The 72,089-nt window shown below is 32.6% G+C and overlaps 3 protein-coding genes across 4 annotated transcripts in view; 1 reads left to right on the top strand and 2 right to left on the bottom strand.

Moving 5' to 3' along the window:
* Nucleotides 1-23,192: 23,192 nt before the first annotated feature.
* On the bottom strand, nt 23,193-54,945 carry LOC137923247 (cytochrome P450 4C1-like). The gene is made up of 10 exons (XM_068766441.1): nt 54,877-54,945; nt 47,781-47,957; nt 46,902-47,011; nt 45,250-45,340; nt 43,332-43,514; nt 41,942-42,318; nt 29,217-29,285; nt 28,129-28,297; nt 25,136-25,309; nt 23,193-23,354 (listed from the first exon to the last, which is right to left on the bottom strand). The coding sequence occupies exons 2-10, from the start codon at nt 47,923-47,925 to the stop codon at nt 23,197-23,199; spliced, it is 1,476 nt and encodes a 491-aa protein (XP_068622542.1). The 5' UTR covers nt 47,926-47,957; nt 54,877-54,945; the 3' UTR covers nt 23,193-23,196.
* Nucleotides 54,946-63,783: 8,838 nt separating this feature from the next.
* On the bottom strand, nt 63,784-65,604 carry LOC137923420 (uncharacterized). The gene is made up of 3 exons (XM_068766672.1): nt 65,459-65,604; nt 65,174-65,303; nt 63,784-63,951 (listed from the first exon to the last, which is right to left on the bottom strand). Exons 1-3 carry the CDS (start codon nt 65,539-65,541, stop codon nt 63,850-63,852), a joined length of 315 nt encoding a protein of 104 aa, XP_068622773.1. The 5' UTR covers nt 65,542-65,604; the 3' UTR covers nt 63,784-63,849.
* Nucleotides 65,605-66,008: 404 nt separating this feature from the next.
* Nucleotides 66,009-72,089, top strand: part of Ras85D (ras-like protein 1) — an 8,805-nt gene continuing 2,724 nt past the window's right edge. Inside the window, exons 1-2 of one of the 2 annotated variants that reach the window (XM_068766302.1) lie at nt 66,009-66,141; nt 66,230-66,636. In XM_068766302.1, coding sequence (XP_068622403.1) covers nt 66,241-66,636 — 396 coding nt within the window. In that variant the 5' untranslated portion in view covers nt 66,009-66,141; nt 66,230-66,240. Of the gene's footprint in view, nt 66,637-72,089 lie in introns of both variants that reach the window. The other variant, XM_068766301.1, reaches the window with a different exon arrangement.

Consider the following 72,089-nt stretch of genomic DNA (forward strand, 5'->3'; position numbering starts at 1 on the left):
TATTAAAATATTGTTAGTAAATTAATTAAATACTAAACCTAAAAAAATATTAAAAAATGACCACGGATCAAGACCGAATGATCCACGTTCACAACGTCTAGCTGCCTTATCAAAACCTCATATCGATCAGATTGTATAAAGAAGCAATGTTTATTGTTAGTTTTTAATTTTGCATCAAAATTTGAATATAATATCTTGATTTTTATTTCATTTTTTTTGTAACTTTCATTTACAAATAAAGTTTTATGAATTATTAAACAAATGTTACTTCAGATGCGACACGTCAAAAAATATTCTAAATTTATATTGGTCCGTTGATTAAAAATGTTTCACACCCCTGATCTATATAAGTGTTTAACCCCTCCACGTGGCATCTTCAGGAGTTATGTTACAGCGATTAGCGCCAAACACAGTCTTTGTGATTTAACGTTGGTAGTTGTGTAATTCGCATTGTTTGCCGCATACGCATTTATCAGCAGGGTGACGGGCGGTGCACTTTGTTGCACGACTGCGACTGTGTGTGACTACGAAGTAGCTATATATTGGTCCTTTTCTTATATTTAGGGAAGCCTTTATTTTACATTTAAATTGGACGAATTATTGACGAAAGCACTTTTCAAGGATTCTTTTAGATATTGATTAGTTAATACATCTGTATGTGTGATTGATGATTTTACAAATTTTAAATTTTAATAAAATAATTCAAATAAGTAAGGTGTAATTAGATAAATATAAAATACTACATGTAATGATTTTTCATGAAAATAAGATTGTTTCATGATGCCTTTAAACTGCCACAACTATTAAAGGCTCCAGTGCTCATAACTAGCAATACCACAATGTGAGGATCCCGCTATAAAGATATAACCTTTACAGATATATATATATATATATATATATATACATACATATATATATACATATATATATATACATATATATATATACATATATATATATATATATAAACATGGCATTACTTGAACCATAAATTTATGCTGCCAATAGAAAAGATGACGTTATATCAGTTATTCTCCTAGAGAATTTAATCTGCATCATCTGAGCATTTATTATTGTGTTATATATATATGAATAAAAGATGAAATTATTTTTAAGTTTTTATTTACTTATAGCTTCGTCAACGTGTCTTATTTGCCACTATTTTTGTCTTGAAGTTAAACTGACAAGTCGATGGGATGTTACGAGAAATAGAGAGTGAGAAAATGTTGGATGGTATGCAGCTAAGAACAAAATAACAGCTTGTGTTCAGGATCGCCGCCTGTATATGTATATATATATATATATATATATATATATATATATATATATATATATATAACTGTTGTGTATAGAATTCAAATAAATAAATGACCACGATAAATGAGATTGAAGAGAATTGTTCAAAATCCTTACCGTACCATAAAAGAATTCCCTGCAGGAAAATACTCGGGTTTTCGTTCGTAAAAAAACCTTAATAAACTTTGGTATTTCGAAGGGTATGAATTGAATTCCGACCGCAACATACGTTTGGCTTAGTACAGACAGTTTTGTCGTTTATTGATTTTCGAATTTAATACCATTGTAATTTTATTAATGGTATTCAAATCATCGTTTCGTCATCAATATGTCAGCCGATGAACGCCCACTGTAGGGCATATCCCCCCACCCCTCCAAAAGATCACCTCTGCACATCACAACATAATAAATAATTTAATTAAATAGATATATCAGGTAAATAATACGTTAAAATACATTTAGAGGTTATAACAATCTTCACAAATACCAAGTATATATATACAATGTACACCACACAGGTTTTTAATTAAACCTTCCAGGTAAAATATAAATTGTTTTAAAATTCTATTTATTGGTATTTAAATATATTCTAAAACAGTAAACTAAATTTAATTTAAACACTTGAGGTTTAATAAACTGAATTTATACGTAAAAGAGTTACAGATAAAATATTAAAAAAAATTCTCTCTTCTTTATTCGTGACGTCATTCAGATGCCGCCAAAATGGCGCCGAAAGTTCACCATAATCCGGTCACAGGTAATCGGCTTTCAATTGTATTTATAAACAATACAATGTTATTTATTTTAATTAATGTATATTTTGAATGACTTAATATGTACATGATTTGACACAAATAAGTTTCCAGAGGATGGGTAGTATACTCACCAGCCAACAATGGCGATTATGGTATGTCCACCCATGGATATATTTGAGAAAGGACCTTGCCCTACAGTGGGCATCTATGAGCTGAAACAAAAACGAAACAATGATCTAGCTTCCGTTAGAAAATTAAAAATAACGAGGAATAGTTTTGAAGATATTTTAGTTGAATTAGAAGAGAAAGAATAGTGAGACTAAGTTTCCAGAGGATGGGTAGCAAACTCACCAGCCAAGCTTGTAGGTTATGGTATGTCCACCCATAGATATATTTAAGAAAGGACCTTGCCCTCCAGTGGGCATCTATGAGCTGAATCAAAAACGAAACGATGATCTAGCTTCCGTTAGAAAATAACGAGGAATAGAGTTTAGAAGATATTTTATTTGAATTAGGAGAGAAAGAATAGTGAGACTAAGTTTCCAGAGGATGGGTAGTATACTCACCAGCCAAGCTTGGCGATTATGGTATGTCCACCCATAGATATATTTGAGAAAGGACCATGCCCTACTGTGGGCATCTATGAGCTGTATCAAAGACGAAACGATCATCTAGGTGCCGTTTCTGTAAGATAACGAGGAATAGAGTTTAGAAGATATTTTAGTTTAATTAGAAGAGAAAGAATAGTGAGACTAAGTTTCCACACGATGGCTAGTATACTCACCAGCCAAGCTTGACGATTATGGTATGTCAACCCATAGATATATTTAAGAAAGGACCTTGCCCTACTGTGGGCATCTATGGGCTGAATCAAAAACGAAACGATGATCTAGCTTCCATTGGAAATATAAAAATAACGACGAATAGAGAAGAGAAAGAATTGTGAGATTGAATCATAAATGGGAATGCACACATAAGAAATAAGACCACGGAGGTAGCTCGAAGAATTTCTCGTCTGAAATGGCAGTATGCGCCGCACATCGCTCGAGCCGGTAGACGCGGCGTGGGTGTGCGTCCCACTAGGTGGACTAATGACATAGTTGAAGTCACGGCAAGTCGCTCGAGATCGGAAGCGCAAGATCCGTCATCGTGGCGATCTTTTGAGGAAGCCTTATATCTTACAGTGGATGTCCTTTGGCTGAAAGGAAGAAGAGAAACAAGTCATTGTTTAAAAACAAAAAACATTGTAATAATTATGTAATAAGAAATAATGTTTATATTCTTCATTTTTAATTTGAAGATAATAAGTATTAAAAATTACTATAAAATGTCAATCAATTAGTCTTTTTAATCATTTATCTCATATAATTTTTTCTATTTATTTTTTATAACGACACAAACGAAAAAAAGTATACTTTTCTATAAAAGCCTGAGGATAAATGTTTACTTCCTATATACAGAATAGTTGGTTCTTTTATAAAAGCCTTAAATGAGTGTAGTAAGCAAAAATATTTAAAGTTTAACACCAATTTCTAATCAATCTGTATACAGTGGTCAATCGTAAATATATAACAGTAATTTATTTTTTTCTATTAAAGTGCTTATATTGTCAGTAACTTCTGTCTGTCTGTAGAGATATCTATCTCTACATAGAAAATAATTAATTTAAATATAAAATAATCCGAATTTCGAAAATAAACTTATTTATTATTTCTGAAAACATAATTTTTTTTAAATTTGGAGTTTCAAATTCAAATTAAAAAGTTGTTTTATTATATAAGATCATAACAATCATTTATAAGTCAGCTTAAAATTAAGTTTACATTAGTTCGGAACGCGCCGCTCATTGAGAAGAACTAACAAGAAACTCAGCGGTGTTTGTCATTTTTTAATGATTGTATTAACAATTTCAAACCAACATAGAGCAATTCATTGCCAAACATCTTTGTCGAGAACATAGTCTGAAATAAAGTAATATGCCTTTTGGCTAATCCTATGCTAAATAAATTTTAAATTTGCCAAGTAATAAATTTACCGCGTCGTTTTGTAGTTATATAAATATATTTAAAATTTTTAAACTAAACGGTTAGCTTAAAGTTAAACGGTTTTTTGATACCCATATTTTGGTGGTTGTGGAAAAATATGTACCTAGTTCGCCATATTGGAACGGCGTCCATCTTGAATTTTAAATTTTGACATTATCATCGTGTTTTACTAGTGTAACCTTTTCATTTGATACCAATATGTAGGAGGTTAAGGAAAAATATGTAATCCGCCATTTTGTATCGGCGGCCATCTTAGATTTATAATGTTATTGATTTTATTATATTGTATTGTCATCTAAATTAAATGTATGTACCAAATTTCAGATCAATCTGACAACGGAAAGGTGCTTAAATTTCAATTTCTAATTTTGACCCAAACAAATTCCGTACGGGTCGAACTAAATAAAACCGTTTAATAAAAATCGTATACATCAATACCTCGCTTTGGATCGTTTCGTTTTGCGTTTGTTTCAAAGTTACGTCGCTGCTTAATTAGTACTAATTTTCACTGTGCGTCGTTAGATTTTCGAGGTTGCGTTGTTTTGGGTTCGAGTCTTTAATTTTTTTTTAAATATTCTTTTTTTTCTAAAAGATGGCAACACTTTTGTTTCTAATAACGCCATGCTATCAAAACTCGGGGATTCCTTTTCTAACTAAAAATCAATGCAATATTAAAACAGTTTTATTTTCACTTCGTTTTGCTAATTTTAGAGTTCAGTTTCAATTACGTAGTGTGTTGTAGTGTGTTGTGCTTTTTTTAAAAGAATAATGAATTTATGTAAATTTTTAACGTGTTGTTTCTGGTTACAGTAAAGGTAAATATTATTCCAATTTATTTATTGGCAGAGTTAAATTATATATGTTTTTTAAATGTTTACTTTGTTCAATTTTCTTTTTACAAAGTAGTATTTTCGTGACCCTGGAACCTATCTTCGATCTTTACATGGTTTGCCATAGAAAATCTAAATTCACTTTGCGGCGTTTCAATTTGCGTCGTGTTTTTTTTTTGGAACGTAACCACGACGCAAAGTGAGGTATTGGTGTATATAATTAATGCTCAAATATTAATGATATAAGACTATACCGACAATCGAACCCGCGACCTACGATTGCAAGTCAGCGCTCTACCACTAGGCTACCGATATACACATAATTTAACAAGTGCATACATTCGCCACTTCAACGCCTTTACATCTATTTACAATCACTCTGTATATAAAAACATCAAAATACATTTACATTTAGACATTCTCTACACATAAATACAAGATCAAGTCGACACACATTTTTATAATTAGTGATAAGAACTAGATAAAGCCGACATGGTATAATGCACTAAAAATACTATCATATATTATTTAAAAACAAATAATTCTAATAACTTGTGTCATGCATCGAGGACAGATGAATAATTGGTTTTATTATATAAATGTAATTATCAATATAGTCGTTGTGTCCGAATAGAAAACAACTGCTCTGCATTCATCAATATAAAAGAATTATGTATGAAATTAAAAAGATTCAGACGTCAGCTGATCTTGCATAGATACGTATTGACCTGTTGACATTTAGAAATTTGGTTATGTAAACATGTTGACAAGCATTTTGCTGGTGGTTGGAAACCATGACCCATGCACAGTAGTTCCTCAAGCGAGAGCTAATGCCGGTTAGGCAGAAAGATAGAGAAGGTATCCATGGTTTCCATTATGATAGAAAAAGAAGGCAAGAAACCCTTCCTCAACTTCTGCAGAACAGTAGTCAAAACTGTAATAAAAAGAAAAAGAAAAGAAATAAGAGAACTGTGATATATAGGTATAAGATGTAAAAGTAACTAAAACTGTGATATAAATATGTATATATATATATATATATATATATATATATATATATATATATATATATATATATATTGTATACATAAACTTAACTGCAGTAATTGAGGATGGACAAAAGTATATTAGAACGGAATAGAAAAATTTACTGAATTACAGAATGATAAGAAAGTAAATCCAAAATAATAAAAAATAGCAACGGCCATAACAAAAAAAAATAGTTATTCGAAGTTAAACCAAACGCAAAAATGACGGTAGCATTACCGGAGAATTCAAATTCTATTTCGAATTTCGAATCGAACGATCAAAATTTATTTTTAAAAAAGTATTGTGTCCGAATTGGCCAGCGACACGACTCGTTTTTAGATTAACTCAAATTTAAAAAAAATAATTATTTTTTTAAAAACTATATTCATTTTAGTACACCCTCTATAACACAGTACGAATCTTTAGAGTAGAAATAGCTGCAGTTTTTATTTTAGTGTCGGGTTGACATTTTCTGGATAAATGAAATAACTTGCTACTGAGTAAAACATAGTAATGTTGGGTTCCAACAACAAGCGATGCGGTAAATTTGTCCCTTGGTTAATACAAGAAATGTATTAAACACAGACTATGCCTAAAGGTATATTACTATGTTTCAGACTATATTTATTACGTAAATATTTACAAAATAATTATTCAAATTTTAAACGGAATTTTTTTTTTTCATTAATACTTTAAAAAAATAACATCGCCTTGACTTTCTTCACAGTTCTTCTCGGTAGCTTAATTTATTTAGTTTCATTTATTATATTATAATGTACTATGGGTTTTGACTCGGAATGAAACACCACTGGTTCACAGGGAGTCCTTTATTCACAAATCAGATGGTCACCCTACTTTAACACAAAGTATACTTTCGCTTAGTCCAAACTTCGCTTCCAAATCGCTCAAGAAATCACTGCCCAAATAACTTACCAAATAGTCATTTTGTATTACTGACCGTAGATCTTAATCTTATTTCTCAAAGAACAACATTGAATTGTTGTCATAGTAAGTACACTTATTTATACTACGGATAAGGTTCTAGTAAGTTCGAGATAGTACTCGGTTAGAATTTCCGAGAACCGTACACAAAAAATTATAAATAACTTCCAGGTCACGCGTGTCTAGAGGGTGAAGTTCATTACAGATGTAACTCGTGCTTTCTAATATTGTTATGCAAAAGCCTTGCCTGAAGGCATATTATTATGTTTCAGAGTATATTCAGGACGTAGATATTTATAAATTAGTTGTTCTAATTTTAAATGGAATTTTTTTTCTTTATTACTTTTAAAAAAATTACAAAACCTCCTTTGTTAGTTCTTCTCAGTACCTTAATTTATTTATTTTTATTCATTATATTTAAATAAATACTATATGTATATATTTAAGTATATGTATTATAGAATACTTTTATATAATTATAGTAAATAGTAGCCAATAATATGTTTATTTTTCTTAGTGATTATACTCCTTATTTTTTAAGTTTAAATTATATTAGCTTGCTTCACGTACATTTATTAATTTATCTCTGTACCGCCTTACGTTTAAATGGTAGAGAAAGCCTTCGGCATTAAGTTCGCCTATATACATAAATTGTATAAGTGTTTTAAAGAAAGTAAATAATTTTAGGCTGATGATTATAGATAATTGTAAATAAACCTATTTTTATTTTGACTAAATCCTCTTTGCACCTCCTATCTCCCTCTTGTTTTCATCCTCTACCCTGCGTGAGGGACTCCTGCAGCTCCTTAAAAGTAGAAAATCTTATTAGAAAAGAGGTTGTCTATCCTAACTTGAAACATTGATGTGTGAAATCAAGCACATGACTATCATGAAACATTACGCTTTTACCAAATTATTTTATTGTCCAAATTAAATAGATATTCACCCACGTGTAGGAATAAAAAGATAAATTTCCACAATCGCGCTGCGAGGAATGAGTTGTAAATACTTTTAACTCAAAGCCTTTTCTTATAACTATGACGACGATTGGGACTCTCTCAAGTTTAATGTTTTATCGGGCGATAAAACATTAAACTTGTTGGGATTTTGAAATAGTCTGTTCCATAGTATATGTTGTTTACGCTACGGACGGAAACATTAATAGTATATTTGTGTAAGAATAAATCGATAATGTATAACATAAATATATAAGAATCTAGTTAGCAAGTTAAGAAATTAGCTAATGTTAGTTTTATATAAAATAGAGCATTAATCAAATTAAAAGTAAATTATTTATTGATACATAAGTGGAACGAATAAAAACAAACAAGCGATATCATCCTGCTAAATGCTAAATTAAACTAATAGATTACACTCATTTATAACTACTAAAATTGGGATTCATATGAAACAATGACAAAAGATAGAGTTGTATGGCTACTATATAAAAAAGAAGCCTTGTGTAATATATATAATGTGTATATATATATACGTATTGTGCAGTACATGTTGTATATAACTAGGGTGACCAAGCTCCTAGATAGTCCGAGTAATTTTCAAAATTTGTAATATTTTGCGTGCGATCATTCAGTACGTATTTAAAAGAGACATAAAAAGGTATTACAAAATTTACAAATCACATTGACAACATATAAATAAAAGATATATTGTTATAAGTATCAAAATAAAAACCTAATTTTACTTCACTTAGCAATTTAAAAAAAAATATGAAAAAGATGCCAGCACTTTTTAATGATTATTTAAAATATGACACATAAATGTATAGGTAATTTAGGTACATTTATCGAAAGCCATAAATTTTTTTTAAAAAGTCGCTAGAGGCTTGCGAGCCGCAGGTTGGTCACCCCTGCTATATAACTAAAGATGATAAATAATAAAAATGTTGTTTTTTTTTTTCATAAAATCCATTTCTGTACTCTACTATTGTTTTGTAATGCTGTAATGTTCCCTATGTTTTCATAATCTCTTTATTTGCATAGAATAACAATATGTTACATTGTTATGCACGCAGCAATGAACGTGACTTATTTGAAATTCAGGCTTTACCGCCTATAATAACTATCTATGAATATTTACAAAATGTACACATACGTTTTACACTAATACATTTGTTTAATATATTCGCAGTTATATTCTCCGATGCTTGTTCTAGAAATAAAATTTTGTAAGTTAATAGATAAATTCTTTCACGGAAGTAAATTTAAAAAAAAGAATACGATTTTTATAATTATTTTTAAATGAAGTTTTTAAATGCTTGTAGTGTAGTTTAACAGGTTAGGTAGGCGATATTAAATGGAATCAGGCGTTACCTTGCGGAAGTCCATCCTAAGTAAGAAAAGGACCAATATTTAGCCACTTCCGCACATGCAGTGGTAGTCGTGCAACAAAGTGCACCGCCCGCCAGCCCGCTGATAAATGCATATGGGGCAAACGTTGCGAATCACACAACCGCCACCACCAAATTACTCAACACGTGTTTCACCCCTCCACGGGGCATCTTCAAGGGTTATGTTACACCGATTAGTGCCAAACACAGAGTTTACCCTTAGAGTTTAGAGAGAGACTCTGTGTTTGACTACCACTGCATGTGCGGAAGTGGCTAAATATTGGTCCTTTTCTTACTGAGGTAGGCGATGTTTGAGACAACACCTAACGAGATGGGGCACATGCGCAAAATATAACGCTTGGATGAAAGATAGACACTGTTTATTTTAAAAATCATCCGCCTACAACATCAGATACACCAACGCCGTATTAAATTATTCGTTATGCGTATGAAATAATTTTGTACATAAAACTCTCACCGCTCATTTGTACGTTTATATAATTCTTCTTCGTTAATTAAGAAGGTAATGAGAAAAAAGTAAGAAAAATCGTTTTCGTAATTTTTTTTATCACCATCATCACGTCAGGCAATAGACACCCACTGCAAGACTTCGTCTCCCAATGATCGCCATGATGATAGTTCTTGCGCCATCATCCAGCTACTTCCTGTGATTTAAACCATGTACTCGGTCCACCTAGTGGTGACACGCTGCTTATACAGGTTTAAGGTTGTACTCGAGAACCTTCGGCTGAAATTAAGATACTTCTTTCAGCCGATGGATGTCCACTGTAAGGCTGTATATGACCGATGTTGCCCTGCCTCCATCGAGCGACTTTTAGCGACCTTAGCTATATCGATCCACCCTGGGGGGCCTTGTTACGCCACGTCTACCTGCTTGTGTTCGCCACTCGAAAATCTTTCGTCCCGAACGGCCACTACACTAGCGATGTGCCTTTCTAACTGCCATTTCAGACAATCATTTCTTTAAGCAACATCTGTTATCTTGGTTCTTCTTCAGATCTCATTTCTAATTCGCGGCGAAACACCTAGCATATTCCTCTCCATTGTTCTCTTGTCGGGATAGTTTGTTTAATATCTTAATTTGATAGACACATGTAACTTCATTTAGGATAGACTAATGTTGGCATGATCTCAAAGGGGCCATATTAATATATAATGACATAACTAAATTTTAAAATTTCTTAGATATGAAAAAAAATGTTATAAAAAAGAAAGTAATAATTAATAATAATTTTCGTGGTCTCACTTTTATTGTCAATTTATACTGATCTTAATAGAACGTCTACTTAACATGTGAAAGGTGTGATTCGTATAACCAACAAACAAAATTTATTCATTAGATATTAAAAGTGTGAGTGAAAATATTGTAATAAATGCAACCTTGAAGGAACCAACGTTACAGATACAGGCTTCTATAATAAATATAAACGAAAGATTGGACCACTGAACGAATGAACGAACAAAAATATGAAAGAACGAATGAACAATAAGACCAGTGATTCCCAAAGTGGTCTATATCGACTCCAGTGGTCTATGACCTATACCTGCAAGGGGTCAACGTCAGCAAAAAAAATTTGGGGGTCCATGAAATGAAAATGGGGGTCCACAAACTGGACATCATTAGCCGAGGAGATTTAAGATTAACCCTTACAAAATTGACGGCAAATGTTGATAATATATTATTAAAGCATCATGTTCATCCTTCTCACTAAAAATATTGACTTATTGCTTATGTTATTTTATTCATAGTTTATTTTATGTTTATTTAATGTTACGTATATTTTACATAACAGATACAAAATTTCATTTTGAGTAGTTTTAATTTAAATTCAATTAATAAATGTATAAATTAACATGTGTTTTTACTTTAAGTTTTTAACACTAAACTTCACTGCAGTTAGAAATTTACAGGAAATCAATATCAGGTAAGTATGGGGTCTACCCAACACGGAAAAACATGGCAAGGGGTCTTCGACACAAAAAAGTTTGGGGAACTCTGGATTAGACCATTGAACGAATGAACGTACAAAAGTATGAATAAACGAATGACGAAAGGAAGAATGGAAGTGTGTAGCGTACGTATAAGCGAACGAATGGAGTAATGAACGAATAGATGAATTGGCAAATGTATAAAGCCTTCAGAACACTCACAAAAATTAATATTTCAAAATCCTGGGTATCATAGCAAAGTGGAAAAGATCAAAGAAGTATTCTTTCAAAATCTCGCCTTCAATCCTTGTCTATCTATATATTCATAAATATATACACACAACAGTGTTAACTATATATTTCATCATGTGATGATCTTTAGCACATTTGTACAAGATCCCGCGGTTTCTATGATGGTCTGACCAATTTTCGATAGATGGCACCACTGTCATTTCAATAAATTTCATTTATCGCCGTGACAGTTCATGTTGATTTGAATTGAAACGAAAACAGCGAACGAATGATGATGTTTCGAGTTTTGAGTGATGTAAGAATTTATGTAAATTATCAAATTCATGTCAGGCTCACATAATTAAAATAAAAACGAAAAAGATAAACTAAATGTTTATATTGTTAAATTATAAATTACAAACGAAGTCGCTGGGCACAGCTAGTTACTTTATAAAGGAATAAATATACGAAAGTAATCAATTAATAAATGCTTTCTACCTTGAGTTAATATTAATACGTAACGAAACGCCTAATTGAGTCGCTTCTCTTAAAATATTTGTAGCGCATTTAATGCTCTCTCAGAAATACGACACGTTATATTGTGTATTTACTAATTGGTTCTCTTGTATTTTAATTTTACTTACATTATAAGACAATTAATATATTCAATATTTACTTCGTATGTACCACTATAACTATATCTATAAAACTGTAGTTATTTTTCTAAATGTAAACACCAGACATTGAAGTAAAAAAAATGAGCGGAAACGAAAAATTAAAATGAACTAGCAATATGAAATGTCGGTAAAATAGACACTGTGGTGTTTTAATAGCGTGATGCCGTTATGGCGTTTTTCTGTACGCAATTATTGTAATGTAATGTACGGTGGCGGTTGTGTAATTCGCATTGTTTGCCGCATACGCATATGTCAGCGGGCTGGCGGGCGGAGCACTTTGTTGCGCGACTACCACTGCACGTGCAGAAGTGGCTAAATATTGGTCCTTTTCTTACTTAGGATGGACTTCCGCAAGGTAACACCTGATTCCATTAAATGTTTACAATGTATCTTACAACATATATATATATATATATCTTTGAGGGACGCATAGCTTTTCGGTGGACGTATTTGGACTGAAATGACAAATAATGTTTTGAAAATATTTTAATTAGGTTAGACGTGAAAGATACGGATCATGTTCAAAAATACTTTTTGATTTTGTAATTAGAAACAATGATTATACTCTCCATATTTAATATAACGAGAATGTTAGAGTTTGACTGAGACGTATAAAACCTTTTTATATTTTTATTTGTTTCTTATGCTCTTTAAATTGACAGTTTGTGTCGCTATGCGTTCTTCATATTTTGTTTGTTTTGTCAATATATTGTTACGTATTATTTTACTATTATCTAGTTTTGTAGAATTATATTTAAATTACCATCGTCATTTTAATTTATTTATTCCGTTTATACAGTCCACATGATCTCTGACATAGAATAAATGTTAAAAATTACAATACTTATATAATACAGCCAAGGAATAATTATTTTTTAAAATTTGACAGATGTCATTTGTTTTATTTTTTTTTAAAAAAAAACGACAGAAACGAAAATAAGTTATTTTTTTCTTACAACCTAAGCACAAAGAAAATGTTTACATCCTATATACAGAGTTATTGTTTAATATACACACCGACATATACAGGCTGATTGGTTATAAGTGAAATCTTTTAAAGAAGTGAATGTATAGCATATTTGCTATAAATATAATATACAATATGTTGCACCTCATCCAAAAATAAATATAGTAAAAAAGCGATTTCAAAATTCAAATTACTACTTATTAAAATTAATTACTTTTGACCACCAGTATTTTATTCTGCAGATTTTGTATTACGAAGTTTATATTACAAAGAAATACGTATATATATATACATATATAATGATCTGAAATTATTAAAAAAAGGTCTAACACTCTTAATTAATGAACGAATAAGGGATCCGTCAGTTGAAATTATAATTAATTTTTGTCAGCCTTAAATTTCATTAGGAAAAATGTCATCAGAATTTTCCCACTCGGTTTTTCGTTCAAGGTTTATATGGAGCTATTTTTTTAGGCTGTAAAATTTTAATTGAATATTTGATACATAAATCTTAAACTTTAATAATTCCACTGCCATATAATAGTTAAAGAAAATTATCTAAAATGAAAACTTTGAGGAGGAAGAAGACACTATTCATTTTCATTTATTTAAAATATTGTTACGTACAAACGCCTATTTCATTACAACTATATAAAAAAACCATTTGAAGTCCGACAAAAGTATAAATTTGAAAATTAGTTTTATGATATATACGGATCCTCGCTAGAAGGTTAAATATACTATCTAGTCGTAGTTTTTAAAATAGAAAAAAATATATAAACCCAACATAATAACAGTTTATATATAAAAACACTGAAATAATTGATGAACGGGTACTATTACCTAGGTAACACATACATTAATTACCAAGGTAAGAGAAATTTATATATTTCGTAGCACTAACATACATCTAATATATAAAATTCTCGTGTCACGGTTTCGAACTTGAACTCCTCCGAAACGGCTTGACCGATTTTTACCAAATTTTACATGCGTATTCAGTATGTCTGAGAATCGGCTACTATCTATTTTCCATACCCCTAAGTGATAAGGGTGGTCCACCCCTAAATTTTATTTTTAATTTTTTAGACAATTTTTTTTGGTTTTTATTTTATTATGATACAACATACAAAAATACATACAAACCTAAATTTTCACCCCTCTACGATCAACCCTTATCTTACATCTGTTAATTAAAAACTTTAATTTTTTTGCAAAACAACATTTGCGGGATCAGCTAGTTATATATAGATTTACACGGTAGATACGTTCCTGAGAAAAACGTGTAAATCGAAAATTAAAAATTTTCAAGTGAAAACCGTGTAAATCGAAAAACTTGCAGAAAATGCACAATTTTGCTATTTAACAGTTGTGATTTTATTCAATATTTTAGGTGTACACAGAAATGAAAATAAAATGCATTGATAAGTTACAATATTTAATATATTACGGAAACATTTTTTTTGTTTAATTACAATACATTAAACAGAAGAACAAAAAATAAAACCAAAGGTGTTTTATTATCCTTTGTCACTGTCAGAAATTACCCTCTTTTTTTTTCACTTTCATCACTCGAAGTTATTTGTGCCGATTCGATGTTTGAAGCAGAAATATTTACATTATGAGAAATAGTAATAAAATCGGTTATTAAAACAAATAAAAACACACATATATTTTAACTTACAATCATATTAGAAACCGCCTCGTCTATTGGCGGACACTTAGGACTGTAACAAACCCTATCCAGACACCCTCACAGTCTAATTATTTATAAATCTACTTTCGTCATAGTATAAAATCTGACTATTATATATGTTATTTAGAAAACTATACGAATAATGTTTCCAAAATCCCCAAACACTTTCGATGGTTCCATTGATTTTTATAGTGTGAATTTATACTAAATGTATACATTGATCCATTTAAAGTTATTACACCTCTAAGTAAACATCCTGTATTAGTATCTATCTTCCTTCTATATATTATTTATGAGTCAAATTTTAAATAGTTATTAAAAGATTAATGTAAACATAAATAGATGTATACCAGCTCGAAGCTTTTGACTCGATAGATCGGCTAGCTGTTCGATTTATAGGTGATAATGATTTAGTTTCTGAGAGACTTCACAGGCTTGAACACCGCCAGCGAGTTGCAAGTGTGTCAATTTTCTATAGGTTTCTTTTTGGAAATACGTTGCAGGGAACTCGCCAAACTTACTTGTCCATTCCCTTCCTCACGGAGAAGTTCTCTTGGAGGCATACTGTTTCAAATCTACGTTTCTAATCCACACAATATGAGTATAGAAAAATAATTTCCTGAGAAATATATTATTATATGTGTATATATATGTATATATATATAGAGAGAGAGAGAGAGAGAAATATATAATTATGTGTGTGTATATATATATATATAAAATTATATAACATAACCCAGGTCTCTTCAAGGGCAGAATAAACAGGAACCTACTGGATCTACATGTTTCATTTTCGACCACATCATCGTTTTCAACAGACGAGTTGTTATTCAAAGGCGGATGTATAAGCGATAAAAAATATCAATCCTTGACTCCAATCTCATCTTATTTGAACATGAAATAAACCTGATGCTATTTTATCTCCCACAGAATAATTAAAGAGAAAAATAAAAGTTAATAACGAACAAACGATTTCTTTCTATTAGAGCAGAGTTCCCCAAATTTTTTTGTATCGTAGACCCCTTGCCGTGTTTTACGTGTTGGGTAGACCCCCTACTTACCTGATATTGATTTCCTGTAAATTTCTAACTGCAGTGAAGTTTAGTGTTAAAAGCTTAAAGTAAAAACACATGTTAATTTATTTATACATTTATTAATTGAATTTAAATTAAAACTACTCAAAATAAATTTTTGTATCTGTTATGTAAAATATACGTAACATTAAATAAACATAAAATAAATTATAAATAAAATAACATGAGCAATAAGTCAATATTTTTAGTGAGAAGGATGAACCTGATGCTTTAGTAATAAATTATCAACATTTGGCGTCAATTTTGTAAGGGTTAATCCTAAATCTCCTCGGCTAATGATGTCCAGTCTGTTTCTTTTTTTCGTTAGGAGATTGGTAACAGCGCTGAACCACTAAGTATGACGATGGAAAGGAAATTTAAATTTTCCACTATCGTGGACCCCCATTTTCATTTCATGGACCCCCAAATTTTTTTTCGCTGACGTCAGACCCCTAGGGGTCGATATAGACCACTTTGGGAATCACTGTATTAGAGGGTTTTCAAATTATTAACGTAAATGTTAACAAAGCTACCGATATTGCTAAATGAGGTTATAATTGGTTCAATAAACACGGTCAGTATTGTTAACCGTTTAGAAATTTGTTATCTGGCTCAGAAGGAATACAGATAATCAAGTTTATATTCCAACCAAATTAACACTGGCTACAAAATTGGAACATATTTACTTTTTTACTGTCTAATCTATATTGTCAATATAATCTATATTGCTTTAAATTGATTTAAAGGTCTATTTCTTTTCTACGTTGATCCATATTTAACTATGTTACGTATTGTGGGTTCTGACTCGGAATGAAACACCACTGGTTCACAAGGAGTCCTTTATTCACCAACCAGATGGTCACCCTACTTTAACATAAAATATACTGTCGCTTAGTCTTAAATTCGCTTACAGATCGCGCTAGAAATCACTGTTCAAATAACTTACCAAATAGTCACTTTGTATCACTGATTATAGATCTTAATCTTATAACTCGAAAAACTACACTCAACTGTCGACATACGGAGTACGCTTATACTACGGATAAAGTTCTAGTAAGTTCGAGATATTGCTCGGCTAGAATTTCCGAGAACGGTACACAAAAATAAATAACTTCAAGGTCACGCGTGTTTACGGCGCTTCTTGACCCTAGGGTTTCGGGTTTATTGTTTAGAGGTTTCTGTAACTCCTGCTATGTAACGATTATAACACATTTTATACACACCATAATTTATAGATGTTTCTTTTAGGTATTAAAAAATAAATATTTTTGAAAAAAGAATACGCGCGAAGGCATTGTAAAATCATTTGATTGTTAAAAATAAAATGTTTATATATAATGTTTAAATAATAACTTGTAACATTGTAACAAATGATATATAGATAATAATTGTAATTATTCTAAAAATAATTAAATCTAAATTATAACCTTTTAAAATCTTAACGGATATACGATTGATTTGTCGCCGCAAATGCTGCAAGTTCACGTGCAATTGGTGCAATGTAAAAGGTATGTAGTTGCTTTACTCCGGCCCTATTGGGAGCTGTTGACGAGAGTGTGCACTGTATGAACGGTTTCAATAAACTCAAATGATGGTGGTAATTTAATTATTTAACAAAACTAGGTAAAAGTTAAATAATGCGTGACAATAGACCAGTGATTCCCAAAGTGGTCTATATCGACCCCTAGGGGTCTATGACAACCTGCAAGGGGTCTACGTCAGCGAAAAAAAAATTTGGGGTCCATGAAATGAAAATGAGGGTCCACGAGAGTGGATCTCTACACATACACTGATAGTACTTATTTACTTTTATTATCTTATAATATCAAAACATTTACATTATTTATAAAAGTACCTATGAAGTAAAAAAATATTATATATGTTTATAAAATTGTGTAAGTTGTAGGATGTTGGTATTCGCTTTGTGGTCGCAATACATTTTCATAACATAACATGTGTTTTACTTTGAGTTTTTAACACTAAACTTCACTATAGTTAGAAATTTACAGGAAATCAATATCAGGTAAGTAGGGGGTCTACCCAACACGGAAAAACATGGCAAGGGGTCTACGACACAAAAAAGTTTGGGGAACTCTGCAATAGACTGACGAAAATAAAAGCACATGCAGGACGCTTAGCGACATAAGCTGTCAAATATAAAAAGTATATAAAAAAAAAAGAAAAAACATATAAAAAGGTTCTATGCGGTCTGTCATTCGTTAATAGGCGCATTGGAGTCAGAATGCTAAACAGTCCCTTCGAAGGGAACCTTGAGAGAACGATTTAAAATCTCGGCAAACTACCTATCCAGTGAAATAGTGGTATGTACTCGAGCCTAGCTTCACCCGGGACTCCTCTAGCTTCGTTACCCTAAAAGACATTTCAGGCATCTGCAAACACCACTTTCAATCATATACCTATATAACACTGTATATGTGGCGTGGTGTTGAAAATATTATTTCGAATGCTCTTTCAAGATCTGTTCCAATAGCACGCATTCATAACCCCACGGTACATGAGATACACCGTGCCTCAACTGTTCAAATATTGTTTACTTGTATTTTGTAACATTTCTTCCATTAATATCCTTATTTTTAATTTTAATTCAGTCCTGCGAGACACTAAATTGCAACCTTACAAGGCGTATAGTCCTTCGTACAAACGTAATCTTTGTAACTAGGATACGATCTGCATAAGTAAGAATTTTAGTTCTTGGATTTCTGTTACGAAATCAAACGTGAAACTGCACAAGGCTAAAATAGCTAGCATTCTTTAAATATATGACATACTAAATGCAACTTAAATTGTAAAAGGTCCAGATAAATAATTAAAAACACGTGTGTTGTCGTATTAGAAACATCAAACTAAGATAAACGAAGATATGTAAGCAATCACGTTATATAAAACATTTCAGCAGTAAATACTCTTACAGTACTTTTAGTTAATGAAATCTCTCACTATTTCATTATTTAATTTCGCTAAACGAACTTTAATTACGACACAACAGTATAAAATATTCAAATTAAATTCATTCTACAGTTTGTCACGACGAAACATATATGATAATATTGTTTTACTTTCAGTTTAATGAGTTTATTTTATGTTATGTGTTCCGTTATTTTGTTTTATAAATTATCATTGTTATTTATTCTCGACATTTAAATATTTTGTTTGTCTAGATTTAACAATATATTTTTTTAAATTCTTGCATGCTGTGGTTTTATGCGATTGTATATCTCTTCTCTTAATATAGCTTATATTATACTTTAGCTTGTATTCACACAATTGATTTATTTATTACTTTTAGCAGGTTTTGTAGCAGGTTCAAAGTCAAAGTTCAAGTGTAATTATCTCCTTTATACAATCATCTATGATAGCTTAAAATTGAGTTTAAGTCTGTTCGTAAGACGGCACCTGCTGAGAATAAGTAAAATGGTCAGGATTTCAATTTTTTACTATTGTTTTAAAAATATATTATTTTCTCTTATAATTTAAACAATTCATTTCTAAACATTTTTTATTTAGAAATTCAAAAATCTCTAATTTATTTGTAATAAACTGAATCAGATTTTTAAATAAATTTCCTCAAAAAACATTATTGTACTATTTATAAAATTAAAAATGCATATTAAAAGTAATTTGACGAAAAAGGCTTATTATTCAATAAACGAATACTTATCGACAAGAATCCTTGGCAGCGATGTCCTTTGATTATTTTGTATTCTAAATAAGAAAAGGACCAATATTTAGCCACTTCCACACATGCAGTGGTAGTCGTGCAACAAAGTGCACCGCCAGCCCGCTGATAAATGCGTATGTGGCAAATAATGCGAATTACACAACTGCCACCGTTAAATCACTCAACACGTGTTTCATCCCTCCACGGAGCATCTTCAGGAGTTATGTTACACCGATTAGTGCCAAACACAGAGTACAAACATAACTGCGGTGCACTTTGTTGCACGACTACCACTACATGTGCGGAAGTGGCTAAATGTTGGTCCTTTTCTTACTTAACCTTGTCATAGATGTGAGAAGTACGTCTTTGGAGAATAAAAAAACATTTATATAGAGATACAAGAGGTGATTTTACCATTCGAAGCGTTCTCTACCACACAACGTTTAGATAGAGATGAGAGAATTGAAGGAGAAGGCAGTATAGGGTATCATACGTACAAATACATACATTACTAAACACATTGTTTTATATTCAGCAATAAAAATATAAATATGCAATATGCAATGTAAATTACTTTGTTATTTAAGCAAGAAAAACAGCGGAGGATGTCCACCAGCAAGGTGAACAGAAGACTTTCTTAACGTCACGCTGAATAGAAGCCACTACCAAACGAACCTGATGGAAGGTTCTGGATAAGAATCATGTTTAGCAGTAGGCGTCTTACGGCTGTGAATAAAGATGATAATGCTTGTCTTATTGTCCAAGTGAAGTAAATAGTTACAATAGTTTTACCGAACGGTGTTTTTGCAGCTTCATCGGAATCTAGTTGAGATAAAGGATCTGCGATCTTAACAAAATTTATTGGCACGATCGTATGCCAAGATTATCATTATCAGTAAGAAGATGGCGCTTTAAGAAAAAGGATTGAAATTCTCTTTAAAATCATCAAAGGTATCGATTCATTACAATTAACTTTAAATTCAGATAATATCGCTGCAAAAGGCGGAGATAAAATAGAAAATTTTTGGATCTAATTTGTCATCTCTCGTGAAGCTAATCTCAAGGGTAAATTTATCAAAGTACAGTTATATTATTTGAGTAAACTTTAGATTTGAGATTGTCAAATAACAAAGTAAACAAAGGATCAATCAGAACAACGCAAAAGTTAAATTACGTCTCCTCTTCTGAAGTATTTTTCGCTTGTATACTATATATGCGTATATACAGGATGATTAATTTATTATATATTTTAGTTGTATACATTAAAGGTGTAAATATAATGCTTCTTTGCTATCAATTGTTTGGTACACCTTTTTTATATAGGGGTAATGGAGTAGGCGTTTGTCTTCCATCTCACCTGATGGAAAGTGTAGATCAGAGTTCCCCAAACTTATTTGTGTCGTAGACCCCTTGCCATGTTTTTCCGTGTTGGGTAGACCCCCTACTTACCTGATATTGATTTCCTGTCAATATCTAACTGTAGTGAAGTTTAGTGTTAAAAACTTAAAGTAAAAACACATGTTAATTTATACATTTATTAATTGATTGATTTTCTTAGCACTTTCCTTTTCAAGATTCAGGAAACGAATAAACGTATTTGTCCCACATTCGTATTTATAGAGTGACGAATTGAACAAGTCAATGCAAGATAGCGAAGCTCTGTGACTGCGACTCTCAGGTTTTTACAAGTTCAAAATGTATTGCGACCACAAAGCGAATACCTACTTCCTACAACTTACACAATTTTAAAAACATATAATATAATAATTTTTTTACTTCATAGGTACTTTTATAAATAATGTAAATGTTTTGATATTATAAGATAGTATGATGTAAGTAAATAGGTACTATCAGTGTATGTGTTGAGATCCACTATCGTGGACACCCATTTTCATTTCATGGACCCCCAATTTTTTTTCGCTGACGTAGACCCTTTGCAGGTTACCATAGACCCCTAGGGGTCGATAAAGACCACTTTGGGAATCACTGGTGTAGATGAAGATGAAAGTGATACACGCCCATCCAAAAGTAACCTGTTCACTCTACTCTTAAAGGCTCCAGAGTTCAACTTATCAGGAAAAATAGACCCATACAGGTTGTTCCAAATCTTGGCGACTCTCACCAAAAACGAGCTGTCAAACCGTTTAGTTCGACTTTTGGGTATGTCAACAACGTATGGATGAAACTTTCGCCTGCGCCTAGTAGCCCGATAAAGGAATGGAGATGGCTCAATCAGTTCGAAAACAGCCTTCGAGCACTCTCCAAAGTGCATCCTATAAAAAACCAATAAGCTGGCAACTCGATATATATAAATAAAAAATAACGTATTGATAATACCGTTTAAGAAAGTTTTCCAAAACTCGTATTATTACATATTAAAATGAATTATTGTTTACTATATATCGCTACAGACAGAAAAATAAATTAATGTAACATTTTCAAAGTGATCTCTATCTTTTCAAATATATTTGCTGACAAATCTGCTTCACATTTACCCCTTTAAAGATATTACACTTCTAACTAATCATCCTGTATTTAATGGCTCTAAAAGTCAATATTAAGTTTAACTATAATATCGCAGTCAACCGGTTCCTAAAGTTGCAGTTAAGGCTGTTTCTCATTTAAGTTAACTTATTTAAATTCAACTTAGCAATGCTTTAACCGCTCTGATCTCAGTTGGCTTGGACAAAAGTTTACTCATAGATGTCGCTGTTACATTACTCCGTCGTCCTTCTTCATGAAACACATTCTTTGGATATAAGCAAGAATGATTTTACATGGCCCCCATTATTGGGGACCTTTTGTTTATCCCTATTTTAGGAAGAACCAGGTCTTTTTTTTGGAGTATAATAATTTATATTTTTTTTCAGTAATTTGTTTGTTGTTGATGTTTCTGGTGTTATGCAGGGGAGGTGGTTGTGCATGTAGCAAACCGCTCTACCCGAGTAGAGGAGAGTAGTGCAGATGTTGTGTATGCTGTTCGGAATGGCAGCGTGGGCCAACCAAGAAGGGATCCAAATCCTCCTTCGGTTCACCTACATTGTTGGCGGTTAGATACAGAACAGATATTGTAGTGTGGCGTGTAGCTTCTTGTACTGTTATGTATAACGCGATGTCCTGTGCAGTGTCGCAGGTGCAGTGGTAATTGGTGCTGTGTGCCAAGCGCTTGCAATATTGTGGCGAGAATTCTGTGGGAACCTTGTCATAGGCGTGATGAATACGCCTTTGGGACGTCTCTTGGCATTTGCTGAGATGCGGGAGGAGTAGCAAGAAGCACTCACTATGATGAGATTTCTATGGGAGGAAGTCGACTCAAAGTATATGTCTGAGCAAGCCTCAAAGAATTCCAGGATCGTGTATTTAATTTTCTCCTTCCATACATCACCTCATCTTTCGCTCTTTTCGTCTTCCTTCCATCACAGTTTCTTTCATACTTTTATCGTTCTTTTCTTCCTCCATACATCACCTCTCTCCCTGTTCTCCACTATTTCCTCACTATCACAGTTAGAGCTCTACCTTCTAATTTATCTATTATTAGTATCATATATATTTTTCCTGTGCTTTTAATTATTTTAACAAGATATTTGACACTTACTCGGCCTTATATATTTGTTTTAACCTCCTGAATGTACAAGAAAGATGTGCACAATAAAACACTGGTCATGATATAATCTCTTTACTACCGCGGTATAAATTTAACCATAATCGGGTCAACGGGTCGGAGTACAATGTCAACCGTGATCAAGGGCCTGTATCCTTTCGTCTTCGGGGCCAGTTTGAAACTTCGACAGATCTCGCTGAGAGCACACTTCATCTCCAACATCGCAAACCTTTGACCTGTGAAACAATCAAAACATTATTCTATTTGGTTTAGAAAGATCGAAGGGATAAAAAGGTAGAGAAAAGACCTCACTGCACGAACATGATCTACTGACAATGTATGGCCATTTTTCTTTGTTATCTATTTTTGTGGGCGTCTCTTTCCCCCCTAACTTGTGTGGGACAGAGACATTACAAATTCGAATAAAATTAATTTTTCAGTTTTTAATTTACTTTTACATTCTTCTTTTGTCTTACACATTATCTTTTGTTCCTTTTATAAAATGATCTGTCATTCTTCGTTTACAGATCTCTCTTATATCTTCTTTCTTCCTTCATCTACGATCCACACTCTTTATATTTAATTTATATATTTATATTTCGTTGCTTATTTTACTATTTGGCACTATATTACTTTTTTTTATAAAAATTCTCAATACTTTTTTCTCTTGTACTTTACACTTGATCTATAGCAGTTGGAAAACACTGGGTTCAGGCCTCTTTCAATCTTTCTATTGGAAATCTCGCGAGGAAGCCTTTGTTTAGTAGACTTCTTCGTTTGGAATGATAATGATAATAGTGTTTACATCACTTTAACCCTTAGTAACCTGATTTACAAAAGTGTTTTTTTTAATATTACTGTGTTTGCTTGAGAGTCTAGATGAAGGGAAAAATAGATTTTTTTTAATTTCGTCGGAAAGAATATTATACAACAGTTAAATACTTACAGCCAACCTATAAAAAAACAAATAGTAATGTGAACATTCGGTTTAAAAGATTGATATCAAAATTGAAATTCTAGGCTATTAAGGGTTAAGATGATAATATATCAAGTGAGTAGTGATAGCACAGATGTGATCGTCGATCGCGGATTCGATTCCCGGAGCACAATCTTATATAATTCACACTTGTTGCATTAATTATACATAATTGCCACTGCTCACATGTTTCCAGGAGTATGAACAGCAATGCGATTGCCAACCCGCCTGGCATGCATGGCAATTATGGTATATCCCCTCATAGATATCTCTAAAAGTCTATGCAATCCTACCAAGTGAAAGTCATCAAGAAATCAACACAAGATTGTACGAAGTGCGAAGATCTATGTGAGAAAATGCTTGCTTTCAAACAGTTGAATAGCTACAACAACACTTAAGAAAGCACGATAAAATTAAATTTCCAATCCAACCTTCACTATTAATGTATATTACGATTGCATGTCCTTACAACTTTATCAAAATTTTAAAAAATTTCCCCTAAGCAACTTTGGTAGACGAAAATCAGTAACGTGTTTCATAGACCAGGGGCGGCCCCATGCGGCTCTTTGAACGTTTATATTTGTCTCCGATTGACTGTCGAATTATTTAAATATTTATATTTATATAACACATGTCAGCTCCTGGGAAATGGAAACAAATTACTGGTGTGAATAATTATTATTATTATTCCACCATAAAATTAGCGAAATCCAAACACCGATCATAATTAACTGAACGACATCTTAAGTATTATTAGGAGTGCTGTCATATATGTGTGCCATTATATCTAACTTCAATACACGTTTTGTACTTTTGTTATATAATTTAAATAAATATGATTTTAGTAGAAAATATTCGTTTGAGTGTTTTAAATACGTATTTAATTGCGGCTCGCGAATAATTTCAAATTTCGAACAATGACACGAACTATCAAAAAGGTTGACTACCCCTGGTATAGACTATCACACACACATGCTCATACGCACGCACACATTGTATGTATAATAAAAAGAAAAATAAATAAATAAATATGAATGTAACCTATGCAATTCCTCGGTCCGGCGCTGAACGGAACAAAAGCGTACGGATGCCGTACTTCACCGTTGAGGAAACGTTCCGGAATGAACGCTTCCGGATTCGGATAGATGTCTTCACGTCTGTGTAGATCGTAGATGTGGACTAACACTTCTGTACCTTTCTTCACTCGTATATCATCTGCGGAACATAAAACCTTTTTTAATGGAGATATACTTTAATTAAAAAAAAAAAAAAAAAACACAATATTTTTTTATCCCTAAATTTAAACACCAGACGACTAAGCTTTTATTTACTATACTAGTGCCTTCAGTTCAAACTGTATTCGTTCGACGCTTCATTTTAAAATATAAAAAAATCAATTAACGCAAATGTTGTATAGGTTCTATTTCTTCTTCATCAAGACATACTTCATCTTCAAAGATCGACATGATGAAGTTCTACGTTGCCTGCATCCAGATACTTCCCAGGACTTAAATATGTCATATCTAATAGATTCAGGCGTTACCTTGCGGAAGTCCATCCTAACTAAGAAAGGGACTAATATATAGCTACTTCCGCTATGCAGCAGTAGTCGTGTAATTAAGTACACCGTCCAGTGCCAAACACCGAGTCTCGGTGTAACTGTGTAACATCTCCTGAGGATGTCCCGTGGAGGGGTGAAGCATGTGTTGAGTGAATTAACAGTGGTAGTTGTATTTCGCATTGTTTACCGCACGCGCATCTATCAGCGGGCTGGCGGGCGGTGCGCTTCATTGCACGACTTCTGCTACATAGCGGAAGTAGCTATATATTAGTCCTTTTCTTACTTAATTATGTTGTCAGTCTACCTAGTGAAAACCTTTCGGCCCCGCCGATGTGGTAACTGCCACTAAAACGAGCAATTCTTTGGGCTATGTCGGTGATCTTGATTCTTCTCAACCTCTATCAAGTCCTAGCCTTCTCTATTGATCTCTGACTGATATTGATCCTTTTCATGACACCCGTAATATATGTCATCGAATGTTACTGAATTAACTATAATATAGTATTTAATGGAATCAGGCGTTACCTCGCGGAAGTCCATCCTAAGTAAGAAAAGGACCAATATTTTGCTACTTCCGCACATGCAGTGGTAGTCGTGCAATGAAATGCACTGCCCGCCAAATTACTGAACACGTGTTTCACCCCTCCACGGGGCATCTTCAGGAGTTATGTTACACCGATAAGTGCACAGACTCTGTGTTTGGCGTCTGTGTTGTTGAGTAATTTGGTGGTGGCGGTTGTGTGATTCGCATTGTTTGCCGCTTGCGCATTTATCAGCGGACTGGCGGGCGGTGCATTTCATTGCACGACTGCCACTGCATGTGCGGAAGTGGCTAAATATTGGTCCCTTTCTTACTTATAATATAGTAGCCATCTTTTTCTTTACTTTCTAAACTTTCAATGCTGTCTAAAACTGCCAATTAAAAGTTTTGTTCCTTATTCACTCCATGAGACAGGCCGTGATTTGTGTATTGTTTTGTTATAAAATAGATTGTATTGTAATATCGAATATTAAAGGAATGAAAATTATTATAATTAGTACTAAAATATTGTGATATTATGTTTCAATATACACAGATGGCGTTCGAAGCGATATGTAAGAAACGCCACTAGAAGTTGACAGACGTTTACGTCACATATCATTTGGTTTGGGCAATCGTTCCAGAACATTCCGCTCGATTAAGTTAATCTAAGTTTTTGACTTGATCTAAGTGTAACAGCCCAAGTAAAAATCCATCTCTCGAGGACTCTAGGGCACGGTCACTTTGAATATTCGTCGAAGCGTACTAACAATTCAAAGGCCTCAAAAGTCGGTGACAGTTGTATGTGGCGATACGAAACAAAATTCCCGAGAGGGATCCGTTAAATAAAAAGCTTCGCCATATTTTAGATAAGTTTAGGATAAGCGATCTGCGAACGTGTGTGTTCAGGCAGAAAGAAAGGTATACCAAACACATATTCTCATGTCTTTTCAGATTACAATTTGATATAGTAGATAATGCCCCTTATTAATAATAAATATATATATATATATAATGATTTGAATAGAAAATGCCATCGATATTTAACCATTATTATGAGAAGAGACATGAGGGGGAAAAAATTGACTGAACTTAAACTTAATAGTAAATATGTTATTAAGTACATTCATATTAAGGACGCAAGCACTAAACTACCGATATATATATTTAATACTGTGATCAAAAACTAAAGTAAATTTGTTTATAAGATATTACTTCTTTATTTATTCTACCAAAACAATTTCATTGCCTTCAAAATAATCCACGTGACAAAACGCACTTTTGCCACCGCTGTTTACAGTTCTAGAAACAGTTTAAATAGAGCTTGCTTCGATTTGGTTTTTATCTTCATAATCATGTCAAAACTGCATCCCAGCATTGTCCTTTTGCGTTTGCTGAATATCCAGAAGACGCACGGAGGCAAGTCAGGCGAATACGGTGGTTGCAGAACGATAACAGTTGAGTTAATGACGCTTTTTTAAAAAATGTGCTATTTTGGCGCCAATAGAGACAGCTTTGTTTATATACTACTATTATTTGTTTATATAGTTGCATGTTTGATAGACTAACTATATATATATATATATATATATATATATATATATATATATATATATATGGTTTAGGTTGACCCAATTAACGTTTTTTTTTTAACTTTGATGACAATATTAGCTATATTCAATTGTGTCTTCACACTGTTAACCATTTTGGCTTTTTTTTCTCTTTTACCCCTTTTTATTTTACCTTATTTACCTCAGGACTCATGGGTCCAAATAGGTGCGTGTGCGTCTGCGTGAGTGTGAGTGCAAGTGTGAGTGTACGTGTGCGTGTGGGTGTGCGTGTGCGTGGGCACGAGTGTTAGTGTGCGTGTGCGTGTGCGTGGGCGTGTGCATGTGCGTGTGCGTGGGCGTGTGCGTGTGCGTGTGCATGTGTTTGTATATATATATTATTTACCCAGCATAAAGTCTTCGGTGATCCTTCTTCCAATGAAAGGTACACTGGGGTACAAACGCAGTATCTCCTTAATGGTCGCCTCCAGGTACTTCATCTCGGCCAGATCGGACCAGTTCGGCGTTCTATCGGAGTCTCCGAATATACTCTTGCATTCCTCGTATATTCGCTCCTGGATTGGGAAAATTATAATTACGTCAATAATCACAGATTCCTGAAGTGATCATCTAAAGTGATGAACACAAGGATTCCCGGATTTTTAGCTAGTCCTTAGAAAATTAAAGTTAATAAGTGTTTTTACCAATAAATTGTAGTACTCCTTTTTAATAATTATTATTATGAAAGTTATAAATTTACCATTACCATTATTTCCTATCAATGTTTTTCAAACCAATATATAATGTAATGTTTTTTAATAAGATTTACTTTTAAAAAATAAACTAAACAAAGTTTCAAAATACATACTCTACATGTTTTTACTGACACGACAGATAACTGTAATATTAGTTGAATGAAATATATCAAAATTATTATAAACTTTTTCAGTTTATAATAATTTTGATATACACTGTTTGCGTTCACTTTAAATAATGTAATTTAAAAAGAAAACAGTATTAAACCAATGCAAAAACATGAAACTGAACTATTTATTTTCCATTCAAAATACAGCGCCATCTGTTATCTGCTATAGACAATAATGTAGATAACATACATCAAAAATTTATTACAACATTGTTTTTAGACTTTTTCATTACTGTAATGTATAATTTTCTACTGCATTTAATTTTTTTCTTTCTTTTATTTATAATAGTCTCGAATACTAGACTAGACTAGTTATAAAAGGAATTTTACATTTTTATCTGATATTTCCACATTTAACCCAATTTCATTCGAAAAATTTAAATCAAACGACTTTATATAATTGGCGTACTTCTGTGATTTATTAAATGCAGTCATGAATCAATTTAAGAAATATCATTACCTATTAATGTAACGTTTAATCTTTTCAAAAACTTGTAATATAGTCATCACTGTAACATATCTAATGTAACTATCTAAGTCAGCTAAGACAAATAAATGTTCCAACTCACCTGAACTTCCTCGTGGTCTGCCAACAGCATCAGACCAAATGTAATTGCCATTGCAGAGGTGTCATGTCCCTGCATAACAATTATCAATTAACAACATAAAATAATAACACTTTTTATAAAACGCCTAAAAATAAAAATAAAATTCTTTTTACTTTCAAAATGACAATTTCAAGTTGCAGTGGACAGGAAACACGTAACACACGGAACCGATGGACGATGATGATGATGATCTTAAGATTTCGAATTGAGACCGTTGCCGCACTTTTTTTAAATACTACAGAGTAATAGTGCAAGAACCAATTAAAAGTAATAAAAAAGGTCGAATAAGATCTGGATTATATTTAAAAATTTACAATTATAGTCTGTGGCGTTTATTAGAACGCACCCAAATTCATTATCTATGAACGCATCTGTTTTTCTACTCCCTTTTTACTTTGTACATCTCACTCTCTCTGACGCGCCGCGCTACCGAACAGACGCGTCGCTGTAACAGCTGTACAACAAAGGAGATAATTGTAATTTATGAGATTCTTATACTGTGATATTATATCATACGTTGTAACCATCCGGTAAGTGTTTTACATCGGATCACGGGACGAAGGGCCTATACTAACAATCACCCCTCATATTTTAACAATTATAGCAAAAAAATGGTTCAAATTAGGACTTAGTCATAAACGAAACAATCAAAATGTGATACACAAACATTGTGTACTATATCTATGATGTTATGGGCATTGTGGAAAAGAATAAAAGGCGACAATTGAAAGGTATATGGAAAATGATAAAGAATTATATAATTCGTGAAGAAGGAATGAAGAAAATTGAGGAAGAAAGCATGAAGTGTGAAAGACGAAATAAAAACTAAAACTGAAAAAATTATTAACTCTGTGACAAGAGGCCCCAATAACGGTGTCATAAAAAAGGCTATGAATCCGCTTTCACCCGATCCTATTGCAAATCTATATGAAAGACCTATATCAAACAGTGATCGTTCTACAGCTGAAATGATGTTGATGAAAATAAGTAAGAAAAGGACCAATATTTAGCCACTTCCGCACATGCAGTAGTAGTCGTGCAACAAAGTGCACCGCCCGCCAGCCTGCTGATAATTGCGTATGCGCAAACAATGCGAACTACACAACCGCCACCGTTAAATCACTCAACACGTGTTTCACCCCTCCACAGGGCATCTTCAGAAGTTATGTTACACCGATTAGTGCCAAACACGGAGTTTATTGTTTGGCTAAATATTGGTCCTTTTCTTACTTAGGATGAACTTCCGCAAGGTTACGCCTGATTCCATTAAATATTGATAATAATAATGATATAAGCCTTCAACTGCCTTTCATGATCTGCATTTATAATAACTATTAATGTCTCATTTCGTCAGGACCGAATTTTAGACTCAGGCATCATGGACCCGAGGCCACGGAATGTAAGTTTATAGGGGCAGAAAATTTTGAAGGTCATTGAAAATATCGCTGAAAAATCGAGAGCGTCTTATATATAATGTGTGTTTAAACATATATACTAATTAAAACTATAAAAATTTGGATGATAAGTATTTTAATACGTTAGACATTTTATATTGGATTTCACAATTATTCAACATAGAGCGTCAAATAGAAAATCATTTTTAAATAGAAGCGGCGAAATGCTTTGTCCGACAAATTAGTAAATCCGTCACTGAATTTCATTGATTAATACTTAAACTTATCAGGATGATGCAGCCTATGCTTCTCAAATATATATGAATGTAAAAAGGACCCTGATGACAAGCTGTTTCGAATCGGTCTATTTTTTTAATGGCGCCCGCTATTGGGGACCTCTTGTTCCACCCCCTATTCACAATATCTATCATTCTGTTCTTCATTCCATAATTCAGTCAATTTTTAAACTTTTTTATTTAGTTCGACGCGTACGGAATTTATAAGGATCAAAATTAGAAATTGAAATTTAAACACCTTCCCGTTATCAGATTGATCTGAAATTTGGTACACACATTTAATTTAGATGACAATACAATATAATAAAATCAATGACATTATAATTCTAAGATGGCCGCCGATACAAAATGGCGGATTACATATTGTTCCTTAACCCCCTCAATATGGGTATCAAATAAAAGGGCTACACTAGTAAAACACAATGATTATGTCAAAATTTAAAATTCAAGATGGACGCCGTTCCAATATGGCGGAATAGGTACATATTTTTCCACAACCACCACAATATGGGTATCAAAAAACCGTTTACCTTAAAAGTTTTTTAAATGTATTTATTCTCTTCCGCTCTAATATACTTTCGTTCATTCTCATTTACTGCAGTTTAGTTTATTTATACAATTTATATATATCACAGCTTTCATCATCCATTAGAACCGGTCTATTGGAAATCTCAATCACAAATAATGATCATCTTGTGGCTGAGATAATGATGATATATTTTAGTGTAAAATAAATTGCATGGTTTTTTTATTAATTCTACTTGTATCGCTAAAGTTTTTTTTTACAATTTTTTTTTCTCTTTTACTAAACGCAGATAGATCGGAGAGGGTTGCCGCTATTTGATACAGATCTTTATTCTCCCAGCTGCGAGACACGACACACACAATTTTTCTTTTATGGGTAAATACAGCTAAAATTTATACATATTAACAATATAATTTGTAAAACACAAAAAACAATAAATAATAAACAACAATAAATTGCATAGTTTACCCAGACAACATGTTTATATCTTTTCTTTTGACTAGACTCAACTGCCAAATGACACTAGCAGCTTCCGCGTGTTCAACAGACAAAGTGTAGATGGCGCTGATTCTTAAACTTTTTTATAAGTAAAGAAGAAATTCTAACACTTCCCTGACAGCCCCAACTCGGACCAGTACACTCTACTGTATTACAAGGTTAGATATACACGGTAATTGATTATAGGTAGGCTTTTAAGGGATGAAGGTATAGCTCATTTGCCAGCTGAAATTTGAACGCATTTACACCGATTTTCGATCACCTATTTAAAGTGATCACTTTAAAATATATGACATGAATTAATTTTTTATATTGGAATGCTATATAAAATAATATAAAAATATATATCGGCCAATAACTGCTGACAGTATAAATTTTGCAGGGATAAATAAAAATTATTATCAATATGTTACAATCCGTAGATCAAAAACGCTTTTTATTGCTTTAATATTATTACGTTATATATAATAATAAAATTTTATATATGTATATATTCACCCATTAAAACTTGTTTTACTTATGTGCAATCATAATGAAATGGCTATATACGAGTATACCCACGGCAATATTAGAAAGTCTACAAATACGTTGCGGTTGCGCCTCTTGAAGCGCAAAAGAAACGTCAAGGTCTCTCGAAGTGCGTCAACGTCGCTCGAAGCGCGTCAACGTCGCTCGAAGCGCATCAAGATCTCTCAAAGGATATTAACATGTCTCGAAGCGCATCAACGTTTCTCGAAGCGCGTTAATGTCGCTCGGATCGCATCAATGTCGCACGAAGCGAATCTCAACGCTCGAAGCGCATCAAGGTCCCTCAAAGCACATTAACATCACTCGAAGCACATTAACGTGTCTCGAAGCGCATCAAAGTTTCTCGAAGCGCGTCAATGTCGTACGAAGCGCATCTACGTCGCTCGAAGCACGTCAACGTCGCTCGAAGCGCGTCAACGTCGCTCGAAGCGCATCAAGATCTCTCAAAGGATATTAACATGTCTCGAAGCGCATCAACGTTTCTCGAAGCGCGTTAATGTCGCTCGGATCGCATCAATGTCGCACGAAGCGAATCTCAACGCTCGAAGCGCATCAAGGTCCCTCAAAGCACATTAACATCACTCGAAGCACATTAACGTGTCTCGAAGCGCATCAAAGTTTCTCGAAGCGCGTCAATGTCGTACGAAGCGCATCTACGTCGCTCGAAGCACGTCAACGTCGCTCGAAGCGCGTCAACGTCGCTCGAAGCGCATCAAGATCTCTCAAAGGATATTAACATGTCTCGAAGCGCATCAACGTTTCTCGAAGCGCGTTAATGTCGCTCGGATCGCATCAATGTCGCACGAAGCGAATCTCAACGCTCGAAGCGCATCAAGGTCCCTCAAAGCACATTAACATCATTCGAAGCGCGTCAACGTCGCTCGAAGAGCGTCAACGTTACTCGAAGCGCGTCGACGTTGCTCGAAGCGCCCAACGTTGCTCGAATCGTATCAACGTCGCTCAAAACGCATCAACGTCATTCGAAACTCCTCAATGTTCTTACCCGCAAGTATTAACAATTAAAAATAAAAACATTTGATGCTGACAATTGAACTGACTACTGAAACATATTGGGTCGAGTGAAACAACACTTGTCTCTAAAACTGATCATCGACGTTGAAGTAACTGAAAAAAGTCTGAGTTATAAAGGATAATGGTTATACGTTTTGGTTTTGGTTTTGCTAAAACACGGGCAATAATCTTTAAATATATAACATAATTATATATGTGTGGGCGCCCATATAGTCATCTAAATTTATGAGTACTACGAATGATATAAGAACATCAGTGCATAATAAGCATCGGTCGAATTAATTGCGTTCCGCTAATATTAATAATATTAATTAGTGCACTACACGTATGTACATAGTATCTAAAATTAATTAGTTTCTGCATAAATTATATGTATTATTTTGATATCATAACTAAGTAATTATTAAAAATTATTTAGAAGTTCGCTAATAAATTTTTGTATAAGAAAATAATGTTCTGAATAGAACAAAATTTTGTTTTTTTTTTTTGGACAGGATAAACACCACTGCCTTAGTGTTTCATCTTGGAACTGTTGTATCACTGTATTCCATTTTGAAACATCCATTACTAATGCTTAACAAATTTAATGTTATATTTTAATATTTTAATCATCAAAACTACATTCGTAGCATATTTTGTGCTAATGTCATTGTATAAAAATAAATATGTAAGAACTTATTTATTCATATAAAATTAATAAAAGCAACCATGCCTTCCATTAGGTCATATAATATATATATATGTATAGGATGATTGTTTATATGTACATAAGTTTTAAAGGAGTAAATGTATTATTTATTAAATATAATAAATAACATATGGATATGCCGCGTTCCTTTCAGCGTAAGTATCAATTGAAGCCTTTTAAACAAAGCAATAAGATTTCCGTTACCCTGACAACGTAAATCCTGACAACCTTGTCGCTACGGGGCAATATATCGCCCCTAGTGTAAAGCCTGATTGTTTTGTAAGTTAAAAAAAATAATATGAAGTAGTCATTTCGAAATATGACATATTAATTTTTTTTTAAATGAATGCGACAGCTTTGTAACTTCTGGCAGTACAGCCTCCAGGAACATACAGTAAACAATAATTTATTTTAATATGTAATACGAATTTTTAAAACGACTTTTATTACTTTATTATAATTACGTTATTTCTTATAACATTTCTTGCGTAATGTATATAGACGAAGTTAATGCTGAAAGCATTTTCTACAACCGTTTAGGTATTGCACAAATATATCAATGAAGGTAAGTGAAGTAAATAAATATATACAAGAAAGTATAACGAAAAACCTTATATAAATATAATGTAATACATACTTTTAAATATATATTTAACATATTTTTCGTTTCAGCCCATAGACTTCAGTAAAGTATAGATCTCCCCTAAAATATATCTGTGGTAGATATACCATAATCACCACGTTTAACACGAGATTGGCGATCGCAGTGTGGTGCTATGGTATGCAGAGGACGCTGCTGTCTATCTTCTTGAAATTTATTTAGGAGTAGTAGCAATCCTAATCAAATCCAAAAAAAAAAGCAATCCAAATCCTAAATGCAAATTATATTAGATTCTAAATAGGAATTTGAACCAGCAACCTGCGGTCGATAACCTTTTAATGTCTCTTGGTACATTATTAAATGTGTAAGATTTCACCAAAATTATTCCAGTGTTAATAAATCATACATCAAAAGGCTGTCGGATGGAAAAGTTAATCAGCGCGGTGTTTAAAATTACAGTGAAAAATTCTCGGAAAAACATTAATATGCAATGAATAATAAATCATTATGTAAAATATAAAAGAAAATGATTGACAAGTTACATTTGACTTTGTGTATTAAAATTATTATTGTAATAATTTATTACTTGGTTATACAGAGTGGACCATGCATTACATTATACTATGAGTTAAAACGAGATGTATATATGTTAAATATATATTTTGAGTAAGAAATGGACCATTATTTCGCCACTTCCGCACATGCAGAGGCAGTCGTGCAACAAAGTGCACCGCCCGCCAGCCCGATTGTTACACCGATTAGTGCCAGCTCGTGTTTGGCACTAATCAGTGTAACATAACTCCTGAAGATGCACCATAGAGGGGTGAAACACGTGTTGAGTAATTTGGCGGTGGCGGTTGTGTGATTCGCATTGTTTGCCGCATACGCATTTATCAGCGGGCTGGCAGGCGGTGCACTTTGTTGCACGAGTACCACTGCATGTGAGGAAGTGGCTAAATATTGGTCCTTTTACTTGCTTAAGATGGACTTCCGCAAGGTAACGCCTGATTCCATTAAATATATATTTTAAAATACGTGTTATATGTTACCTATATATGGTGTTTTTTCATTCTTTCCTTTTTACATTCGATTTTTTAATGATAATACTTGTTTCATCTAACTTTAATAATTTATTTATACACCACGACATGGTTAACGGGCAGAAAATGCTTTCAGCAATAACTTTGTCGACGTATTGTATATACGTAAAAAGTTTTAAATGTAATTACGTATTAAAATTATTATTTGTTTACCGTCTGTCCCTGTAGGCTTTACTGCCGGAATTTAAAAGCCTGTCGCATTCACATAAGTAAAAATTAATTAATATGTCATATTACAAATTCATCGCTTTATAATATTTTTGTTTTTTTGCTTACAAATATACATTCACCCTATTAAAAGTTATAATTCGCATATATCTTTGGCGTACCTTGCAGTGGGAATACATAGGTTGAAATGAGATATATAATTAGATATATTATATATGTTGTTAACAGGGGGAGGTAGGTATCTCCCGAGTACGCATCTGACCTTTCTTCGATGAAATATATGTGATTAGCGGGCACAGGTGAATTACCATGAGGAATATGATAAGCCAAGAGTGACTGAAGGTTTATTTACGTATGTATAGAGTATTAACAATTCACACGACCTATCGCAACGGCAGCGACCACATTATGGCGTCCATTTAAATTTGCGTTCGAATTTAAAATTCGAACGCGCAAGAATAATTTATCATAAAATTATTTTAGCCGTGACCAGAAATACAGAGCGGAAACAACAGATATTTATTTTTAATGAAGCCAGCACACTATGTCTTCTTAGTTAAAGATGTAAGATATATTACATATTTTTTACATTTTTTAATGTGCAATAATCTTTATATCTTTTTTTTAAATATGTTAGAAATAATAGTGCATTCGTTTAATTATACATAATAATTTGAACAGAGTATACAACAATGCGTCTACCAAATTTTATGGTAATTGATTATGGAAGTTAAAAAGTTGCAGAGTCATCTAGTGGCGAGTTTTAATACTAAGCATGTAAACCTTGAAAAAATACATAGTAATTTTTATATTTATGTTGTATAACGATTTCTTATATAACACACGCGTTGCTGTTATATATCTAATTACAAAATTGAACCAAATGACAGTTTAGATAAGTTAAACTGATATAAAAAACATTTCAAAAACCTTTCCGGGTAACAATTTACAAAATTTCACGGCAATTGTATGTATGATTTTTTGAATGTATCGAGTGTAGTCAGACGGACACACAATTTTATATATATATATATATATATATATATATATAGGTAACACAATTAAATTTGTACGACCTTGTGCAAATATATATCGTCTAGATTTCAATACCTGCCTTTTTTATAAAACCCATCTATCTACTTAATTGTTAATTTATTTAAACTTGAGGATAATTTTAGAGCGCTTGCAAAAACAATTATATAAATTACTAGTTAGACTGGTGTTCACGCGCTGTTTTATGCATCTAATTAAAAATCTGGTTGCATCTTTGATACCTAAAATATAAACTGATGAAAAATAACTCTTAGGAATATATCTGAAATTTAACCAATTTTTTGTCGAAGATTTTATGTATGATTTTAGAATCTATCGAGTATAGACAGATAGATAGACACATATTATTATATTTTATATATAAATATATGTATAATTCACGCACACTAATAATTATTAATTTAATTTTTGGGTTATTTTCACTTAATTATTTGTTTATTTTGTATCAAGATTTTTAACCGCTTCACAATAACAGGCGTTAGGTTACAGGTACAAAAAAGTTAGCTTATAATTTTTACTTCTGTAATTGATATTTAGATTATTGTCCTATTTATAATAATTCATTTAAAATGTTATCTATATACATAAAATCAATGTGTGTCTAACTATCTGTCTATACTCGATAGATTGTAAAAACCATACATACAATCTTCGACAAGTTTTGGTTAAATGTTAGGTATATACATATGTATAACATAAGACGCCGAACGATTTATTCGATAATATTCGATCAGAAACTTGAAAGCGAGTACAAGTACATACTTACCTGTATGATTAAAGTTCGATTTCTTATCTCGACGGCAGTACGACAAGAATATTTTTTTCATTCATTATCATAAAACTTTAGTAGCACAGCCAAATATCATTGGCGAATATAAAGCTCAACGAATCCGCTGACTTGGTCACTTGGAGCGAATGGGATCGAATCGGAGCGTGAAGGTAGCGTACCTGGAAAAACCGAGGGGTCGAAGACCAGTGGGTAGACCCAGGTATCGCTGGATCGATCGCGTTGAGGCAGACTTGCGCGAATTGAATGTCAACCAATGGCAGACGATGGCGCAAGATAGAGGAAAGTGGAAGTCTCTCGTTTCGGAGGCGAAGACCCATTTTGGGTCACTGAGCCAGCGGAATAAGTAAGTAAGTAAATATCAGAAAACCTTTTGCCCGCTGACAATTTTGTGTTATTACAATCTTGTTATAATATCAGCAGACAACTTATTACAAAATAATGCGCAAACTAGGCAAGAAGTTATCTCTATTTAGGCTTTATATCTAGACTTTACTTTGCCAAATAAGCTGTCTGCAAAGCTATGTAGACATCTGACTTTTCTTCCAAGAAACACGACTTCAGAATGTGACAGACATCGGATGGTCACAGCATCAGGTTCTGGGTTAGTCTCCGGAAGAATCGGTGCTCACTAGAACACTAGCTCAGATTCACAGATTTTCTAAATCAGTGATTCCCAAAGTGGTCTATATCGACCCCTAGAGGTCTATAACAACCGGCAAAGGGTCTACGTCAGCGAAAAAAAATTTGGGGGTCCAGGAAATGAAAATGGGAGTCCACGATAGTGGATCTCAACACATACACTGATAGTACCTATTTACTTACATCATACTATCTTATAATATCAAAACATTTACATTATTTATAAAAGTACCTACGTAAAATACTATATATATTTAAAAAATTGTGTAAGTTGTAGGATGTTGGTATTCGCTTTGTGGTCGCAATACATTTTGAACTTGTAAAAACCTGAGAGTCGCAGCATAAATGTATAAATTAACATGTGTTTTTACTTTAAGTTTTTAACACTAAACTTCACTGCAGTTAGAAATTTACAGGAAATCAATATCAGGTAAGTAGGGGGTCTACCCAACACGGAAAAACATGGAAAGAGGTCTACGACACAAAAAAGTTTGGGGAACTCTGCTCTAAATCAACTACTTGATAAGTTAAACAATAGAATAATAAATATATTATGGTAAAAAATTTTAAAAAGGAAATCTCAGATTAATGAAACTTGAAAATTTATATAGTGAAAAAAAATTTACTTTTCTTAAAAAAATGTAAATAAATATTTTAATACTGTGTGTACTTTATCTAACTCTTTATATATTAAAAAACTTCATTCATACACACATACATATTTAATGGAATCAGGCGTTACCTTGCGGAAGTCCATCCTGAGTAAGAAAAGGACCAATATTTAGTCACCCGTGGAGGGGTGAAACACGTGTTGAGTGAATTGACGGTGGCGGTTGTGTAATTCGCATTGTTTGCCGCATACGCATTTGTCAGCGGGCTGGCGGGCGGTGCACTTTGTTGCACGACTACCACTGTATGTGCGGAAGTGGCTAAATAATGGTCCTTTTCTTACACATACATATTAACGAATATATATTATTTTTGTATATGCGAGTTGTGATAGCCAAACGGTAGAAGACTGTGACATCGTAAGTCGCGGTTTCAATTCCTTAGATACAATATTATATAATTCACACTTTGTGCATTATATAGGATTCAATTAAATAGCATTGCCACTGCTCGCAAACAAGTTTCCAGAGGATGGACAGCAGCATCCTCTGCGTACCATAATACCACACTGTCACCTCCATTTCGTATATATATTTTATAACCAACCAGTATCATTGGAAACGAGGCCTTAGTAAAACGATTATGGTGAACTTAGTCACATATATACTTAAATTAAAAAAATAATAATAATAAAAAGTCGAAAAACCAGCACGTTGTTCAACAAAAACATACTGTAATATAAAGAATCGAGGAAACACCTTGAACTAGAAACACAAAGAGAAATCTGAGCGCAAAACATCGACCCTCCATGTCGATGGATCAATTTAGAATTTTGTGAGAAGTGTCAAATTGGGTTTTTAGTCGATTATAATCAGACAATACCTGGACAACATTTCCAGGTGTCCATTAGGATTTTTTCCATTTGCCAATTAGCTCTAGGAATTTAAAAAAAAACCCTCGATTAGATAGAAGAATCACTAGAGCTTCTTCCGTAATTTTTTCTCCTAGCCTAACGCTTTCCAAAATCGCAGTAGTGATATTAGCCAGGTAATGCCAACCGGCTAAGCCGAGGTTCAGCGGTACTATCGACGAGTGACAACTCAAGTTGAGGTCCCCTCATGGAGACTACATGATCCTGGTCACTCCATCGAGTATTAACAGAAGCGATCTAAGAGCATACTGGTCTCCCAATCCGAAATAATAGTATGAAGTGGAAATGATAGTATGAAGTGGAAATAATAGTATAAAGTGGAAATAATAGTATAAAGTGGAAATAATAGTATGAAGTGGAAATAATAGTATGACGTGGAAATAATAGTATGAAATGGAAATAATAGTATGAAGTGGAAATAATAGTATGAAGTGGAAATAATAGTATGAAGTGGAAATAATAGTATGAAATGGAAATAATAGTATGAAGTGGAAATAATAGTATGAAGTGGAAATAATAGTATGAAGTGGAAATAATAGTATGAAATGGAAATAATAGTATGAAGTGGAAATAATAGTATGAAGTGGAAATAATAGTATAAAGTGGAAATAATAGTATAAAGTGGAAATAATAGTATGAAGTGGAAATAATAGTATGACGTGGAAATAACAGTATGAAGTGGAAATAATAGTATGAAATGGAAATAATAGTATGAAGTGGAAATAATAGTATGAAGTGGAAATAATAGTATGAAGTGGAAATAATAGTATGAAATGGAAATAATAGTATGAAGTGGAAATAATAGTATGACGTGGAAATAACAGTATGAAGTGGAAATAATAGTATGAAATGGAAATAATAGTATGAAGTGGAAATAATAGTATGAAGTGGAAATAATAGTATAAAGTGGAAATAATAGTATGAAGTGGAAATAATAATGTGAAGTGGAAATAATAGTATGAAGTGGAAATAATAGTATGAAGTGGAAATAATAGTATGACGTGGAAATAACAGTATGAAGTGGAAATAATAGTATGAAATGGAAATAATAGTATGAAGTGGAAATAATAGTATGAAGTGGAAATAACAGTATGAAGTGGAAATAATAGTATGAAATGGAAATAATAGTATGAAGTGGAAATAATAGTATGAAGTGGAAATAATAGTATGAAGTGGAAATAATAGTATAAAGTGGAAATGATAGTATGAAGTGGAAATAATAGTATGAAGTGGAAATAATAATGTGAAGTGGAAATGATAGTATGAAGTGGAAGTAATATTAATAAGTGGAAACAATAGTATGAAGTGGCCCGAGCCAAGACAATCCCGGGAGCCTGCGAGCATCTCTACTTTAAAACAGTTCTTAGGCTAAACGCACTCTACGGCCTGCCACCTCAAACCTGCGGAATCTGTGATGCCATTTCGGAAACAGTGAGAGTCCTATCTCTATAGATATGTTTGTGTAATATCTATGCTTTGCATGGCGTCTATGGCTGAAGCGAGTAATGTATTTACAGTACCCGGTGATAAACATTGCACATCGATCTTTAGAAAGAGACAATCGGCTAATTTCGGCTAGCGTTATCTCTATCGCACGAAATACGACTGACAAAACGTCACGTAGTTAGTGTGGGACAGAGATAATGCTCTACAAAGCCGAGATTAGTCGATTGTCTCTTTCTAAAGGTCGATGTACAATTTTTTTACTTTTTTATTTCGTTATTTAAGTAAAAAGACAATGAAGGCTGTTATAAATTTGATAACATATATAGATTCTAACAAAAAACTAAAATTACATGTATCTTATAATTTATAAATAGATATATAACTCACCTCAAACATAAACGTGTTCACCTCCTCTCGTATACCTTCAAGGTTTATCTTTCCATCACTCTCGGCTTCGATCAGAAAGTCTAATAACGCAGACTTCTTCCTCGATTCATCACCGTCAGCTATGTTTGACTTGACATTTTCCTGTTTAATCTTCTTTTGTTTTCTCTCTAATATTACATTATCCGCAAACGAATGCACCACGTTCAGGCGTTCCAAAAACCGTTTGCCTAAAGCCGTGCGATAAAATACTATATCACTATGTAGCCAGAATTGTGTGAGTCTATTTATAACGAGGATTCCAATCTCCTTGATACTTCTTTTGTATTCAACAGCTGATTTCGATTTATCTGAGTCCAGTTGCGTTCCCATAGCCGTCTCTGAAATATATTTCGGATTTTTAAAATGTAAGTTCGATTGTTTAATTATCACATACTATCAGGCATACACCTATCCCTCGATTTACACGGTAGATACGTTCCTGAGAAAAACGTATAAATCGAAAATTAAAAATTTTCAAGTCAAAACCGTGTAAATCGAAAAACTTGCAGAAAATGCATGTTTTTGCTATTTAACAGTTGTGATTTTTTTAAATATTTTTAGGTGTACACAGAAATAAAAAAAATGCATGGACAAGTTAAAATACTTAATATATTACGGAAATACTGTTTTTTTTATTTAATTACAATACATCAAAGAGAGGAACAAAAAAGAAATTACTCTCATTCTTTTTTACGGAATCTAAGGTTCGAATTCACTTTCATCGCTTGAAGTTATTGGTGCCGATTCCATGTTTGAAGCAGAAATATTTACATTATGAGAGATGGTGATAAAATCGGTTATTAAAACCAAAAAAAAAATCTTATTTCGGAAACCGTGTAAAAGCGAAAACGTGTAAAACAAGTACCGTGTAAATCGGGGGATAGGTGTATATCTATAAATTATTTTAATAAATATTATCAAAAATTCTTATAGCTATAATTAATATATATATATATATATATATATATATATATATATATATATGTGTGCGTAAACTTTTTCTCTTTTCCTAGTATAAATAAGTGTACTCCCCATGTCGACAGTTCAGTGTAGTTTTTCGAGATATAATATTAAGATCTACGATCAGTGATACAAAATGACTATTTAGTAAGTTATTTGGACAGTGATTTCTTGAGCGATTTGGAAGCGTTGTTTGTACTAAGCGAAAATATACTTTGTGTTAAAGTAGGGTGACCATCTGATTTGTGAATAAAGGACTCCTTGTGAACTAGTGGTGTTTCATTTCGAGTCAGAACCCACAGTACTTTACAATATTTCTCTTCAATTCTGCAAAGTAGCTTAATTAAACTGGCTTCTAGTCTAAATAGAAGGTTCTAGAAGTAACACTAACCACAAATCGTATACAGCGTGAAATCGCTGATAATAGGCAATATGTCCACATCTTCTTCTGGCAGCTGCTTCAGTCTTTGCACCAGGTCTCGGCTCTTCTGCTCGAATACCTTCGTGAAGTTCTTGAGAATGTTGAAGTGGAATGTCGGAGTTAGAATCTTTCTGCGCTGATGCCATTTGGTACCTACAAATGTTAAACGATCATATATTTTTTATTACTAAAAATTATATTTAAAAATATTATTAATTATTACAAAGATTAAAGGCGAGATTTGAAATGAATGCTAAGAATTTCGAGAATGAAAGATATCGTGAGGAAAGACAGAAGAATAATAAAAGAGCTTAAGAAATACGAAAGAAGAAAGTAAAGTTCATGTCCCACGTGTAAGGGAATGACAGGTCCCCAAAAACTAAAGCCATACTGGATACACATAATCATACATGTTACATGCGAAGGTGTAAAAGTTTTATAAAGTTTAAGTGAGGTATGGCACAGGAAAAGATTTTTTATGGTCCTCGTTTTGGGGACCTCCTGTGTTCCCCTGTCTTGTGTAAGCAAGGACAATATTTACAATAAATTTTTCACAATTTTTTTGAAATTTCCACGTTCTTTCCTCTTTTCTCTCATTTCTCTTTCATTTATATCAGAAACTATTTATTTAAAAATAAATAGTTTCCGATATAAAGAATGCAATATAAACGAGAAATATTACACTACCTTCGTTATAAGAATCAATGGTTTCAAAAATAAATAAAAACGTAATGATAAAATAGTTATAAAAATCTTCTTTACTGCAAACCAAAGGCTTCTCTCAAAGATCGCCACAGATAACATATGACCCGTACTGCGCTGCGTGCAGCTATGACGTCAGCGCACTTATTTTTCAAGATTAATTATTATTTACTATCTGTTCCCGCAAAATATACTGTTAGAAATTATTGGCCTGCACAACATATTTCAAAATGACTACTTTATATACTTTATACATAAATGAAGTCATACTATATATACCTCGAAAACATTACTTCCATTTTAATAATATTAACAATAAACTTGTTATAACAATAACAATCGCTTGTTGTCATGCAGAATTTTAATTAAACATTTTAAATACCGTGGGATTTTAAGTTTTTCAAATAGCGTGTAAGATACAATTGAAAGATATGCAAAGGTAATTCAATTGTTATGAATATTGCCATATAAAAACTGTAAAACAATAAACAAGTTTATTATTTTACTGAAATATGTTTAATATTATATAAGTATAATTACAAGCTATATATAATTAAAATTTAAGTTATAGTAAAATTCTGGGCTCTAAAAACAAAGTTTTATATATTATTTAAAAAAAAGGCAAAGGTAATTCAGCCATTATGCCTATTTGCTAATAGTGTTTTTTACGGTGAGAGCATAAGAGGTTTTAATACGATATAAATAATGAATTAGTTATTACTTTTTATTAGTTAGTAGTTTTTAATTGCAATTTGTTTTTTATCGTGTGAAAAGTTTTAAATTTTGTAACTTCAAACTGGATGAATTTATTGTTACATATTGTGGTATTCTGGGCTCTAACAAAAAAGGTAACTATGTCGATTAGCTAACAAATATATAGTCAAAGGTATATTGAAGCATCAAATACGACAAAAATAATAATATCATTTTTAATTTTAAAAAAATATTTTAATAGATTATTTATTCCCGGAAAGAATATAATTAAAATTTTAATAGTCACATATCATATAGGTGTTTGATAGTATATAACTCTGGCTTTTATGATTTGATTAATAGAAAGTTTCGACTTATAGTTTTATTTCGTTATATTTAAATACCTACGATAAACTAAATATTATCTTATTTTGTACATTGTATTACCTGAAATTCTTGTAATTTAACTTATTAGTAATAAAATTAGACTCACCTGTACTTATCAAGAGACCAGTTCCAAGCCAAGGTTTAAGAAAATCATAAGGTTTATTCTTCACGATGTTACGAGAATGGGAAAGGATTATCTGTGGAATATTAAATAAAGAATATATATGATTGGACAAGATTATTTACTATTAATAGTGTATTTAACATGAATTATACCATATTGAACAATGTTACGCTTGGAATTTTTATTTAATAATTAAAACAAAATACATTTGGTTGTCGCCACTTCAGATATTAAAACACGTTTGAAACCAACTTAACATTATTTTAATTTTAAAAATGTCATTAATGGAAGCTAAAATAAATATTTAAGTGTTTTTTCTGATAACATACATAAGTGATTGTAATATATGATTAAAATAATATACGAATGAATGGATCATACAAACTAAACCACTAAAAAAGCAAAGGCAAAGTCACCTGAACATAAGCTAAGAAATGGCAAAAATTGATGGTTGTTGGGATCGAAAGTCTCAAATGGCGACCAGGAGCTGGTGGACGCAGAAGGAGTAAACCCCCACTAGGAGGACCCTAATGTACTCTTGTCTCCGCTCCCCCCTAGTTTTCAATGGACCATTAGATATAGTTGCGACTCTATGTCTGTGTCCTCTCTGTCTGACGTCTGCCAGAATCATTAGCAGCTGCACTGGCGGAGAAGAGCAAATGGGTCCCTGGTCGTCTTCTACGAGAGTATCGTGGCAAAGAGGGAGACAGTTGAGCATGATCGGGAGAAGGCCGATTGTACTCGTAGACGGTCGTGACTTCGAATGCCACGTCGCTATCCTCTAACACAGGTTCACTAGAATGAAACTAAGATATCCCTTGTCGTAAGAGACGACTAAAAGGGATCGGATTTTGGGGGGTTGAGGGTAGCAAAATGAGTTTTGGTAGGTCGAAATCCCACATAATCCTGTCCTTCCCCTAGAGGGCAAGGGATCTTGTGTTTATACAGAAGACTACCCCCTTCTCCTCCCCCTCCCCCCAATAGGAAAAAAGGGGGACTGACGACATAGTCAAAGTCGTGAGAAATCGCTCGATTTGAACAGTGCAAGTTCAATGATAATACTATATTCTGCAGGAAGGTAATTGAAATAGCGATAAAAAGAAATAAGTAAGCAAAATAGTGTGCAAAATAAATGTAGTCAGAATTAAAATATAGTAAAAAAAATTGTAACTGTGATATTAAACAAACTGTGATACACATATATATAAGTGAAAAAATTAAAATAAAATCTGTAATATATTGTAAATAAATAGATTGAGGATGAATGAATGTAATAGAATGAAAAAAAAATATAGAAAAAAATTGTAGAACGAAAGAATAGAACGACAGATCATGTGATGTATGAAAGTAGAGAATGGAAATAAAAACAGGAAAGTGAAAGACTTAATAAAGAAAAATAAAATTCCTGTGATCCCAAATAAATAGGGGTGGAACGAGAAGTCCCCAATAGCGGGTGCCAAAATAAAAAAAAATGATAATATCTCTAGAAGAAGCGTATATCTATTATAATGGTCATGAAAGTAATAATAGTAATTCTAAGTAAGTTGAAAAACGTCGTATATGACTGTCATTTTATATAGATATCTGTTTTGTAAAAATACACCATATAATTGCTGATAAAATTGCAAACTAACCTCTATGTCTTCGACGTTATACAGATGCAGTATACGACGGCTGAACACCTTTACCATGTATCTATAACCGTAGAGCTTCTGGAAGCCGAGGATCAGGTCGAAAATGTCTTCTGTAATGTAAACAAAATACTAAATTTTCGTATCTAATTCTTTAACTGTCAAAACTGATTGCGCAATTTTTGATATTAATTATTCGAAATTTAAAAATCATTCCTTTTTTTTTTTCAAAAAACGAAACGCTTGTATTGGCGAATGCTTCTCTTTTCAAATCGAATCTGGAAGGAAACAGTTAGTAAATAAATATTAACCTTATTTACACTTCACTGGCTTCCGTGTGTTGTATGTTACGTATTTATTTGTATTTCTTGTATTTATCATGTCTCTGTCACTATTTTTAATATAAGATTTGAATTATGGCGCATTAATTATGTTATTTAAAACTTGGTATTGTAATACAATAGAAACCTAATTTCTTTAAAAAAAAAAACAACTGTCAGGGAATCTCTAGCTTTTAAATTGTAATTCCTCGTCATTTCTAAATTTAAATCTCATTACAAATGGAAATTTTATTTCTATCACTTTCGATTTTTTTATTTATATCCTATTTTATGTGGCTATTTCCTTTTAACAATACAAAGTCTGGCAGCTAATAAAATATTATTAAAAAAATATTTTTAACAATATTTGTATTATTAAGATTATTTTTTTAAAATCAATTTGAGTAAATACATAAATCTTTGCAAAAAAAAAACTTAGGTTATATTACTTGTATCTGGCCGGTTCCGATGACTAAACATGTGACAGTTATAAAAAAAAAGAACTAAATATCAGTTTCCCGCCGTTTTTCTTTTATAATAATTGAGTTAATATTTTACTAACCTTGCGCAGTTCCTATAAACGAAAACGGGCAACCTATTATAGGCCATCTCCGTGGTCCTGGTAAAGCATCCAGTGGATCAACATCTATGAAGAGAGCATACAAAACAATGCAGACTAAAACTGCCACAACTAATATCCAAAACATTGTTCTGTGTCTAGTCAAACGATGGACGAAATCTGAAAATAAAAATTATCTTTAAATTCTTTCCTTTTTTTATTTATATACCTTAAATTTTATATTAATACACTACTCATTTTAATTATTTAAATTTTAGGGAATGTTTTTTTTATTTCTTAGATCGCGGCTTAGCTGTTATGATCATGCCTTATCATCATTTCAGCTGAAAGAAGTTCACTCCTGAAAATATGCCTCCCCGTTAGAGAGATTGGTAAATAATTAAAATAACTACGACGAAAGATGGGAGGCGATGTATTGTATTGTTTCGAAGATGTTAATGCTGTTGGCCTTAAGGCTTTTAGGGTTTCCTCTGACATGATCGAAAGGGTCCGTGAACTATAGAGAAGCGATGTGTAAATGAATGCTATAAGAATAAGAGAAAAGGAAAAAAGAGAGAATTTGCGAAGAATGAAAGAGAGAGCATGAAAATAAAAATGTATAATGTATTTATTATTGATAATAATAGCCCTGTCCCTAAAATAAGAAGTAAAATCAGTTTCCTGTCGCTTAAAACAGAACAGAACAGAAACAGTCGCAGAATCTGATGAAAAAATCGATAAATTCTGAAGATTTATTATACAAAATTGTATTGTATGTTTATTTAAAGATCATTTTTGATATAAATCTAATATCAAGTAATTTTCTAGTCCAAAATCTAAAGAAATCAAACATATATTATATATAATGTCTATCTGTATAAAATCAAAATAGTGATCGGATAAAATTATATATATATATATATATATATATATATATATATATATATGTAATTATATATATATATATATATATATATATATATATATCGTACGTATTAGTATTCAATCTGCTGGTAAATACATGTGTATGTATGTATATATACATATTTAATTTTGCGCCATTTCTCGCGAGCTTGACTAGGTCGTCGATCACCAGTTGCGAATTATTAAAGTTGCGGGAGAAAAAAGAACTTCAGGTCAATATTATTTACTTTATTTACAATAAAACCAAACATGTATAATTTCTTAATAATACACATATATATTTTAATCAGCTTTACCTACACGTATATATCACAAATAATTCGTAGAAACTGTGTCAAATTCTTACTATATTTGCAAATACACAGGATATATTCTGATATCAATCAGACGACATCCTTTTACGTCGACAATAATGGTAAACTGTATACAGTAAACCTACATATGTTATTGTTACGTATACCAGATATTAGCATACATGTGCCGAAGAGACCCGTACGGCGGAGGCTACGCAGAGAATTGATATCAGAGTGAAGGTTCCTTTAATCATCATCGGCATTCCTATGATAATGGACCTACTAGACGTAGGTCTCTAACATTTGTGGTGAAGACTGGGATTCTGCGCAGTATACGCTTGCCGAATGCTGACATGGAAGGCCGAGTGAAGGATCCTGGTCCAAGAAATCAGACAAAACCTTTCTCTACCAAGAGCAGTAACGGCCGCCTTCTGCAAGAGCGTGATAGTGCAGAAGGAAGCCGCCGAGCGGGATCAGAGAACGTAAAAGAGCATCGAGTTCGCGGACGTTGAGATTGGAGTCCTTTATCGTCCACTCAGACCCGAAAAATAATACAGCGAGTATGCCGGGACAGGTACAGCTTCCTCCAGGAACGTATCTTGGCGTAGTGATGTAGGGCAACAGCGAGTTCCGTTGAACTTCCAAAAGTACCGAAGACCATCACCGTGGAGGGGTAGTAATCCCACATAACCATGCCCTTTCCCCCTGCGAGCAGAGAATCTTTTTTCCATCAAGAATATTTCCTTCCCCCCCCCCCTTCCCCCCTCCATAGGCAGCAGTGTATACCCGATACAAAAAATAAGTTTAACAAAACATAAAACTGACTGAACGTGAATGTTCTCGTATTTAATCAATTTAACCATTGTTTTATAAGTGGCTATAAGACAAGAACTCAAATAACAGGGGTGTCCAAACAGCGGCCCGCGAGTCACATGCGGCTCTTTGAACGATTATTTTTAATTCCGAATGATTGTCGAATTATTTCAATATTTAAGTTTATATAACCCATGTCAGCTAATGGGATATCGAAACAAATTACCGGTGTGTATAATTATTATTATTATTATTCCGCCATAAATTAGCGAAATCCAAACACCTTAAGTATTATTAGGAGTGCTGTCATATACGTGTGCCAAACTAACTTCAATACACGTTTTGTACTTTTGTTTAAATAATTTCAATAAGTATGATTTTCGTAAAAAAAAAAATATTCTTTAGCGTGTTAAATGCGTTTTCAATTGCGACTCACAAAAAAATTATATTTCGAAAAATTGCTCGCACTATCAAACAGCTTGACCACCCCTGGCATATAACATATATTTTTGTATTGACATAAATATTGACAGATAAGGAATCTTGAAGTACAGTATATACGATAGACTATATAATAATTACAACAGATAACATATTACAGTTATATAAACATCTTGCTTTGCTTCGCATGCACTCCTCCCCTTTTTCTTTATAATTTTTGACATACCAAAATATTTTTGCCAAATTTTATACACGTGAGGGCTATAGTTTAACAAGTGCATTTATTAATAAACAGTCTCTTCAATACTTCTTGCTGGTAGAGTTTTCTTTCTTATCTGTATTCTATTTACCAAAAGCAATTTTCCTACCAAATTGCACGCTTCAAACTTGATTTGTTGTGTTAAAACACAAGTCAATTATTTTTAAAACAATAGATAATGTAATATTTAAAAACATTACGTTCGTTATTTTTAAGGTTTGCTATGTACTGCCTCAAATTATTTGATGGCATTTCAATAGAAAAATATATTAATGTAACAATTTTTTTATATAGTTGTAATGGAATAGGCGTTTGTCTTCCATCTCACCTGATGGAAAGTGTAGATGAAGACGAAGGTGGTACACGCCCATCCAAAAGAAACCTGTTCACTCTACTCTTAAAGGCTCCAGAGTTCAACTCATCAGGAAAAACAGATCCAGGCAGGACGTTCCAAATCTTGACAACTCTCACCAAAAACGAGCTGTCAAACCGTTGAGTTCTACTTTTGGGTATGTCAACAACGTATAGATGAAACTTTTACCTGTGTCTATTAGTCCGATATAGGAATGGAGATGGCTCAATCAGTTCGAAAACAGCCTTCGAGCACTCTCCAAAGTGCATTCTATAAAAAACCTATAAGCTGACAACTCGACGACGATGCTCAAGGGTGTGTAGTCTGCTATTTGAGAGCTTTTCCTTGTTAATTAACCTACGGGCTCTTCGGTCAACTGAGTCCAAAGCTTCGAAATGATATTTGGCTGCACCGTCCAAGAGGTGACTGCAGTACTCCATGCAGGATCGAACTTGGGCAGTGTAAAGATTAAGCAGCTGTTCAGAGCTACCGTACCGCCAGAACTTTGAAAGAATCGATAATATCTTGGACGCCGCTTGTGCCATAGACTTTATTTGTTGGCCAAAGTTGAGGTTAGAGGTGATGGTGATAACTAGAAGCCCTAGATGGTTAGTAATCGGTAAGGATACGCCACTCTTTTTTGCGGAAAAAAGACACGCCTGTGTTTTGAAAGGATTTCATACTGATCACTTTATACAAGATTGATTAGAATAGATGTAAAATCTTTAAAGATGGGTCGTAAAATTAGATACACATTCACCACCTTAAAACTTTTACACTAATATTCAATCATCCTGTAGATGAACACTATATATATATTTAATATCATAACACAGATTAATATAAATTAAATAATTTGTATAGTAAAAGCTCCTTATTCGCACCTCTTTCATTCGCGGATTTGAAAAAATGGTTCTCAATCAGCGGATGTAATAAATACATTCAAAATAATAAAACCTACTTGGAGGTTGTGTTAAATTCACAGCCTATTGAAGAAAAGGCTTCAACAAGCACAGAAAATCTGACGTTTAATTTTAAAAACCTTAGTGAAGTTTTAAGAATAGCAAATGAGCTTGGAGATTTCTTTGTGAACATCGATCAGTCTATGAAATGAAGTCTTAGAGGCAAATATATTTATGTATATATATTGACACCTAGAAACGTATCGCCTATTATCCTATATAAATTAACATTCCGTATTCACAGTTTGTATATTCGCGGCGTATTTATGAAACATATTTACCCGCGAATAAAGAGGTTTTACAGCATCAAAATTACAAACAAGATTTTAAAAAAAAACTACGAAGTTACACCAACATATGCAAGGCGGTTAGGTCCGATATAAAGGTAAAGCATCCGTCATCCCGTCATGTGAGAGTTCATTGACATATTCTTCACTACAAAGTTTAACCTTATTATAAACTATATTCAGAAATTACTGCAGTTTCCATTGATTCTAAAACTTAAAAACGATAATTCAGTGAAGCAGTACCCGGCGATAAATATTGCGCATGGACCTTTGGAAAGAGACAATCGGCTAATTTCGGCTTCGTAGAGCACTATCTTTATCCCACTCTACCTATATGACGTTTTGTCAGTTGTTGTATTTCGTATTTCGTGCGACAGAGATAACGCTCGATATATATATATATATATATATATATATATGCGTAAACTTTTTCTCTTTTCCTAGTATAAATATATAATATATATATATATATACGCTATACGATAAGATTCAAACTCAAGTTCAGTTAAGAGCGAATATTACTTAATTCTTATTACTAATTTCTTAAGTGTTTTAATGAAAATGCATATTTATAACTTAGCTCTTCTACATGTAAAACTTTGCCGGAATAATTGGCATATTGATATTTTCTATGAATTGATTTTAGTGAATCATACCTAAAAAAGCGGGATGGTAGACAGTTAATATAGTAATTTATGTATGGAATATTGAAATATATAAAATAATATAGTAATCAAATGAATCGTGTGATCAAAAAAGGCATTTACGTGACTCCTTTTTTGTCGGAATATTATACATGGGATGCCCTTCCGCTGCGCGGCTAAGAAAGGCTTATGCAGACTCCTAACGATATAAACACAATCTTCTTCTTTAAACTGCTGTCAAAATTAGAGAATCATGATTCCAGTGCTGTTTTCGGTCTATTGTGTTCGGTTTTGGGTCTCCGATTTTTTGCTACAAAGACCGGATATTTTATGTCCCCAGTATACATTCTCCGGTCTTGGATTTTCGATATTAAATCACCGGTCTTTGGTCCCCGGTCTTCGGTCTCCGGTCTCCGGTCTTCGACATCTGTTCTTTTAGATATAATTTTTTTTACAAATTTCTACATTGACACACGTTTCATCCATTTATGGCTCCACTGTTTGACTTTTATTTGACTTCAACAACCTTGAGTTCACTCGGAAATCTCGGTTCAATATGTTACATTAGACCACAAAGGTAGACGAACCAATGGAGTGACCGGTCGAAATATGCCTTTTTACCGCTCCGTGCTTCTCGGGTTGAAACATCGGAAAGAAATAGGGTGGATATATTGCGAAACATAGTTTTGTTTCTATACGAACACTAACTGTTTGTTTAGAACAGTGATTCCCAAAGGGGTCTATGACAACCTGCAAGGGGACTACGTCAGCGAAAAAAAATTTGGGGGTCCATGAAATGAAAATGAAAGTATGTGTAAGTGTAAATGATAGTACCTATTTACTTACATCATACTATCTTATAATATCAAAACATTTACATTATAATTGTGTAAGTTGTAGGATGTTGGTATTCGCTTTGTGGTCGCAATACATTTTGAACATACACTAAACTCCACTACGGTTAGAAATTTACAGGAAATCAATATCAGGTAAGTAGGGGGTCTACCCAACACGGAAAAACATAGCAGGGGGTCTACGACACAAAAAAGTTTGGGGAACTCTGGTTTAGAAGTAAGCGGACATCATGATGTCAACGAAGCTATGGGTGTAAGACCTCTGGTGAAGAACCTCGTCATGGGCTGTCACTTGAGATGCGTTTAGCATACGAGTGCAACAATTCTATAAAATATTACAACGTTTTAAAACTTAACCTGATGTATGAATTACTTTTTTTTATTATCGAACGACCTGAAGGTCAACGTAACGCGTATTATATTAAACTATCAATTAACCACACCGGTTTGGTTAGTCGTGATCATGAATTATTATTTATCCTTAGCAATTATTTTAATAATAATGTTGTCAGTTGTTTTTGTTTTTTTTTTTCGAGCTGTCATATTTTTCTTCTGGGTCGTTTTTCAGCCTATGCTTTTGCATGTCACAGAAAGAAAGTAAAAAAATAGAAAAAATATACGCTTTTTTAAATTATATTAGAGAGAGACAGATATTTTATATAAATCATATATATACCCTATAGCATACTAGCCCTTGTTCAGTTCGAGAACTTAATCAACACTCATCATGCAGATTGTAATGAGTTGAATTGTGATGTAATGTGGTGTAAATGAAAAAGCAAAAGGAATATTTTCGCTAAATTTCAAATCTTTCGGTTTTATGGTTCCAGGGGTATCGTGATGATATATATCATCATAGGTTGAAATCTATTTTACATATACATATGTAAAACAAAAAATAATAACAAATATCAAAATAATTGTACAAAAAATAAATACGCAAATATTTTTGGGTTTATTCAGAAATTTAATTTGACAGTCTTAAATATTTTTAAATTGTTACATAAGACTGTCAATGAATATAATTAAAAACATAGAAGAATAATACCGTCTCATTTATAATTCATCGTCAAAAATTAAAAAACTTACAAAAGAAAAAAAAACTTAATTCATATTTCGAATATTTATGAAGAGCGTTAAATAAATATTTATTGTATCTAGATTTATTTATTTCATAAAATACATATTATTAAACAAATATACATATATATAATAACTTTTTCAAATAACACGAACCAGATATATAAATTAAAATAAAAAAAATACTCACTGAGACGTAAGATATAGATAATTGTTTGTTTGAAACGTCAGTACGTACGCAAGCGACTGTCAACTGACGATGACTGTGGTAATAACTGGTTATATCAACAGCATTTATGTATATCCGACTCTCTCTGTATCTGTCTGTTTGTTTAATACAGAAAGAGATAGAATAGTTCACACAGCTTACCAGAGAATAGACCACAGATTCAAAAAAACGGATAAAATTATTCTAGTTATGGTAGGTTTTACAAGATGTCGGTAAGATTTAATGTAATTAATATTTATTTAATGTATGTGAGACGCCATAACTATAGTATATTTTTATTTTATTAGTCAGCATATATAGCTAAAACTACGTATTGCATGTCATTAACGAGAAGCGGATTTTTTGTCATTATCTGGCGTAATTGCTCCTTATAGTTCAAGGTTATCAAAGTATGCATTTATAGAGGAGCTCAATCTAAATATATTTTCTAAAAAAATGCTGCTGTGAATGATTTTTTTAATGTAATTTAATTTTAAAAATTGTTATTTCGTATATTCTTACTACGAAAATTATAGTCAAATGAACACAATATAAATGTTTATATTACGATTTTATAACCTAAAAAACAATTTATATTAACCATTTAAAAAAAAAACTTATGTTTGAAACAACTGCTCGGTTGAATAATCTTATCTTGTGCGAGTAAGACGACAATCTATTCCTGTTCATTCTACACTCTTAAAATAGTTCCATTTTTAAATTTATTTATTAAAAATTTAATTAGGTCGCCTTTATAACTTTTTAGCTGAAATAAATAAGTATGAACGTGTATGCTCTTTGGACCAATTTGTAATAATAAATATTATTTATTATTTGCAAACAATAGACACAAAATACCACAAAAAACGTAAACTAAAAATTAATACATACACACATATAAATACTTCTTAGTGATTCAGAAAGGAATAGTATCCGTGCGTGTGTGTGGGTGCGCGCGGATTGATGTGTGCTTGCTTGTGTTATGTTTTGTTTTTATTTATGTGTGCAAGCGGACTAATTCATGTTCACACGGTCATGTCATATTAATATGTTATGTGTAGTACTTACATCAAATAAATATATAGCCAAATATGCACATATATAAATATGTATGTATATATATTATAGGCGTAGAAAACAGACTGCCACCCACTCGATATTTTCCAATTTCGTAAAAGATGAGCGATTCACATTTTTTATCACCGTTATTTCCCAGCAAGTCCGCTTCTGGACATGGCTTCTTCTATAGCAGAGTTCCCCAAACTTTTTTGTGTCGTAAACCCCTTGCCATGTTTTTCCTTGTTGGGTAGACTCCCTACTTACCTGATATTGATTTCCTGTAAATTTCTAACTGTAGTGAAGTTTAGTGTTAAAAACTTAAAGTTAAAACACATATTAGTTTATACATTTATTAATTGAATTTAAATTAAAACTACTCAAAATAAAATTTTGTATCTACTGTACCAACTAAGCCAATCTATTGTACCAACATCCTAATATTTTTTTTACTTCATAGGTACTTTTATAAATAATGTAAATGTTTTGATACTATAAAATAGTATGTTGTAAGTAAATATGTACTGTCAGTGTATGTGTTGAGATCCACTATCGTGGACCCCCATTTTCATTTCATGGACCCCCAAATTTTTTTCGCTGACGTAGACCCCTTGCAAGTTGTCATTGACCCCTAGGGGTCGATATAGACCACTTTGGGAATCACTGTTCTATAGATTTCCAAAAGCGGTGATTGGAAGCAGCAGGAAGGATGTATTCCTTGTGCTCCGACATATAATTGGCATTTATATTTTGTCAAGAATAATTCAAAATTAATGACCTCTTGTTCCGTACCAGCCCAGCATTGAGAGAACTGACCTTACATTTAGTTGAGTTTCTCTTACTTTTATACAGGATGTTTGGTTATGAGATGTAAAATCTTTATTTGTTAATCTATGGCTCGTTTGTGAGCACAGGCTATAAAGTGATTATTCTGAACAATGTTAGATTATTTTATCTTTTCTATTGGTTTGCGATAAGTCAATAACTTCCGGCAATACTAAACCTACAGAGACAGATAATAAAGATTATTTAATGGAATCAGGCGTTACCTTGCGGAAGTCCATCCTAAGTAAGAAAAGGACCAATATTTAGCCACTTCCGCACATGCAGTGGTAGTCGTGCTACAAAGTGCACAGAAAACACAGACACGCTGTGTTTGGCACGGATTGGCTGGCGGGCGGTGCACTATGTTGCACGACTAATACTGCATGTGCGGAAGTGGCTAAATATTGGTCCTTTTCTTACTTAGTAAAGCTTACTTAATTGTAATATGTATTATGGGATTCTTTCTAAAGTCGGTGAAGTTTTGATGTAACAACACGAAGTCCGAAGTACAAGTGTGTAAATTCTTTTCTATTCGATGACATTAATACTGCTAGCCTTAAGGCATTTACAGCTTCTTCTGATATGAGTTCATATAGTTGGAGGTTCCGTGAACTATACTACAAACTAAAGCATTACATTTGATACTGCGATCGAGGTTAAGCAGCTAAGACGAGGGTTTCCTGTTGATGTTGATGTAGTGAGTCCGAAGTGAGGTTTTTTTTTTAATATTTATTTTTACAAATTTCCTCTAACATAGAGCCTATATATTTCGGGTTATAATTTCTAGATAGAGGGGGGAAATCCTACAAAGGACGCTTGGGAATGGAGAGCCCTGGAGTGAGGATTGGAGGGCAGCGTGGACCGTTCAGCCCACGCTGTTCGCGACGACGGGGTCGAACTGCAGACGCCATTTGCGTGTCGGACGGTGAGAGTGTTGTGATTGGATTTTGAATGATGAGCGGTCATCAGTTGAGTGACTATTGCTGTGTTTATATTTGTGTGTCTGAAGCGTGTGGTGTGTTATGAGTGAACTGTGTGAACCTTTCAATAGGATCCGAAAGGATGTCTTTAGGACGCCTTACTTTCTAAAGGAGGTGACAGGGAAGTAGCAAATTAATCATCATATTCATTCAAGTCTCACCCGTATTTATAACGACGTAAATGAACAACGTTATTTCTGTGGAATTTTTCCTTTTCGATGCGTCGCTGTCGATGACGCAATTTTCCCACTACAGTAGTAATGCGAAATTTTAAAACGCTGTTTCAAAGTATATTGTAACGTTGTGTAATTATTTTCAAACTTCTTTAGATTTTTGGAAAGGGTACGATTAACTAAATACATTAATTGAGAGCAAATAAACTAAACATTCATCATTCTAAATTCTTTTACACCTACACCAGGTGTTCTTGTCTAAGACGCACCTGCGGAACCAAAAATGCCTCGTGGACAACTGCGAAACTCAGGTCAAATATATATATACGTACGTAAACACATATATGTATTTGTGTGTATATATATCTCCAAGACTAGGCGTCCTTATAAATTAATTTCTATTTAACATGTGATTGAAACTTTAGTCGCTGTAATAAGAAAAAAATAATTGAACATAACACGGAAACAGACAGAAAATTTTACTTAACAGTAAAATTTACTCGAAGGTAAAATTTTACTCAAAACAAAAATTTACTTGGCAGTAAAAATTTACTCGACAGTAAAATTTTACTAAACAGAAAAATTTACTCGAAGGTAAAATTTTACTCCAAAAAAAAATTGTACTCGGCAGTAAAAATTTACTCGTCAGTAAAATTTTACTAAACAATAAAATTTACTCGAAGGTAAAATTTTACTCAAAAAAAAATTACTCGGCAGTAAAAATTTACTCGAAGGTAAAATTTTACTCAAAAAAAAATTACTCGGCAGTAAAAATTTACTCGACAGTAAAATTTTACTAAACAATAAAATTTACTCGAAGGTAAAATTTTACTCAAAAAAAAAATTTACTCGGCAGTAAAAATTTACTCGACAGTAAAATTTTACTAAACAGAAAAATTTACTCGAAGGTAAAATTTTACTCCAAAAAAAATTGTACTCGGCAGGAAAAATTTACTCGACAGCAAAATTTTCAGTTACATTTATATACTGCACAAGTTGAACAATTTATTATTGTCATGTATATTGAAGTTAATAAATTATTGTAATATCTTGAACATAATATTTAAGTTAATATTTAACTTTAAGTTAATCTTTTTTATTTAAATTAGTTTTTTATAGTATTTTATTTGTGTCTGTGCGAAACTTTGATATGTATCTCTTTAATTGTTTATAAAATCAGGTTTTACTTGCACCTTAGTCTTCCGCTAATTTTTATATATGCATAAATATACACAAATATTTAAATCAATTTATCCGAAATTTATAAGAAATAGCGAATTGCGAAAAGTGTCAAATCTTTACTTTAGTGAACTGTTGTTTCTATTTTAAAGTATATTATTATTATTGTTACGGAAGATCGATGGCTCACCGAAATCTGCGATCGAGCATAAAGTTCAATGACCTGGTTATATATTAACAGCCGGTTTGTAGGTGTAATTTGAACAAACCATGATTAAAAACACTATTGTTTCTAAAATAAAGAAACCTAAATTTTTCCTATATTATATTCTAATACACGTGACTACTCACTCGACCTAAAATATATTTTAATATAATTATGTATATATAATATAATATAATATAATATAATATAATATAATATAATATAATATAATATAATATAATATAATATAATATAATATAATATAATATAATATAATATAATATAATATAATATAATATAATATAATATAATATAATATAATATAATATAATATAATATAATATAATATAATGTAATATAATATAATATAATGTAATGTAATGTAATGAAATTAAATTAAATTAAATTAAAGGAAATTAAATGTAATGCAATGTAATGCAATGTAACGCAATGTAACGCAATGTAACACAATGTGACGCTATATGACGCTATGCGACGCTATGTGACGCAATGTGACGCAATGTGACGCAATGTGACGCAGCGTGACGCACTGTGACGCCATGTAATGCAATTTAATGCAAAATTATGTAATTTAATATAATATAATGCAATGTAGTACAATATAGTATACAGAGCTTCTAGGATATGATTCCTCTAAATATGAATATAATCTGTGGAAAAAGCGCATACCGTAAAAAATTTGTCATTGAAATCAAAATGTGTTGATTTATATTAAGCAAAGGCGTTAATACATTTTGGAAATATTTATGACGTATTCGTCCAAAATATATATTTTTAATAATATATACTCATTATTATTTTCGAATAAATTTAAAAGCTTATCAAACTAATAAACACTGCTATAAAGATTTTTTATCCGCCATATAGCTTATTCAACCTAGTAATGAATTTACCACATTTATCTCTTCAGGAAGGCGATGTTGCCACTGTCTATTTTGACTCCCAATTCCATATCCAGATCTGTTCTCATGCCACAAAATATGGTAGATACGGTAAATCGAATCAGAAATACGGAGAGCGAAGAAAAGCAACTAGCATAGGCAAGCGGATTGGCAGCCCGAAGTGACAGAAAGCATGTCACATAGGGCATAAAACATGGCCTCAGGACTTCAAGATTAGAGGCACGCACCAGCTAACATATCGCAGGACGTCCACTCACAAGGTCTACAGATGAACTTTAAGAAAAACAGTCAAAGTCGCTTCCGACCTGCCAGACAGCAACAGTCTATTGCGTCTCAATCAGCTATGTCAAGCATATTTTTCTCTTATTATATTGTTGTCATTGCCGCGATGTCAATGTTCTATTAAAAAAAAAAAAAAAACGGTTTCATAAACACTATGCATATTTTTACCTGATACAAAGATTTTTCTGATAGTATGTATCCGTTCAAATCAAGTCTCAAGGTCACACAGGATCAATTGAAAAAGCTATGCTTGGAGTTTCGCTGTAAAATCGAATTATAAATGAGGAGATCCGAAGAAGTACCAAGATTACATACGTAATTCGAAGAATTCTTGGTCTGAAATGGCAGTATACGGGGCATGTCGCTAGTGGAACCAATGGCATATGGCATAGGAGCCGAAAGGTTCTAGAGTGGCGGCGACGACCTGAAGACGCGGCTGGTTAAGGAAGTCGCTGGATGTGGACAAAGCAGAAGACAGAGTAGAAGAAACAAATCGAAATAAGAGATTTAGATCATCCATTTTTTGTATCATTATAAAACAACCTTGTTATTAATTTAAAAAAAAAAAACAGTTTAAATGTTCTACCGTATCTTATGTTATCTACATTGTATAACTTTTACGTTATCTGTCAAGTATTTATTATCTGTAAGAATAATTTGCGTATTGTTATTTTCAAGTGTTTTATTTCTTATATTTTTATAAGTATATAAGTTCTCTATCCTGTATGAAATGAAATGTTACGCGTATTAAACTGCTGTTCCATTTGGAATACAAAACACGAGTTTAGCGGGTGGTGGTAAACTGTTACCCGTGCATATATTTGCACGTCAATATCTGATCTAATGTAATGACGACGTTATTAGTAACGGCTTCCGAATTCAAATCCTAATTCGAATTCAAACGCACGAGAATGAATTGAAATAAAATGTTATGGCCGTACTGGCTATACACGTTTTTACATGAACCTAAAAATAATATCATAAAGTAATAAAATTGAATAATTTGTCTTTTGTCAACGCGGTTTTGTTAAAAACGAGATACATATCAACAAGACCTTAAGGCAAAAAAGTAATCGAATTTTTCAAATCATGCTTAACTTCTCTTCTTCTTCCTTCCCTTTTCCCTTTATTTGGGGTCGGGTCTCCTTATCAATTTGCGCCAGGCCACTCTATCCTGGGTTGTATCTGCATCAAGTTGAAGGCTTTCCAGTTCCTTTCCGATATTAGACCACCACGTAGCTTTTGGACGCCCTTCTCCCTCTTGGAAATTCTGGGAGGCTTAAGGCAGTTTTTACCACGTGCTCATCAGGTTTTCGTTGAATGTGGCCGTACCATCGCAATCTATTTTCCTGTAATTTGCTGGGGATCGGAGCTACCTTAAACGAACCTCTGATATATTGGTTCCGTATTCTGTCCATTCTGGGGACGCCACCCGACCATCTAAGTATCTTCATCTCATTGACATGAAGTGTTTGCTCGTGTCTCTGACTTACAGTCCAGCATTCCGAGCCGTAGAGCATAACTGGTCTGACAACGGCTTTGTAGACTTTACCCTTGGTCTTAATGGGCATACGGCGTATGCATCATGCTTAACAATGACCATATCTACGTAAGAGAAGACACGGTACGATGAGGTCTTCATCCGACATACTCCGGTCCACATCCTGTAATTCCGTAGATAGATTTTTTTTTTAAATTATCATGAATGGTTAGATCACTGTATCCATAGAACGCCTGAAACCATTACAAAAGAGCAAACATCCCATGCAAGAAGACGAAAGAGAAAATAAAGAACTCAGGCAGACCAGATCAGGACTCAGAGTAAAAATCACAATTTTTTACCGCCCATGAAACTATCTTCGGGAGTGAGGTGGGCAACCTCACATATGTCATCTGAATTTACGAGTAAAGACATAAAAAGCATTGGTCGTATTAATTACGTTCTGCGAATATTATTTATATTAATAGCACTCCAAAAACAGATGTGTATATTTTTAACCTCACTACAAGTAGCCTTGGAAAACGACGCGTGTGCGTGAGGACATTGTTCTTTTCACAAAACTCCTTTTAAGATGGTGAAGCTTGACGACTTTTAAAAGAAAGCATATGTGCATAAATCGGTATTATTAACCTTTTTTAACTCTTAGTAGCCTGATTTACGAAAGTAATTTTTTTTTAATATTACTGTGTTTGCTTGAGGGTCTAGATGAAAGAAAAAATAGTTTTTTTTTTTAATTTCGTTGGAAAGAATATTATACAACAGTAAAATACGTACAGCCAACCTATAAAAAAATAATAGTAATAGAAACATTCGGTTTAAAAGATTGGTAACAAAATTGAAACTCTAGGTTATTAAGGGTTAAAAGATATATCATTGTGATGTTTCTTACTGCTTCTCCACAATTATAGCAACTTGCGAAGCAATCTAGTGTCAGTAATAAAATAGATTTTAAAAGAGTTGATGATCCATAAGAGTCGTGTTAAATGTTCCAATGTTGAATAAATTAATTTTATCTTTATCGTATATCGCTTCGACGGACGCTTCCCTACGAGAGTACCCCGTACATAGACTGACACTCGTTGATGTGGCTTATACTATATCATTACTGTGGTATAGGTGTTAGATTACTTATAATTTAAATTAACACAATTAAAATAATAACTACAAAAGAAAAATTGTTCTAATAATGCTTCATTATCACTTCTCACTGTCAAAACTTTTTACTGTAATTGTTTATTCGATCAATGAGTCTGTATTTAGATGGTGTACACACCGTGCACCGTATCCATATATGTTAAGTGATATAAAAATAATCTTCCTTAGTAAGAAAAGGACCAATATTTAGCCACTTCCGCACATGCAGTCGTAGTCGTGCAACAAAGTGCACCGCCCCCCAGCCCGGTGATAAATGTCACGACTACGATTAGAGAAGAGAGAAGAGAGAGAACCTCAGCTCGGGAAGTTTCATCACTCCAATAGATTGTGAGGCCGTCCAGCTTGAATAGGCAAAATCATGATCGCCGATGCCGTAGCTCCGTAATAAAACGTACCGTCTCAAAATGCGAAAAAATAGCTAACGAAACGCCAGATTCATCATAATTTAAGTTGCAAGACATCTACTGCATAGCCCTCTCCCACTAATTTCCAATAAAACCGGTTGGAACTGGTCCACAACCAGCGTCTTCATAGTCTGCACTAGTGTTACCGCTTAGTATTAATAAAAAAACAAACTATTTCCAGCCAATATTTTTTATTCCTTCGCATTTATTCATTTCACATTTAAATTAGGTTTTAGTTCTGTTATAACAGATAAAAAAAAATCTTTTATCGATCAAACGTCAGGAAAAGAGTACGCGAGGCCGATGTTCCTCAACTCGCAGTCTTCTTGCAAAAAGTCCTTCACTAAAAGATTCTTCAACGCCGCACGACGTACCTAGAATTAAAAAAAAAATAATTACCTCTATTACAAACAAACTTTCCTTTTTTACAAAACTTTTATTACTGACCAAATGTCATTTGCATATTCTGTGGTGTCAAGGTGGCAAAGCGCAAAAGGCGCCCAGTCTAAATGTAAGCGCCAAAAAATTATGATAAAGAAAAAAAAACTTGACAGCTTATTGCTACATCGGCTTTTGTAACATGTCCTGGACAACACCATATAGACACTAATCCTTCTAATATCAAACGAAGATAAAAAGTAATTCTCTATATTTTGTTTTTAAATTAATATGGATGTTTTTAAAAATATTTTTCTTGGTTAAAAACCGAAATAACAGCTCAACATAGATTAAGTCAAATGACTTATTTGCTTCTATGTATAAGTTTAACCTCAACGTACATAAAGAAAAATTTAATTTTGTAATTGCAGCAGCGTTTTCTTAAATCATTTTTTAATTACTGAAGTAGTAATGCAGGATATTAAGTTATTAAGTTTATAACATGTTTTACATGGATTGCGCATTATTTTATCATCATTTATGAACCAATATTAAGAGCGAATATCTTAAACATCAAAGTTTTCCCTGATACGTATAAAAATACATGTTCATTATTTAAAAAAACTACAAAATTTCTCGGTATCCAGTACAAAACACGCAAAATGACCACCATTTTTTACTAAATGAATTCCTATAATATTAAATTTTATAGATGTTTCTTCTAATTTGTATAATTGTAGCGCGTTCAAACCTAAAAAAAATTTTGCTGTACAACTGGATGGGGGCAGAATTACCACAGCGATTATAATAAAAAACCTAGCCGGCCACTATCATTATGATTCAAAGGCCGTGAGCGTCACGCAGATAAAAGTGAGTAATATTTTCATATTACTTGGTAGCAAAAGGTATCTATGTTTTATAACAAATGTATGTAGCTACATCTATAGCAATTTTTTGTATAGGAGATCCACAGATAAAAGTAAAACAGTTTGATATAGGTATATCACAGATTATATCTGACATGATGCATAATTTGTTATTTAATAACTATATATTTTTGTATATATTCATTTCTTATTACATTTATTCGAAACACCAAAGCTGGGCCGAATCTAACAAACTTGAAGACTTGTGTCAAGAGACGCGCTAAGATAGGATTGTTTTGAAAATCTAACTATAATTTTAGGAAATATTTTATTTTCGTTTTAAGAGTTATACCGCTAGTGTCTGTAACTTCGCCTGACGTAACTCCTCTCGAATAAACATCATCTCAGGGCGGAGACGCTGATGGGCGAGTGGATCCATAAGTATTTTCAAGCGAGGGTCGATAGACGCCAGCTGTTGGTCACTATATGAGAAAATAAAGAGTTAAATTAGATATTTAGTTAATGAAAATTTTGCAATAATTTTTTTTTATGATTTTTAAAACGCCTATTGTAAGTTTTGTAGCAAATTACACTCCGTGCACGTATAACTAAAATAAATTTTCATGAAACAACTTACAAATGGGCACCAACATCAGCTTCTAAAATTCCTGCTTCTTCCAATGTTTCACCTTCAGCTGAATCATCTTTTTCGTCGGACATTTTAACACTTTTGAAAAAATTTATGTTGGTTTAAGTAGCTTTTTTAAATAACACGTATCCATATATAAATTCTTTAGCATTGAATGATTTATTCTGTGTTATAATAGATTGACACTTTAAAAAAAATATTTTAAAATAACGTGACTACCAGTTAGAACGTTATCAAATAAAACCTTAAAGGTCTTTCGTATACGCGATCGACGTTTTAATTGTCTAAAAATATGTTACCAAAAAATTTTGAGTTTAACAAATACTATTATTTTATTATTTCTGAAAAACTGAAATGAAAGTAAATTTATATTGGTAAAAATGGTTATAACCATTTTCAATTAAATGACACTGCAAAGGTTAACTGTTTCCTTTTTAAAACATTTTTATCTATAGTGAACAACATATGACAGAAAATTTATTGGCATCTCGTATAGTTATAGCATCTGTTGTGTCACGTGTAACTCGCATCTGTTTAATCTGTGGTAAAAGGGTGAGTGAACTGCCTCATTGTTATTTATTGCATTTGCCTCTAATAATACATTAATTAGCCGATTTACGGGTTCAGCGAGTGCAGCGACGCACACAGCCGGCCGCGGCAGCCACGCCGATGTGAGTAATACCGGAGGTGCGGCACGGCACAGCGGGGCGTTGTTTGTTAGCTCCAGTGACATTATATACGAAAAAATATTCCTTCTAGCTCGATACAAGATGACCGAGTATAAGCTCGTAGTGGTGGGGGCCGGTGGCGTGGGTAAATCTGCATTGACTATACAGCTGATACAGAATCATTTTGTGGACGAATACGATCCAACGATCGAGGATTCGTATAGGAAGCAGGTTGTGATTGACGGTGAAACTTGTCTCTTGGACATCTTGGATACGGCTGGTCAAGAAGAGTACTCGGCTATGCGCGACCAGTACATGCGGACAGGAGAAGGTTTTCTGCTCGTTTTCGCGGTGAACAGTGCTAAGAGTTTCGAGGACATTGGATCTTACAGAGAGCAGATAAAACGGGTCAAGGACGCGGAGGAAGTTCCGATGGTGCTCGTTGGCAACAAATGCGACCTCCAGGCGTGGGCGGTGGACATGACACAGGCGCGCGAGGTAAGCTTTGTTTACTAACACCACATGCACACATTATCACTTTTGTGTCAAGAAATTATCACACGAAAATATCTCCATTCTATTTTTAAAAATGACAACAATAACAATGAAAGTTTTCTATTTTAAACTATTCTGTTATAATTGATTGTGAATGAATTGATTTTTCCAAATCTATGGTTAATTAAATCTTAAATATGATCAACTTTGATTTCATGTAGTATTTTATTTTATAACAATAATTTTGCCAGTATTATCATGAACCAAAAGTAGTCAGACATGTTAAATTTTATTTTTAATACCTAAATTATTGTCACATATATTTTTCCAACCTGCCAGACAAAGACAACATTTTCATTTCCATACTGATTTCTTGTAGAATGTCTGCCATAATATTTATTTCTTAAGTTCATAGTGAAGTTTTTTTAACTTATCTCTTTAAATGCTATTGTTTTCAAGTGATTCTATCTATTTCTATTTATTATATTAAATGTTAAAATTGTACAATATGTAAGATCTTGAAATGAACATGTTTACATATACCACATAGAATACTAGCTGTTCCTTGCCAGCTATATAAGGCTCCTACTCCCTTTATGGGTGTAATTTTATTAAATAAATTCTTGGTAATATAAGTTTTTAAAATCTTTATCAAAAAATATTCTGAATAAGTTTTAGAATAATAAGGGCTAATGTTTTGTAATAAGCATTTTTTAGTAAATGAATGCTTCCTCCACCACATTGTTAATGGAATTTGTAAAATCCATTCCTTGGATACCTCTACTCAGCAAAATGAATATTCATATTAAATTTCAAGTCCTATAAGTATCAAGATTCCAGATATATTGAGATGAATTAGTAAATAGGTGGAAACCTATTATATATAGATATTGAAATTGTAAAATTAAGTTACTGGTGACATTTGCTTAAGGCGCAGGCTGTATCACAGAGTTTCAAGTGGTTGCTTATTATGTAATATTTATATTACACAAACAAAAACATTAGTAATACAGTGTGGTGGCATCTGTGTAGGGCTTACAATACTGGGATTCCGAGATCCCGAATACTGGAATCCTGGAAGATTTTTGTCTAGTGCTCAAAACTGGTATTTATGTAAGGATAGCGATATTTCAGTATTGCATTAGTTGATGAAAATTGAATTTATGCACATTATAAATCCAATTTTTAATAATATTAATTAATTACAAGAATTTTTTTTGAAGATATATAAACAATTTGATTGTATTAAAATGTATATAAGGCACATTTGTTACACACACCTGTAATGTAAAGTGATTGTTCATGTTTTAAAGTGATTGTTTATGTTTTACTTCTACTGCCCAATGAATGGGTCTCATTTATACAAATACATAAAGTTTGTAACATGAAAATTATTAAATTGTTTAGATTAAATTGTTTCATTTTACAAATCAGCTGTAGTGTTTACAAGAAAAAATTGAAGGATTGATTGTTCATGTTTTTCAAGAGTATACTTTAATAAATAAAACACAAGTTATTAATATTATTTTATAAACACTTCCAATTTATATATGAGCTTATTATATGTAAAATATAACAGAGAATTTAATATTGGATTTCATATATTATTTGCCAACAAGTCAATATAGCTACTGAGGTAAGTAAATATGTAACTAGTAAATTTTTTATTAATAATACTGGTTTTAATACCAGTATCCCGGTGTTTCAAATATCAAATACCGTTATTAATACTTTGGTTTAGTATTGTAAGCCCTACATCTGTATGTGAGGGTGTTTGTGCATTGGTATGCTTGTTTAGGTATGAGGCTATAGGGATGTAGTAGTGAGTGGAAATAAAAATACATGTCTTAGAAGTTTTATATATTTTGGGTTCAAAATATTCTCAAGTGGCAACCTGTATATAAAACATAGGTAGACCATACACAAAGTTTTTTTTATTTATTCTCTTAAATATTCTTTTTCCACCTTGTTTTCACAACAGATATATATACCTACCCATTTTCACAATTGATGTATCATAATACATTAAAAAAAATAACTCTGATCTCCGCAATAGAGCAAGCAAGCCCGGTGCAAAAATTAATAGATTTTTTTTTCAATATCATGCATTCAGTCCAGACTATGTGTTGGAAGATAAAGAGATCAACAGTTATCATTTATTTCAATAACATAAATTGTAATACAGTGTTTACCAACCCTTGTTTGTACCTTAGTCTGCTAAAATACTTACATACCCCTATTTAACATACCTAATTTATATATTAAAGTTGTCGAGTTCATTTTCAAATTGCCCCATAAAAATCAAATCGCCCTGCTATGGGGGCCCCACATGGGAAAATACTGTCCTAATGTATATATAACTTTATACATGGGAATATTTTGCATATCTAAGACATAATTAACTTATTCATAATCAATGGGAGATTCCTGCATCCAGCTGTGGATGTCTTATTTCTTAAAACATGATGAACATGCAATTTCATCAAGTTAGTAATCTTTCAAAGGGCAGTAAACACTTACAATAACATAGCAGTTAACGTTCAGAAAGCTTTGATTGCTAAATTTAAAAAAAAATGTCAAAAAACATTGTGTGAGATATATTCATTTATAGCCTTATATCTATACATATACATTATATAATTTATCATCACACTCTTAATATCTGTGTGCATATCTGTCGGTAAAGGCCTCCCCCATTTTTGTCAACTTGTTCTTATATATCGTTATCCTGGTCTAAGTCCTCTGAGCCATCCCTACTATTTTGTCTCCCCAAAGATTGAAGCCTATCTCTTTTTCTTTTATGGCCTCTTGGGTAATATTTTGTTTTTGGCCATTTTAGGCCACTTTGTTGTGTTCCTCATATCTTTATTTCTCACTCTGTCAATTCTTCTCTTTTAGAGAATGCTTCTTTCCATTACTCTCTGACTTACTTCTTGCTTCTTATACTGGGCCTTTGTTAGTTCCCATGTTTGGCAGTTTACTTTTCATGTAAATGTTGTTTTGTCCGTTTTTCATAATTTCTTTGAGTGTTGAGTACCTTTTCCATGCATTTTATTTTTGTTTATTTGTTTGATGAGATAGTATTTGCCCTAGATATATGTATACTTTGTTACATATTTCTAGATATATGTATACATTGTTACATTGTCAATTATAGAGATATCTATTTTAATACTCATAATTTGTCCACTTGTCATAGCTTTTGATTTTTTTGTTTTCATAGTGAGACCTACCTTTCTACTGGCTATATCAAGTACTAAAAGTTATTACTGTAAATAATTTCATAAAGATAGCAGCACTTTGGATGTGTTGTGTATGCTTTCCGGCTGTTGCAATATTTATTGAATACTTAGTTATATATTTTAATAAAAATATATAATATATTGCTGAGTTTCTTTTGCCTATTCTTGTCAGGCCTAAGGCATTTATCTCAGCACATGGTAGACTTAACTTGACGACAATAAGAGATGTAATTTATTATATAACTGGATAAAAATATTTCAAATTTGAATTGAATGTATCTTTTTTTATTCTGAACTATCATTTTCCCTACTATTACTTATTTACCCTTAATGTAAGACACAATTATAAGCTAATCTAAACATTACAATTTAATTAATAAAACATTTAATGTTCTAAAAATTATAACACTAACTTACCACACCTAATAATTGAAGCTCCAGTCAGATTTAATTTCATTCCTTCACAAATTGCCACACTAAATTGATATGTGAGTAACAAATGCATGTAAAATAAATATACGAATAGGCCTCTTAAAGATTAATTAAAAAACAAATAGTAGAGAATGAGAAATAAGAGAACAATGCACCTTCTTGTTACTTACAGGGTGATTGGTTATAGGTGTAAAAAATTTAAACAATTGAGTCACAAACAATAAGAAAAATAGTTTCAAAATTCAGATTAGTACATTTTAAAATAATTTATTGTTTACTATCTGCCTCAGATATTGTACTGTCAGAAGTTATTGGTCTGCTGCATTCTTATAGAGTTTAGAGTGATCACATCCCATATAAAATATAATTAAAAATAATTGTGAAGGTTTTCAGTGACAAATGAGTTATTTTTAAGCCTTTATAACTATAATGAATTGCTCTATATATCATGTAATATTTAATAACAAGTGCATTTGTATAAGCCTTAAGCTCCAACTACTATTAAATCTATTCACATCTCCTTTGTTTATGCAAAATAATAATAAGATGCCAGTGATAATATGGATCTGAGACGTTCACTTACAGTGGGCCTTATGACAAGGTATTACTCAAAGAGCAATAAAGACAGCCATGGTCATTGTACGTCTGTGAGATTGAATCAAAAATGAGGAAATCCGCAGAAGAACTAAGGCAATGTAGCTTGAATAATTATTTGTCTGAAATGGCAGTGGTTTGGGGCGCATCGCTTGCGCGACCCACAACCGTTGGTGCCAAAAGTTTCTGTGGTGGCAAGTAGACGCGAATAGGGCCCCACTAGGAGAACCGACGCCACAGTGAAGATCGCGTTTAGTCATTGGATTCGGTTGGGAGAGGCCAATACCTTGCAAAAGGCTTCTATCACCTGAAAAGAGGAAGAATATTCTTGATTTAAGATTTTCCATTCATTTATAAAGTCAGTTTTATTGATACCTTGTCATCCAATATCGTCTTATATCTACAAATGACATTGCCATTGCATTCAAAAAATTCTCAAAAGTGACCACAAACCGGTAAAAGTGCTGGATAAGGGCAATGCAAGTCCTATCATGATCATCTCTGACAGTGGGCAGGCCTCCTATCAAGTCCTATCATGATCATCTCTGACAGTGGGCAGGCCTCCTACAAAGATCTATCAGCTGAAAAAAAGAAGAAAAATCAAGTTAATTAATTGTCACTAAATGTAAACTAAATCATTATATTATAATACAATACAAAGTAAAAATAATCATGTATATGCTATCTATAGATGGTTTATGTTTAGTTCTACATTGTTATATCTAAACATTACTCATATGTTGCGGTAATATAAAATTAATCATAATATTAATGACTTACTTGTAATATTTAATTTCATTTATATATTTTTTAATTTTGGCAAACTTAGAATGAGGTTAGTTTTTATAAATATAAAAACTTGCATCCAGTACAGGAAATGTCTTAAATGGCATGACATCCAGACACTAGACACTCAATGGTGAACTAGGAGTGTCTCCCGCCGGGAGACCCCTTCCAAAGCTATAACCACTCAACAAATCCGCTTATATTGCTGGGACTGATCGCAGATTAAATAAGGAACACAAAATAAAATATAAAAACAAAAAAATCATTTATGTTTTAGTCCATAGATGCCCACAACAAGGCTTAGGCCTACTCTCTATATCTATATCTATGGTGGTATATACCATAACCGTCATGCATGGCAGGCGGGTTGTTAATCCCAGTGTGATTTTACGGTATGTAGAG

Source organism: Battus philenor, unplaced genomic scaffold, assembly GCF_028537555.1.
Source record: "Battus philenor isolate CCGP_79_NKW_IND1 unplaced genomic scaffold, ilBatPhil1.0.hap1 SCAF_21, whole genome shotgun sequence".
NCBI lineage: Eukaryota > Metazoa > Arthropoda > Insecta > Lepidoptera > Papilionidae > Battus > Battus philenor.

What these genes read in the sequence shown, in the direction of transcription:
- LOC137923247 (XM_068766441.1), bottom strand. Translation starts at nt 47,925, where the DNA reads ATGTTTTGGATATTAGTTGTGGCAGTTTTAGTCTGCATTGTTTTGTAT. An exon ending in TGGTCTCTTGATAAGTACAG is followed by an intron (nt 43,515 to 45,249) that starts GTGAGTCTAATT and finishes TAACATTTGTAG; the next exon opens with GTACCAAATGGCATCAGCGC. An exon ending in CGGACCGAGGAATTGCATAG is followed by an intron (nt 23,355 to 25,135) that starts GTTACATTCATA and finishes ATTGTTTCACAG; the next exon opens with GTCAAAGGTTTGCGATGTTG.
- LOC137923420 (XM_068766672.1), bottom strand. Translation starts at nt 65,541, where the DNA reads ATGTCCGACGAAAAAGATGATTCAGCTGAAGGTGAAACATTGGAAGAA. An exon ending in GCTGATGTTGGTGCCCATTT is followed by an intron (nt 65,304 to 65,458) that starts GTAAGTTGTTTC and finishes TTTCTCATATAG; the next exon opens with TGACCAACAGCTGGCGTCTA. An exon ending in CGAAGTTACAGACACTAGCG is followed by an intron (nt 63,952 to 65,173) that starts GTATAACTCTTA and finishes TTTTAATTCTAG; the next exon opens with GTACGTCGTGCGGCGTTGAA.